Here is a 72089-nt window from a genome sequence, read left to right as displayed (position 1 = left end):
ATGATGCAGGAGGGAAGGTCTTGGATTCCTGGATAACTGGGGCTCTTTCTGGGGTAGGTGGGATGTCTGCAAACAGGCTTGTCTTCACCTGAACCAGAGAGGTACCAATATCCTGGGGGCAGAGATTTGCTAATGCCTTTTGGGTGGATTTAACCTAATTCAGCAGGGGGGATGGGAACCGAAATTGTAGTTTGAGGATATCGGAAGTTGAGAGTAGTGAAGTCAGAACTAAGATTTGAAGATTGCAAGAAGGCACCAGCAAGCAAGAAGTTGATTTAAAGTGTGTCTACTTCAATGCTGGGAGCATTCGGAATAAGGTAGTATGCAGTATGGGTTGGTACCTGGGATTTCAATGTTGTGACCATTTCAGAGACATGGGTAGGGCAGGGACAGGAATGGTTATTGCAGTTTCCGGGATTTAGATGTTTCAGTAAGAACAGAGAAAATGTTAAATGAGGGGGTGGTGTGGCACTGCTAATCAAGGACAGTATTACGCTGGCAGAAAGGACGTTTAAGGACTCCTGAGGTAGTATGGGCTGAGATTAGAAACAGGAAAGGAGAGGTTACCCTGTTGGGATATTCTTGAAAGGGAGAGGGATTAGATTAGATTAGATTCCCTACCGTGTGGAAACAGGCCCTTCAGCCCAAGTCCACACCGACCCTCTGAAGAGTAATAGTTCCAGAGGTGTAGAGGACAAGATAGCAGAGATATTCCTCGATAAAAGCAAGAGTAACAGGATAGTTGTTATGGGAGATTTTAACTTTCCAAATATTGACTGGAAATATGTGTGGAATCTATGTCAGGAGGATTTCCTGACACAGTATGTAGACAGGCCAACAAGGGGCGAGGGTACATTAGTTTTAGTACTGCGTGAAGAACCTGGCCAGGTGTTTGATTTGGAGGTAGATGAGCACTTTGGTGATAGTGATCACAATTCGGTAATATTTACTTTAGTAAAGGGATAGGTGCATACCACAGGGCAAAAGTTATAGCTGGGGTAAAAGCAATTACAATGCAATGAGACAAGATTTAGGGTGCACAGGATGGGGAAGGAAACTGCAGGGGACGGGCACAGTTGAAATGTGGAACTTATTCAAAGACCAGCTACAGCCGGTCCTTGATAAATATGTACCGGTCAGACAGGGAGAAAATTTTCGAGTGCAGGAGCCGTGGTTTACTATGTAAGTTGAATCTTTTGTCAAGAGGAAGAAGAAGGAAGAGATGTGAAGGCTCAGTTAGGGTGCTTCAGAGTTACAAGTTAGCCAAGAAAGACCGAAAGAGAGAGCTAAAAGCCAGGAGGGGACATGAAAAGACATTGGCAAATAGGATCAAGGAAAACTCTAAGGCCTTTTATTGATATATCAGGAATAAAAGAATGAGTAGTAGTAGAGTAAGATTAGGGCTTAAAAATGTGTTGCTGGAAAAGTGCAGCAGGTCAGGCAGCATCAAAGGAACAGGTGAATCGACATTTCGGGCATAAGCCCTTCTTCAGGAATGAGGAGGGTGTGCCAAGCAAGCTAAGATAAAAGGTAGGGAGGAGGAACTTGGGGGAGTGGCGCTGGGAATATAATAGGTGGAAGGAGGTTAAGGTGAGGGTGATAGGCTGGAGAGGGGGTGGGGACGGAGAGGTCAGGAAGAAGATTGCAGGTCAAGAAGGCGGTGCTGAGTCTGAGGGTTGGGACTGAGAAAAGGTGTGGGGAGCAGAAATGAGAAAGCTGGAGAAATCTGCATTCATCCCTTGTGGTTGGAGGGTTCCTAGGCGGAAGATGAGGCGCTCTTCCTCTAGGCGTCGTGTTGCCATGGTCTGGCGATGGAGGAAGCCAAGGACCTGCATGTCCTTGGCAGAATGGGAGGGGGGGATTAAAGTGTTGAGCCATGGGGCGGTTGGGTTGGTTGGTGCCGGTGTTCCAGAGGTGTTCTCTGAAACATTCCGCAAGTAGGTGGCCTGTCTTCCCAATGTATAGGAGGCCACATCGGGTGCAGCGGATGCAGTAAATAATGTGTGTGGAGGTGCAGGTGAATTTGTGACGGATATGGAAGGATCCCTTGGGGCCTTGGAGGGAAGTGAGGGGGGAGGTGTGGGCGCAAGTTTTGCATTTCTTGTGGTTGCAGGCGAAGGTGGCAGAATGGAGGTTGGGTTGGTGGGGGATGTGGATCTGACGAGGGAGTCTCGGAGGGAGTGGTCTTTCCAAAACACTGATGGGGTGGGGAGGGAAATATATCCTTGGTGGTGGGGTCTGTTTGGAGGTGACGGAAATGACGAAGGATGATACGATGTATCTGGAGGTTGGTGGGATGGTAGGTGAGGACCAGTGGGGTTCTGTCCTGGTGGTGATTGGAGGGGTGGGGTTCAAGGGCGGAGGAGCGGGAAGTGGAGGAGATGCGGTGGAGAGCATCGTCAACCACATCCTTCTTCAAAGGAGAGCTCCTTCTTCAAAGACCGCAATTTCCCCTCAGACATGGTTGACGATGCTCTCCACCGCATCTCCTCCACTTCCCGCTCCTCTGCCTTTGAACCCCGCCTCTTCCATCGCCAGACCATGGCAACATGACGCCTGGAGGAAGAGCGCCTCATCTTCCGCCTAGGAACCCTCCAACCACAAGGGATGAATGCAGATTTCTCCAGCTTTCTCATTTCCCTTCCCCACACCTTTTCTCAGTCCCAACTGTCAGACTCAGCACCGCCTTCTTGACCTGCAATCTTCTTCCTGACCTCTCTGTCCCCACCCCTTCTCTGGCTTATCACCCTCCTTCCACCTACCGTATTCCCAGCGCTCCTCCCCCAAGTTCCTCCTCCCTACCTTTTATCTTAGCCTGCGTGGCACACCCTCCTCATTCCTGAAGAAGGGCTTATGCCCAAAATGTCGATTTTTCTGTTCCTTTGATGCTGCCTGACCTGCTGCGCTTTTCCAGCAACACATTTTGAAGCTCTGATCTCCAGCATCTGCAGTCCACACTTTCTCCTAGAGTAAGATTAGGGTCAATCAAGCATAGCAGTGGGAAGTTGTGCATGGAGTCAGAGGAGATAGGGGATGTCCTAAATGCATACCTATCATTAGTATTCACACTAGAAAAAGACAGTGTGGTCAAGGACAATACAGGCTACTAGACTAGACAGGATTGAGGTTCATAAGAAGGAGGTGTTAGCAATTCGGGAAAGTGTAGAAATAAATAAGTTTCTTGGTCCAGATGGGATTTATCCTCTGATTCTCTGGGAAGCCAGGGAGGAGATTATCTAGCCTTTGGCTTTGATCTTTATGTTGTCATTGTCGACAGGAATACAGCCAGAAGACTGGAGGATAGCAAGTGTTGTTCTCTTGTTTAAGAAGGGGAGTAGAGATAATCCTGGTAATTATAGACCTGTAAGCCTCGCTTCAGTTGTGGGTAAAGTGTTGCAAAGGGTAATACGAGATGGGATTTATAATCATCTAGAAAAGAATTAGTTGACTAGCGACAGTTAACATGGTTTTGTGAAGGGTAGGTCATGCTTCACAAACCTTATTGAGTGCTTTGCAAATGTGACCAAACAGGTCGGTGAGGATAAAGCAGTTGATGTGGTATATTTGGATTTCAGTAAGACATTTGATCAGGTTCCCCACAGTAAGCTATTGCAAAAAACACAGACGCATGGGATTGAGGGTGATTTAGGGCTTGGATCAGAAATTGGCGAGCTGAAAGAAGACACAGGGGGTGGTTGATGGGAAATATTCATCCTGGAATTCAGTTATTAGTGGGGTACCACAAGTATCTGTTTGTAATTTTTGTAAATGAGCTGGATGAGGGCATTGAAGGATGAGTTGGTAAATTTGCAGTTGACACTAAGATCATTAGAGTTGTAGATAATGACGAAGGATGTTGTAGGTTTCAGAGGGATCATAAATAAGCTCAGAGCTGCGCTGAGACGTGAAAATGGAGTTTCAAGCAGAAAAATGTGAGGTGATTCACTTTGGAAGAAGTAAAATGAATGCAGAGTACTGGGAGAATGGTAAGATTCTTGGTAGTATTGATGAGCAGAGAGATTTTGGTGTCCATATACATAGATCCATGAAATTTGCCACCCAGGTTGATAGTGTTGTTAAGAAGGCATACGGTGTGTTAGCTCTTATTGGTAGAGGGACTGAGTTTCAGAACCATGAACTCATGCTGCAGCTGTATAAAACTCTGGTGCAGCCACATTTGCAGTATTGCATACAGTTCTGGTCACCGCATTATAGGAAGGATGTGGAAACTTTGGAAAGGATTCAGAGGAGATTTAGTAGGGCGTTGCCTGTATGGAGGGAAGATCATACGAGGAAAGGTTGAGGGACTTGAGGCTGTTTTCATTAGAGAAAAGAAGGTTAAAAGGCGACTTTATTGAGACATATAAGATAATCAGAGGGTTAGATAGGTTGGACAGTGAGAGCCATTTTCCTCAGATGGTGATGGCTAGCATGAGGGGACATAGCTTTCAATTGAAGGGTGATAGATATAGGACAGATATCAGAGGTAGTTCCTTTACTCAGAGTAATAGGGGATGTGGCATGTAGTGCCTGCAACGGTAGTAGATTCGACAAGTTTAAGGGCATTTAAATGGTCATTAGATAGGCATATGGGTGAGAATGGAATAGTGTAGGTTAGGTGGGATTCAGATTGGTTCCACAGGTTGGCGCAACATTGAGGGCCTGTACTGTGCTGTAATGTTCTATGTTCTGTGTTCTATCCCTGATAACTCTAAACATGTTTTCTGCATAACTTGTGGAATACTTTACATTAAATCAGCAATGTAAATACAAAGTATTGACACAAACCTAAACAATGACCTTTCAACAAAAGTTTTTGGCAAGACCTCCACTTTATCCAACGAAAGTGCAAATCAGCCATGTAGTGGCTATTTTGTAGTACTGTGTCCAATTATCAGCTGAAATCTTGTATAAGCCTCAAACTGATTATAATTTCGAAGCAATTACTGGCTGCTTCCCATGACATATCATGAATAAAGTTAGTCAATAGTGAAAGTCTGTTTCTGAAATTTTCTTGGACAGAAGTCAAGTTGTAACTTATTGTTACCTCTTTCTGAGTAGGACGTTTCCGCAATGTTATGAAGTTCAGGGTGCATACTGTACCTTTAAGAGACAGTGAATGCTGTCTTACACTGACAGTTTACAAGCACCTGTGTATCTGACTAGTTAGCAGTCTCAGAGTATGCTGGAAAACTGGAAATATGTAATAGTTAGCTGTGAAGTAGATACCTGAGTTGCTGTTTTGACAACAATTCTAGTTTAATAAATCGGTTTAAATTATGCCTTCGGATACTAAAACCCAATCGAATTTATTGTTTTGCCAACCTCGAACCCGTGAAATGATCCGATGTTTGGGGTATAAAAAAAGGCATTTTGAAAGTTAGACAGAGAGTAAAGCCATCAAGAGATATTGCCATTCAAAACACTCTCTATCAAAGGCACCTTCTCATATGAAACATCTTAGCAATAAAAGACAGAAGACAACCCAGGGAAATTTTCAGCCACAAGAAGGAGGACACTACAGCCAACAGTCACTGTGTGGTTTTGAAATTAAGTTGGTGTAATTTTAATACAGGTTTTTAATTGGAACGGCATATTGTTATAGAGTTGGAGGCAGTTAACAAGCAGTTAACAGAAAGGGGCTTAGAGTTGTGAATAGCTGTTGTTTAGTGTTCAATTAGAGTTTTAAAAAATTGATTTTTTTAATAGTGGTATTCAGAAGTTCTCTGTCACTCACATTTTAAAAGAGTACAAGGAAATGTGAGCTTTTCTGAGTGTTTGGTTTAATTAGCAGAAAGGTTCACTGTATTGTAACAGTTTGGAGGCTTAGGTCCATGATTTGGACAGGTTTAGACAGATCCATTCTGAGATTTGAATAGATTTGTACAGATTTGGAGTACAAAAGATCCCAGCAGATTTAAGTACTTGCCAATTAGTGTTCTAGATTTTTAAATAAAAGGTAGATGGGACAATTTGCTTAATTTCAGTTACTTGTGATTGCTTAAATTAAAAGTGAGAGAAACATAAGGAAGGAATCAGGTCAGACTTGTGTTGTGTTTGAAAGAATTAAGTTTGAAAAATGGGTGCAGCCTTAAAAATAGATAAGACCTACGAGCATCTAAGAGAGATTATATTCTGCTGGAGGAGTTTAAAAACTCACTTCCAGAGATGATAAGAATTCATGTGAATGAACAGAAAGTTCAAGAAGTGAGAACAGTAGCAGAGATGGTAGATTAATATGCATTGGCGCATAAGGCAGAGTTTAGTTTCTGGTAAGAATTTCATCCTGTGGGGGATAGAAATTGGGAGAAGGGGAGATCCTACACAATAAAATAAAGAGTAGAGCACACTGGTAATAGTTTATCACAGGTGGAAAAAGAAACCCAGGAGGGTGAAAAGGAGGTGAAAGGCCTCAGGTGTTTTCAGTGCTGGTAGTTTTAAAAAAGGCACCGAGAAAGCCATTTTCACTGTGGTAGAAGTGGGACATGTAAAGTCACAGTGTTGGTCATTAAAGAAGGCAGTGTGGGAAAAAATATGGTAAAAGATGATATACTTCGGAGCAGCGAGAGGCGGGAGCTGGGTGGAGGTGACGGTGCGAGGTGATTGTTGGGAAGGCTGGTGAGTATATTTAAACTTCTTACCTTCAGGCCAGTGAGGGAGGAGCGAGCAAAGGACTTCTGGGAAGGGCAAGTAAAACAGTTTATATTTGCATGGTTGCGTTACCCAAGACACTCTCCCACCCATCCTCCTCCTCTAACCTAAATAAAAGTTGTGGGAGCCAGATTGACAAGGGAAGGTAACTAGTTTATTTCCTAATCTTTTTTTTAGTAGTCACTTCGGGAGTATAGTGTGAGTAGAGTTTAGGGCAGTGGAACGTTGCTCATGCATAATGTGGGAAGTAAGGGTCACCACTAGTATCCCTGCTGACTACATCTGTGGGAAGTGCACCCAACACCAGCTCCTCAAAAACCGCATTAGGGAACTGGAGCTGGAGTTGGATGAACTTTGGATCATTTGGGAGGCAGAGAGGGTTATTGACAGGACTTAGAGAGGTAGTCACTCCCCAGATAAAAGAAAAAGACAGATGGGTGACAGGGGACAGAAAGGGTACCGGCAGGCAGTGCAGGGATCCCCTGTGGCCATTCCCCTCAACAATAAGTATACTGTTTTGGATACTGTTGGTGGGGGTGACTTACCAGGGGAAAGCAGTGGGGCACCTGCTGCTCAGAAGGGAAGTGGGAAGAGGAGCAGAGCAGTAGTCATTGGGGACTCGATAGTTAGGGGGACAGATAGGAGGTTCTGTGGGGATGAGAGAAACTCACGGTTGGTGTGTTGCCTCCCGGGTGCCAGGGTCTGTGATGGCTCTGACTGTGTTTTTGGGATCCTTCGGGGAGAGGGAGAGCAGCCCAAAGTCATGATCCACATTGGCACCAATGACATAGGTCAGAAGAGAGATGGGGACTTGAGGCAGAAATTCAGGGAGCTAGAATGGAAGCTTAGAGCTAGGATGAACAGAGTTGTTTTCTCTGGTTTGCTGCCCATGCCACGTGCTAGTGAGGTGAGGAATAGGGAGAGAAAGGAGTTGAACACGTGGCTACAGGGATGATGCAGGAGGGAGAGTTTCAGGTTTTTGGATAATTGGAACTCTTTCTGGGGTAGGTGGGATCTCTACAAGCAAGATGGTCTTCATCTAAACCAGAGGGGTATCAATATTCTGGGTGGGAAATTCACTAAAGCTATTAAGGTGGATTTAAACTAATACAGGAAGGGGATGGAAACCAAAATTGTAGGACAGGTACAGAAGAGGTTGAGAGTAGGGAGTTCCAAAATCAAGTATCTGACACTGGCAAGTGAGAACCTGGTTTGAAGTGTGTGTACTTCAATGCGAGGAGCATCTGAAATAAAGTGGGTGAACTGGCAGCGTTGGTTGGTACCTGGGACTTCGATGTTGTGGCCATTACGGAGACATGGATAGAGCAGGGACAGGAATGGCTGTTGCAGGTTCCTGGATTCAGATGTTTCGGTAAGAATAGAGAAGATGGTAAAAGAGGTGCGGCATTGTTGATCAGGGACAATACTACAGTTGTAGAAAGGATGTTTGGAGACTTGTTAACTGAGGTAGTATGGGCTGAGGTTAGAAACAGGAAAGGAGAAGTCACCATGCTGGAAGTTTTCTATAGGCCTCCGAATAGTCCCAGAGATGGAAAGGATAGCAAAGATGATTCTCGTTAGGAATGAGAGAGGCAGGGTAGTTGTCATGGGGGACTTCAACTATCCAAATATTGACTGGGATCACTACAGTATGAGTACTATAGATGGGTCAGTTTTTGTCCAGTGTGTGCAGGAGGGCTTCCTGACACAGTATGTAGACAGGCCTACAAGGGGCGAAGCCACTTTAGATTTAGTACTGGGTAACGAGCCTGGCCAGGTGTTAAATTTGGAAGTAGGTGAGCACTTTGGAGACAGCAATCACAATTCTGTCAGGTTTACTTTAGTGATGGAAAGGGATAGGTGTACTCCACCGGGCAAGAGCTACAGCTGAGGGAAGGGAAATTATGATACAATTAGCAAAGATTGGGGGAGGAATGGGGAAGGAAACTGCAAGGGGTGAGTACATTAAAAATGTGGAGCTTATTCAAGGAAAAGCTCCTGTGTGTCCTGTATAAGTATGTACCTGTCAGGCAGGGAGGAAGATACAGAACGCGTGAGCCGTGGTTTACTAAGGAAGTGGAATCCCTGGTCAAGAAGAAAAAGAAGGCTTATGTTAGGACAAAACGTTAAAACTCAGTCAGTGCGCTTGAGGGTTACAAGGAAGTCAGGAAAGACCTAAAAAGAGAGCTCAGAAGAGCCAGGAGAGGTGACATGAGAAGTTGTTGGCAGATAGGATCAGGGTTAACCCTAAGGCTTTCCATAGGTATGTCAGGAATAAAAGAATGACTAGAGTTAAATTAGGGCCAATCAAGGATAATAGTGGGAAGTTGTGTGTGGAGTCAGAGGAGATAGGGGAAGTACTAAATAAATATTTTTCTACAGTGTTCACTATAGAAAATGAAAATGTTAGCGAGGAAGATAAGAGGTACTTGCATCTAGACTAGAAGAGATTGAGGTTCACAAGGAAGAGGTATTAGAAATACTACAGAGTGTGAAAATAGACATGTCCCTGGGTCGGATGGGATTTATCCTAGGATCCTCTGGGAAGCAAGGGAAGAGATTGCCTTTGGCATTGATCTTCAAATCATCATTGTCTACAGGAATAGTGCCTGAGGACTGGAGGATAGCAAATGTGGTTCCCTTGTTCAAAAAGGGCAGTAGAGACAACCCTGGTAATTACAGACCAGTGAGTCTCATTTCAGTTGTTGATAAAGTGTTGGAAAAGGTTATAAGAGATAGGATTTATAACCATCTAGAAAAGAATAATCTGATCAGGGACAGTCAGCACGGTTTTGTGAAGGGTAGGTTGGTGCCTAATGAATCTTATTGAGTTTTTTGACAATGTGACCAAACAGGTAGATGAGAGTAAACCAGTTAATGTGGTGTATATGGATTTCAGCAAGGTGCTTGATAAGGTTCCCCACAGTAGGCTATTATACAAAATGCGGAGGAATGGGATTGTGAGAGACATAGCAGTTTGGATCAGTAATTGGCTTGCTGAAAAAAAACAGAGGGTTGTAGTTGATGGAACATGTTCATCTTGGTGTCCAGTTACTAGTGACGTACCGCAAAGGTCAGTGTTTGGTCCACTGCTGTTCATTTTTATATATGACCTGGATGAAGGCTTAGAAGGGTGGGTTAGTAAATTTGCGGACGACACTAAGGTCGGTGGAGTTGTGGATAGTGACGAAGGATGTAGTAGGTTGCAGAGAGACATAGATAGGATGCAGAGCTGGGCTGAGAGGTGACAAATGGAGTTTAATGTGGACAAGTGTGAGGTGATACACTTCGGACAAAGTAATCAGAAATGCAAAGTACTGGGCTAATGGTAAGATTCTTGGGCGTTCAGATGAGCAGAGAGATCTCGGTGTCCATGTACACAGATCCCTGAAAGTTGCCACCCAGATTGACAGGGTTATTAAGAAGGAATACGGTGTTTTGGCCTTTATTAATAGAGGGATTGAGTTCCGGAACCAGGAGGTTATGTTGCAGCTGTACAAAGCTCTGGTACGGCCACACTTGGAGTATTGTGTACAGTTCTGGTCACTGCATTATAAGAAGGATGTGGAAGCTTTGGAAAGGGTGCAGAGGAGATTTACTAGGATGTTGCCTGGTATGGAAGGAATGTCCTATGGGGAAAGGCTGAGGGCCTTGAAGTTGTTCTCATTAGAGAGAAGAAGGTTGAGAGGTGACTTAGAGACATACAAGATAATCAGAGGGTTAGATAGGGTGGACAGGGAGAGCCTTTTTCCAAGTATGGGGACGGCAAACACGAGGGGACACAACTTTAAAGTGAGGGGAGATAGGTATAAGACAGATGTCAGAGGTAGTTTCTTTACTCAGAGAGTAGTAAAGGTATGGAATGCTTTGCCTGCAACGGTAGTGGATTTGCCAAGTTTAAGTGCATTTAAGTCATCATTGGACAGGGATATGGATGTACATAGAATAGTGTAGGTGGGATGGGCTTCAGATTAGTATGACAGGGCGGCGCAACATCGAGGGCCTAAGGGCCTGTACTGCGCTGTAATGATCTATGCGCTATGTTAAAAGTTGAGAATCTGAGGACAGTGCACAGCCTAGGCAGAGACTGGATGTGGAGATAGTGCCTGATATCTATAAAGACTTCTCTTTTGTTTGTGATGTTTACTCAGAAAGAATGGGGGAGACGGGAAAAAGTTATAAATTTTGAAAGATCTAATCTGTTTCTAACAGTAAGAGATGAACAATTTTGCACTCTTTCTGACCCTGTTACCAGACAGAATGGTAATTTGTGGGATAGATAGACAGAAATTTAGCATTCCCTTATGTAAGATCAGGTTGGATTGCCAAATTAACAGTAATAGTGGCAGTGATTGACAGAGTCAAAGTGTAGTGCTGGTAAAGCACAATAGGCCAGGCAGCATCCAAGGAGCAGGAGAATCAATGTTTCGGGCATCAGCCCTTCATCAGGACAGAGTATCAGTTACAAGAATACAGTTTGTTCTTGGAACTATTTTGCAGGATCCAAGTTGGGAGTGACACCCCTTGTTGTGGAGAAGCCAAGGGAAGACCAAGGAACTGAGGAGTTAAAAGAAAAGGTATTTTCCCAGACTGTGTAGTAACAAGATCCATTATTGTAAGTCACAGCACGAAGCAAAAACTAAAGAGAAAGACAAAGGAGTTGAGGTTCAGTTAGCAGACACCCTATTTGATGAAATGGTGCAGGAAAAACCTGAACAGGCAGAGTGTCAGGCACAAGTGTTTAGCCCTGAAAAGCTAATGGATCACAACAGAAAGACGAGACAATAAAAAACATATATACTGATGCATACTGAGAAATGGGAGTCAGAATATATTCCTGAGGGCTATTATCTTAAAGATAGAATCCTAAAATGAAAATGGAGACCACAGCAGGTTAGTGCAGAGCAGAAATGGGCAGAAGTGCACCAGTAGCATACAGACAGGAAGTGTTACAGGTGCTAACCATAACTTACCATTAGGAAGTCATCTAGGAAGACTCAGGTTAAGATACAAAGCATTTCTATTGGCCTCGAATGCACAAGGATGTAGTTACATTTTGCCATCCATGACATACATGCCAAATGGAAGATAAGCCACAGGCAGTGATAAAACCAGCAGCTTTGTTGCCAATTCCCACATTCAAAGAACCTTTCACAGTGACTGTGTAGGGCCCTATCCCAAAAACTAGAAGTGGGAACCAGTACTTGCTAACCATAATGGATTAGATTAAATTAGATTACTTACAGTGCGGAAACAGGCCCTTCGGCCAAACAAGTCCACACCACCCCTCCGAAGAGAAACCCACCCAGACCCATTCCCCTACATTTACCCCTTCACCTAACATTTACCCCTTCACCTCACAGTATGGGCAATTTAGCATAGCCAATTCATCTAACCTGCACATTTTTGGACTGTGGGAGGAAACCGGAAGGAAACCCACGCAGACACAGGGAGAATGTGCAAACTCCTGAGGCGGGAATTGAACCCGGGTCTCTTGCACTGTAAGTGCAGCAGTGTTAACCACTGTGCCACCCAATGTGTCTACCAGATTTCAGGAGGCAATTCCATTACAAAATTTTGGATGTAGGTTTGCTCGCTGAGCTTGAAGGTTCATTTCCAAATGTTTTGTCACCCTGCTAGGTAACACCTTCAGTGGGCCTCAGGTGAAGCCCATTACAAAATATTAAGGCAAAAATGGTGGTAGAGGAGTTAGTAGCTTTCTTCATCTGATATGGGTTACCCAGAGAGATTCAGTCAGACAAAGGGTCTGATTTTATTGCTAGGCAGTTTAAGGAAGTCATGGATAGCTTAGGCATACAGCACTTTAAACCAAGTGCATATCTTGCAAATCTCAAGGAGCTTTGGAAAGGTGGCATCAGACCTCGAAGACCATATTAACAGTCTACTGTCAGGATTACCTGAATGATTGGGATATTGTTTGCTATTAAAGACGCCCCAAACAAATCTACTCAGTTTACTCCCTTTGAGTTATTATTCCGACATGAAGTGAGAAGAACTTTGAAATTAATTAAAGAAAAATTGAATGGGCTGAAGTCAGAGATCTCATACTTGGATTATGTATCTGAGGTGAGGAAGAGATTAAATCATGTAGGTGAGTTAGGTCAACAGCACCTGAAGAGGGCGTAGCATAAAATGAAGCATGTGGCAGATAAAAACTCTGAAATTCAGATGTTTTCCCATGGGGATAACCTTGTATTATTATCAATGGTAGGAGATCCCTTGAAAAACCAGGTTTAGTGGTCTCTATCAAATTGAGAAAAAGTTGAATCAGGTAAACTATGTGGTTTAGATGCCAGAGAGAAAAAATCTGTATCGGTTATGTCATGTGAATATGTTGAAACGTTATTATAATAGAGAAAGGGAACTGGAGAAACAGGTGTTAATTACTCACCTGCAGAGTGAGGAATCAAATCCAGATGTCATGGACTTTGACGTACCTCAAAACATGTTAAGCAATGAGGAAGTCCTTGAGGATAGGTTAGTGAACTATCTGTCTCAAGAGCAAAAGACCCAGTTGAAAAGTTTGTTGCAGCAGCATTAGGATATATGCAGGAATAAGGTGGGGAAGACTAATGCTATTGCGGATGGGATAGAAGTAGGGAATGCTGTTCCGATAAAATAATACCTCTACAGGCTTAAATCTTTCAAAGCCACACAGGTCCAGAAGGAACTGAATGTGATGCTCAGCGAAGATATCATTGACTCAAGTCAGAGTGAGTGGAGTTTGCTGAATATGTTAGTACCCAAACTTGACAAGTTTTGCATATATTATTGGAAGGTCAATGCCATACCAAAATCAGAGTCCGAGCTAACACCAAGTTTGGAGGACTGTATAGAGAAAGTTGGACAAGCCAGTTACATTACAAAGTTGGACTTACCTGTGTGGTTATTGACAGCTACCTTTATCAGGAAAAGCGAAATAAGTTTATGTGTTTGTAACCCAAAATGGATTCTTTCAATTCAAAGTGATACCTTTTGGGATGAAGAATACACTCACCACATTCCAAAGACACATTGGAATGTAGTGATCTTTAGTGCGTCATGGAAAGATCACATGGTTCAGTTGGCAGAGCTCTTTGAATGATTAAGCAAAACTGGTAATAAACTTAACGAAAACAGAATTCGCAAAGGCAGAGGCGACGTTCTTGGGACATAACATTGGTCAAGGAAGTTTGACCCCAAGGAACGCAAAGACAAAGGCCATTGAGGAATTACCACGACCAACCTCAAAGAAAGCAGTGCTTCGATTTTTATAATTAAGCGGATTCTACTGGAAGTTTGTTCCAAACTGGAGCAGCGTTGTGGCACCGCTAACAGTTTTACTGAAGAAGAACACAAAATTTCAGTGGACAAAACAATGCCATGAGGCATTTGACAATTTAAAAGCAGTATCAACCATTCCACCATTTTAGCTACACCAAAGTTTTTGAACTTTAACAAGTAGCCAATTGGCTGTTCAATTCCATCATCATCTTCCTGTAGCAGTACAGCTCCAACTCCTATAATCGCAAGCATCGATTGCAACTTTAAAGAAACTCAACAGCCACCAGAGAAAATATTCTACCATCGAAAAGGAATTATTGAGTTTGGTATTGGCCTTACAACATTTAATGTTTAGGTGATAAACAATGTGTCAGAGACAGTTGTGTCCATGTATCACAATGTTCTTACATTCTTGGAAAAATTTAAAAGACAAGAATTTGCAGCTAATGCTATTGCGGATGGGATAGAAGTAGGGAATACTGTTCCAATAAAAAAAAACACACCTACAGGCAGATGCTGGAGATCAGAATCGAGAGTGGGGTGCTGGAAAAGCACAACAGGTGAGGCAGCATCTGAGGAGTAGGAGAACCTATGTTTCAGGCACGAGCGCTTCATCACAAATGAAACCTCTCTTGCACCCTCTCAGAAGGGCTCTACATCCTTCCTGTAGTGCAGAACTGAATTCAGTGCTCCAAATATAGCCTAACCAAATGAAGGACTCCGGCCCAAAAAGTCGATTTTCTTGCTCCTCAGATCTGCCTGACCTGCAGTGCTTTTCCAGCAACACACTCTCAATTCCCTCCGAACTTCTATAAATCTGCATCTTCACTTCCTGACTCTTGTACTCAATGCTTCAATCAATAAAGGCAAGCATGTCGTATGCTTTCTTTATCACCCTATCTATTTGTGTGGGCATTTTCAGGAAGCTATGGACTAGGACGCCAAGATTCCTCTACCTCAACGCTATTAAGGATCCTGTCATTATACTTACCCTTAACATTTGATCTCTCCAAGTGCGAAACCTTACTCTTGCCTGCATTAAACTCCATCTGAAATTTCTCATCCCATATCAGCAACTGATCTGTCTCCAGCTGTATCCTTTGACAACTTTTACATCATCCACAACTTCCCTGATCTTTGTGTCATCTATAAACTTACGAACCCACACACCTATGTTTTCAGCCAAATCATTTATATAACTGTTGTTGTTCTGTTCGCCGAGCTGGGAATTTGTGTTGCAGACGTTTCGTCCCCTGTCTAGGTGACATCCTCAGTGCTTGGGAGCCTCCTATGAAGCGCTTCTGTGATGTTTCCTCCGGCATTTATAGTGGTTTGTCTCTGCCCCTTCCGGTTGTCAGTTCCAGCTGTCCGCTGCAGTGGCCGGAACTCCGGTTCCTGCATGAATGCTGAAAGAATTGAATCCTTCCACCACATGTCAGATACAGACCATCAGTCAACAATCCACAAGCCAGGGACACAGCCAAACAGAACGGATTCAGGATGATCCAGGTAATGATCACAGGCGCTCACAACAGACTTCACAAATACAGACGAGAAATTGCGCGCCAAAAATCGTTAATTTCAAAAACCACCAATCAGGAATGGACCCAGACCATAGAACAGGCCATCATCATAGGACAGAACAGGACCACACACCGCAAAAAAAACGGCACTAAAAGAAAAAACGTAACTAACACGTAACAAAGAGGACACCACAACACACACCTGGGTTAAAAACCTTTCCCACAAACAACTCACAGAACGGAAAGAACAATACTGGCCAAGGGACTCGAATACAACCACAAGGACGCCAAGACAGCAGACTTCCTAGCAGCGCTAAAATGCACACTCAGGAACAATGGACTGACAGAAGAGACACAACAAAGTGAGACAAAGTATCGTACCTCTGATAACAAGGAAAAGACAAACACATTACCTCAACACCAAGGAGAGGGAAAATCACTAAGAAACGATAAGAACATAATCATACTACCAGCAGACAAAGGCAGAATGACGATCATCCTGGACAAAGCAGAGTACATCCAAAAAGCACAACTTCTTGCAGATACCAACACCTACCAAAAGAGGGAGTCTGACCCCACCCCACAGCTCACCAATAGGATAAACAACACACTGAAGAATCTCCAAAAAGCAGACAGATAACCAGGTCTGACCTATAAAGAATGAAACCTGAAAGCAACAACACCCCCAGATTCTACGGACTACCTAAAGTGCACAAACCAGACATCCCACTCAGACCCATAGTATCACTACCAGGGACACCATCACACAAACTGGCTAAAGAACTACAGCAGAAACTGAAACACCTGATCAGCGGATCCAGACACTCTATACAATCAACACAGGAATTCTTGGACATCATCAGAAATATACACAAAGACAAGGAAGAAACCATGGTCTCATTCGATGTAACGGCACTGTTCACCTCTATCGACAAAACCCTAGCCAGAGAAACAATAGCCAACCTGTTGGACATACAGAACAGACAACAGGACATTGAATCTATCAACAAAGACGGCATACTTAAACTACTGGACCTGTGCCTCACAACACACTTCACATTCAACAACCAAATATATGAACAAATCAACGGCATACCCATGGGCTCACCCATCTCTGGACTCATAGCAGAAGCAGTAATACAAAGTAAAGCAGTAGGACAAACAGTCTTACCGCAAATTCAACCCAAACTCTGGGTCAGATACGTGGATGACACCTTTGTAATCATTAAAAACATAGAAATAGAGAACACACACCGGATCATCAACGCCACACTCTCACGATTCACGAGAGAGGAAAAAAAGGACAACCAACTCCCATTCCTAGACGTGATGGTACAAAGAACACCAAACGGAGAATTCAGCACAAAGGTATACAGGAAAGCCACACACATCGACCGAGTCCTGAACTATGAAAGCAACCACCCCAAAACACACAAAAGAAGTTGCATCAAGATACTATTCAAAAGGGTCACAACACACTGCAGCACACCAGAATTGCAAAAAGAGGAAGAAGAACACCTATACAACGTATTCGCCAAAAACGATACATGCGCAATTTCATCAACAGATGCCTAAGGGAAAGACAACGGAACGAGGACATGCCGCACCCCAAAGGACTAGCCACACTACCATACATCAGGAGCATTTCCAAACTGACAGCCAGATTAGTGCGACCACTAGGACTCATAACAGCGCACAAACCAACAGCCACTCTCAGACAACAACTCACCAGAACGAAGGACCCGATACCCAGCATGAGCAAAACCAATGTAGTGTACAAAATCCCATGCAAGGACTGCACAAAACACTAGATAGGACAAACAGGAAGACAGCTAACGATCCGCATCCATGAACACCAACTAGCCATGAAACGACACGACCAGCTATCCTTAGTAGCCACACATGCAGGGCGTCACGGTGGCACAGTGGTTAGCACTGCTGCCTCACAGCGCCTGAGACCCGGGTTCAATTCCCGACTCAGGCGACAGACTGTGTGGAGTTTGCGTGGGTTTCCTCCGGGTGCTCCGGTTTCCTCCCACAGTCCAAAGATGTGCGGGTCAGGTGAATTGGCCATGCTAAATTGCCCGTAGTGTTAGGTAAAGGGTAAATGTAGGGGTATGGGTGGGTTGCGCTTCGGCGGGTCGGTGTGGACTTGTTAGGCCGAAGGGCCTGTTTCCACACTGTAAGTAATCTAATCTAATGCAGATGACAAACAACATGAAGTCGACTATAGGGCAAGCCAAACAGAGAACAGCTAGGGAATTCCTAGAGGCATGGCATTCATCTACAGATTCTATCAACAAACACATCGACCTGGACCCAATATACCGGCCACTGCAGCGGACAGCTGGAACTGACAACCGGAAGCGGCAGAGACAAACCACTATAAATGCCGGAGGAAACATCACAGAAGAGATTCACAAAAGCACTGAGGATGTCACCTAGACAGGGGAATGAAACGTCTGCAACACAAATTCCTAGCTCGGCAAACAGCACCACAACAACGAACACCTGAGCTACAAATCTTCTCCCAAACATTTATATAACTACAAAGAGGTCCCAGTACGGATACCCGTAGATTGCCAGTAGTCACATTTCCATCACTACCCTGTTGTCTATGGGCAAGCCAATTCTGAATTTAAAAGCCCAAGTCACCATGGTTCCCATGCATCTTTATCTTGATATACCTAGCATGAGGAACCTTGCTGAAAGCTTTATTAAAATTTTGAGGGGCCTTAACCAGGTGTAAATGGAAAATATGTTATTTCTATTCTTGACTGCCTTTGGGACATGCTTTTTAATTTGCATTCTAACTCCCTATATCCTGCTTTTCGAATCTCATCACCTTGCTTACCTACCTCTCTGGCCACTGTATACAATTCAGCATAGGCAATCCATTTTGCCTGCACAACTTTGGACTGTGGAGGAAACTGGCACACATGGAGGAAACCCACGCAGACTCGGGGAGAATATACAAGCTGCACATAGAAATTCACCAGAAAACAAACCTGGCTCCCTGGCACTGTGAGGCAGCAATGAGGCACTACTGAGCCACTGTGCCACCCTTATTGCATTTATTGCAACAAATTATTGCATTTTAAACTTTTCCTAATTCTAATGAAAGATCATTGATTTGAAGTGTTAGTTCTGTATCTTTCTTTGCAGATGCTGTCTAACCCAAGTTTTTCTTGCAGGTTTTTACTTCAGATTTCCAATAACCCCAGTATTTTGCTTTTGACTTATCAAACTCACTTTATCAGCCTAATGTCTTGTACTGCTGTAGCACTCTGCCAAGAGAAAAGTCCCAGTAATAGTCACTGGGACCCCAAAACTTTGTTTATAATATCTCAACAATGGTCGATGAGCAACTCTGGCACTGTGAAAATTGAGCAAAAAGGCAGGTATAGCAGCATCTGTGGAGAGAATGTAAAGTTAATATTTTGAGTCCACTGACTCTTCTTCAGAACTGGGAGAAGTTCTTTCTACTAAATAATCCTCAGTTCACAAATTTCACCAATATTCATTGTAAGCCTCCATGTTACTGAATTACAAGTTTTACAAATGATAAATTGTTGTCACACAACCATGCAATTAATTGCTCATCCATGTCTAAAATATCACCTCATTTTTAAGAATCAAGTCATTCGATTGCAAAATTAGTCAAGATCAAATTTGTGGATTTACTCATTTTCATCTTTATTTGTTTAACTTCTGAGTAGCCAGTTTGATAAGAACAGATGACTTCAGCACAATGATTACCAAAACTTTCTGTGACAGGGGCTTTCCATACCCCATGTTAAGGTCTGTTGTAGGTTGATGTAATAGATCAATAATTTCATTATTGCTGCAGCATGTGATTTCCAGGATTGTAGAATGTATACTAGATTAACTATAATCTTACTTCTTTCAACATTTCCCATGTTCTCGTGTGAAGGGACGCATGTGAACAATCTTTGGGGAATCTGATGGCCTAGTGGTATTATCACTGAAGTGTTAATCCAGAGACCCAGGTAATGTCGTGGACACATGGGTTAAAATCCAGCCGCGGAAGATGTTGGAATTTAAATTCAACAAAAATCTGGAATTAGGAGTCTAATGATGACTATGGAACCTTTGTCAATTGTCAGAAAAACCCATCTAGCTCACCAATGCCTTGTAGAGAAGGAAACTGTCATCCATATCTGGTCTGGAGTACATGTGAATCCAGACCCACAACAATGAAGTTGACTCTTAACTGCCTTATGGGTTATTAGGGATGGATAATAATGTTGGCTTAGCCAGTCATGCCCATGTACTGTGAATGAATAAAAGAAAAGTAGGCTATTTTACCTCTTCAGCATGTTCCACAAATCAATGTGATCTCAGCTGATTTGAAACTTAATTCCATGCATCTGCTTTCTCTGTGTTTGTTGTCCAAAGGTATCAATGATCTCAGATTTAAATTTAGTCTTGATCTGCCACCAGTTTCCATTGAAGAAGAGAGTTTCAAATTTCTATAGTCCTTTGCATGTTGAATTAATATCATCCCTGATGGGTCTGACTCTATGCTCCCTAAAACTGAATGTTATATACCAGAAAGTGAAGGATCAGATTGGAGGAAATATTTACATGCTTTAAGAACCATTTATTTGTCATGATACATATTACAAATATGCACCTCCCAACTCAACAATTCAGTATGTTCTTCCTTATAGAAGCACAAATGCATCCTCAGTCAATTCCCACCATCAATTAGTATGCAATTAACATCTAACTCTCCCAACAGTGAAATTAGTTTTTCTGTATTCCTGTTAATTGTTCTTCTTAATAAATTGAAAATTGAATAATTCTTTTTTTATTCACCGAATGAAGGCATCGCTGGCCCATTATTTCTTGCCCATCCCTAATTGCCCAGAGGGCAGTTAAGAGTTAACTACAATGCTGTAGGTCTGAAGTCACATTGTGGAAAAACCAGGTAAGGGTGGCAGATTCCTTCCCTGAAGGACATTAGTGAACCAGATGAGTTTTTGTAACAATTGACAATGGATTCATGGTCGTCATTAGACTGTTAATTCCAGATTTTACTGAGTTCAAATTACACCATCTGCCATGGCAGGATTGAACCCAGGTCCCCAGATTATTACCTGGGTCTCTGGATTAACAGTCTATCGGAAAACCACTAGGCTAATCCCTCCCCAATTGTGTGTATTTATTTCAAAATCAAAGGAAATCATCAAAATCATTTTAATATATTTACAAAGCTGATGGTTGCAAGAATAACCAGATTCCTTAGTAGACTTTTCTTATTTCAATGATCTGTAAATATTCATTTCTCCAATCATACAATTCCATCATATCCTTGAATTCCACACTTTCTCCCTGCAATTTGACAACCGAATATCAATGATTCCTGAATACATTTGCCTGTAAGAAAATCATAACAAAGTGTCAGGCTAAATTTTCATTCTTCATAGTGCCTCACAAGTGCAGGATGTACAATTTAACTTACTTTAGTAGAATGTATGAGTACACTATCAATTGACAAGATTAAAAAAAAACACTGTGGGGTATACACTTCACAAAGCTATTAGTTATCTTGACTGAAAATGTGTTGCTGGGAAAGCGCAGCAGGTCAGGCAGCATCCAAGGAGCAGGAGAGTGGACGTTTCGGGCATGAGCCCTTCTTCAGGAATGAGGAAAGTGTGTCCAGCAGGCTAAGATAAAAGGTAGGGAGGAGGGACTAGGGGGAGGGGTGTTCGAAATGCGATAGGTGGAAGGAGGTCAAGGTGAGGGTGATAGGCCAGAGGGGGGGTGGGGGCAGAGAGGTCAGGAAGAAGATTGCAGGTTAGAAAGGCAGCAGGTCAGGCAGCATCCAAGGAGCAGGAGAGTCGACGGAGAGTCGACGTTTCGGGCATGAGCCCTTCTTCAGGAATGAGGAAAGTGTGCCCAGCAGGCTAAGATAAAAGGTAGGGAGGAGAGACTTGGGGAGGGGCGTTGGAAATGCGATAGGTGAAAGGAGGTCAAGGTGAGGGTAATAGGCCGGAGTGGGGGTGGGCGGGGAGAGGTCAGGAAAATGCTGCCTGACCTGCTGCGTTTTCCCAGCAACACATTTTCAGCTTTGATCTCCAGCATCTCCAGTCCTCACTTTCTCCTATTAGTTATCTTGACAAACATTAGAGCATTGCAATTGCCAAGGCACACAAACAGCAAGTTAAATGAAATACCTTTAGAGAAAGCTTTTCTTTTTAAGGTTGACTTAGCATCAACAAAATACAATTATAGCACACCCACCACAAAAAGACAAAGCTATCAAAGTCATCAAAGATAGACCTACCATTGTACAATGAAAATAATACAGCTGCAATGAATGTATCTCCTGCTCCAAGGGTATCGACAAGTTTTTCAGGAGGAAAGGCGTTTGAATGAAAGACACCATTAGGACCCATTGCATCAGCTCCCTGCTCAGCCCAGGCACAGATTAAGTAGGCACTAAAGGTCAAAAAGACAATTAGATCAACAGGATATCATAGTGTAATTTTGGCTTTTCAATGGTCATTTCATTTACATTTTAATGGAAGTTATTAATGGAAGAGTTTAATCAGAATAATGGGCCGTGTCTGTGTCAAAAGCAAAGAGTTTGTTGTCAGAAAGGCTTAAAAGTTCAGGCTAATAGAACCACAAAATTCAATACATGCTCTTTATTTCTGGAGAGATGGAATTTAAAAATAGAGAAGTCACTTTAAAACTGCATTCAATCTTGGTTAGATCACACCTGGAGCATTACATACCATACAGTTCTGCTTTATATATGACAGGAGATATAGAGATCCAAAGTGTCACCCAGGTGTCTTTGATGGTGGAACTGAGAAGAAAATAAGACTGGAGAGTTTTCGAATGGCAGGCTGATGAGTTTCCTTTTATTGCCACTTTTGCCACAGCTGACATGGAAGCACCAATGCCCAGGCAGTGATGGAAAGTCAATGTGAATATTTAACTGCTCACTGTTGGGTGCTTCCAAGCAGTGGATGGACACCCCATTGAGGGTTATGCCCAGAGCTTGGGTGTGAGGAATTCTTGCTGGTGGCTGACCTGGGGATCAGAAGCCCTCCATCACTTATATTCCCTGTCAGCATAAGTTCTGAGGTAGGCCTATGGGCCAGCCCCTCCACAGTTTTGGCCTGGCAACCATGTCTGCAAGTATTTTTTTAAAAATTGAATTCATCACCTGAAGACCTCTCCACCTTGAAGCACCCTCACGTTCCTTGACCATCTTACTCTTGTCTCAAAAAGAGGAAGTTGAGGGGAGAAGTTAACAAATACGGTGTTTTCACTTATGGGGAAGAGCAATATAAGATAATCATTAAAAGTTCAGAAGAAACCTTTTACCCGAACAATGATAAGAATGTGGTATACTCCAACACAGGGACAAATGGAATAGAATAATGTTGATGCATTTGAGGGCAAGCTCGATAAACAGAAGGGAAAAGGGAATGAGTTACACTTGTACAGCTGGATGCAGGATCAAGCTGAGCCTAAATATTGATTGGAATGGTTTGGCCTAATGGCGTGTTAATCTGTGTATATTCCACCTAATTCCGCATGTTTTACATCAAGCTCCACTAAGGCAAATTGCATGTTCACCCTGCTGCAGATGCTTGAATGTGGAAGCCAACTGCATTGGCCTTAAAGGCAGATGGCTGAATGGTACTAAAGCTCTAGTTACATTGAATGTTCATCTTTAAAATTCTATTTATGGTGATGGAATGAGACAAAAATGCCAGTGAATTCATAGAGAAAAAATTAAATTGCTGGAAATCAGAAACAAAAATAGAAATTGCTGGAAAGATTCAGCAGATGTGGCTTTGGACAGAAAGCACAATTGACATTTTGGATTCAGCGAATTTTCTGAAAAAAACCTCCACAGATTCTGCTAGACTTGCTGAGTTTTTCCAGCAATTGCAGTTTTTGTTGCCCTTTAGTTTAGATCTCTGCTTGTACTTACCCTGGCTTTACTCGATTGTAAAGTCCTTTTACAGCTTCTGATGCAGAATTAAACCCAAAATGTCTGGCAACATCTTTGCTGATGAAAACCTAAGGCATGTATATACACAAGGCAAGCATTGTTTAGTCTGATTTTATTCCTTCTTCAAATTTATACTGAATGTTTGTTTCAGGTATAGCAAGATTTGTGTTATCTGGCAGCTCACAACCCAGAACCAGAACCACTGATAACCTCCCAATGAAACAGTGAAAGATAGAAAATAGGAGCAGAGGAGGCCATTCAACCAATTGAGCCTGCTTAATGCAAGTTCAATACAAAACCACAGGAAGAAACCTAGTCAGCAAAATTTGCAGATTAATTGCTGGTTAATATCTTCTGAATGAATTTGATTCCTCCTATAATCGTTTTCCTTTGCAAAAATCTATAGGAAGTAATATCTTAGGTACTGACAGACCTTTTGCTGACTTCAAGTTTCTGTACAAATCAGGTGTTCCCAGTCATGAGTGCACTAAGAGGCAAGCACGTGAAACATGGCTGCTTAGTTGCCCACCAAACAATAATCACAAGAGTGAAAAAAAAAATTGTTCCATTGGCAATTTTGAGAGGTTGTACTGAAACATCATTAAACAAATACAAGTGTATTTAAATGCCAATAAACTGTTTAGTTTAACATATTCATTTCATATGACAGCCTATTCTTTAACATTTCTAAAATAAAACATACAAAGTCTCCATGCCCAAAGAGTTGGTAAAGTTCTTCTCTTGTTTTCTCAATCTCCACAGAGGTGGTAATTCGCAGCTCTGCTGACACAGTGGCATTGTACTGTTCAACTTGCTGTATCATAGCAACTTGCTCAGATGCATTTCGGCCCTAGACATCAATAACAATGATTTAAAAAATGCTATTATTGTCAACATTTTTGTAATTTTTTTTAAAAAGAGGATACAGCATGGAACATGCACTTCAACCCAAACTGGCCATGGTGCTCACTCAGCTTATTCCAATTGCTTGCATTTGGTCCATTTCCTTCTAAAACCTAACCAACTATGTATCTATTCAAAAGGATTTTAAATGTTGCTATTGTACCTGCCTCAACCACTTCCTCTGGCAGTCATTCCATATAAACACCACTCTCTGTATGAAGAAGATGCCCCTCAGATCCTACTTAAACCATTCCCCTTTCACCTTAACCTAAGCCCTCTAGTTTTCAATTCACCATCCCTGGGAAAAAGACTATATGCATTGATCCGGTCTATGCCTCTCATGATTTTATACACCTCGATAAAGTCAGCCCTCATTCTCCTACATTCCAAGGAATAAAATCCTATCTGGCCAGCCTTTCCCTACAACTCAGGCTGATTAATTCTGGTAATATCCTTGTAAATCTTCTTCGGACTCTTTCTAGTTCAGCTATGTCTTTCCTACAGCAGGGTGACCAAAACTGTACACAATACTTCCAAGTGCATAGAACATAGGACATAGAACAATACAGCACAGAACAGGCCCTTCGGCCCACGATGTTGTGCCGAACATCTATCCTAGATTAAGCACCCATCCATGTACCTATCCAATTGCTGCTTAAAGGTCGCCAATGATTCTGACTCTACCACTCCCACGGGCAGCGCATTCCATGCCCCCACCACTCTCTGGGTAAAGAACCCACCCCTGACATCTCCCCTATACCTTCCACCCTTCACCTTAAATTTATGTCCCCTTGTAACACTCTGTTGTACCCGGGGAAAAAGTTTCTGACTGTCTACTCTATCTATTCCTCTGATCATCTTATAAACCTCTATCAAGTCACCCCTCATCCTTTGCCGTTCCAACGAGAAAAGGCCGAGAACTCTCAACCTATCCTCGTACGACCTATTCTCCATTCCAGGCAACATCCTGGTAAATCTTCTCTGCACCCTCTCCAAAGCTTCCACATCTTTCCTAAAGTGAGGCGACCAGAACTGCACACAGTACTCCAAATGTGGCCTAACCAAAGTCCTGTACAGCTGCATCATCACTTCACGACTCTTGAATTCAATCCCTCTGCTAATGAACGCTAATACACCACAGGCCTTCTTACAAGCTCTATCCACCTGAGTGGCAACTTTCAAAGATCTATGTACATAGACCCCAATATCCCTCTGTTCCTCCACTTGACTAAGAACCCTACCGTTAACCCTGTATTCCGCTTTCTTATTTGTTCTTCCAAAATGGACAACCTAACACTTGGCAGGGTTGAACTCCATCTGCCACTCCTCAGCCCAGCTCTGCATCATATCTAAGTCCCTTTGCAAATGACAACAGCCCTCCTCACTGTCCACAACTCCACCAATCTTCGTATCAAGTGCAGTCTCACTACAACCCATACAACTGTAACGTAACCTCCAAACTCCTACACCCAATGCCTCAACCAAAGAAGGCCAGCATGCTAAATGCTTTCTTTACCAGCCGGTCTATTGTGATGCATCTTTCGTCAGGCCCTCTGTTCCACAACACTTACAATCAGAACCTTACCATTTACTGTCTAAGTTCTACCTTGGTTTGACTTTTCAAAGTACAACACCTCACATTTATCTGTATTGAATTGCATTTGCCAATCCTCAGTCCAACTGATCAAGATGTCACTGTAAGTTTTGCTAACCTTCCTCACCATCAATGATATCTCCTAATTTTGTATCATCCACAAACTTACTAATCATGCCTTGTACATTCACATCCAGATTATTTACATACAATTTAAATTGTACATCCAGAAATAACAATTAACAAAGATCCTAGCACCCACCCCTGTGGCATACCACTAGTCACAGTTCTCCAGTCTGAGAAACAACCTTCAACCATCACCCTCTGCTTCCTACCATTGAGCCAATTTTGAATCTAATTAGTTAGCTCGCTCTGGATCCCATGCGACCTAAACCATCAGGATTAGCCTGCCGTGCAGGACCTATCTATCTCTCTTTTTACTACTGGAGCTCTGTAGCCCCAGTAAAGATGGAAGATGGAGAAGCAGAAAGAACTGAGGCTGGGGAAAGGTGTTATATATTTTCATTGAAAGATTGCAACTTGCCAACAAACAAAACATAAATTCAGTAAAATTAGTTTGTTGGGGAACAGAACAGCCAGAATTTGTGAAATAAATTATGACGTGACGCAGTATATTTGAAGATGGCCGGCAACTTGTGGCAAGGTAGAGATACTCAAGATTGAATGTAACCAAATTTGGCTAAGCTGCATTTTAGATTAGATTTCGCACAGTGTGGAAACAGACCCTTCGGCCCAACCAGTCCACACCGGCTCTCCAAAGAGACCCCCGTGACTAATGCACCTAATACTATGGGCAATTTAACATGGCCAACTTACCTGACCAGCACATCTTGGGAGGAAAGCCCACTCAGACACGATGAGAATGTGCAAACTCCACACAGGCAGTCACCCAAGGCTGGAATTGAACCTGGGACCCTGGTGCTGTGAAAGGCACTCTGCCTGTATTCCTGATGAAGGGCTTTTGCCCGAAACGTCGATTTTACCTGAACTGCTGTTCTTTTCCAGCACCACCCTGTGAGGCAGCAATGCTAACCACTGTACCACCGAGCCACCCACAGACTTCTATCAAGTTTCATGGAGGGTTTCTATCCATATCAAACATTTTAGTGCTATTGCCCCAGACCTGGCTCATCAACTACCTATCATGTCCCAATGGCACCCTCTTGTCCATTCTGTGTGGGTTCTAGCAATTCTTATAGCCCGCACAATGACTACTGCTGGGATATCCTGGAATAGACCATCATACTTGGCACCTGCTCCATCTTTAAAAGGCTGTTGCACACCCAGACAGCAGAGATGTCCTGCATGATTTGTAATATTTGCTCAAGACATAGCAGAGAAGGGGAAATTGACACCCTATTTTGCAGACAGGGAGCTGGAAGTCCTTAAGGACAGAACGGTATAGATGGGTACACCACTACTATCAGAGGAGGCCATTATACCAGATATTGCCTGCTTGGTCTAAGGTTTCCAACCAGGTCTGTGTGGTCTCAGCTATATTTAGGTAAGCCCCGTGGATGAAGAAGGTCAATAAACATCCCCACTTTGCCAGGAAAAATTACCACTATCTTTTCTGTGCTACCTGACTCTATTTGAGTTAAAAAGCTTCTGGTTCTTAATTCCTGATGAAGAAACATCAACTCTCCTGCTCCTCGGATGCTGCCTGACAGGCTGTGCTTCTCCAGTACCACAATGTTCGACTCACTTTTTCCTCTATTAATTGTCTCTGTTCATGATCGATATTAGTTAAAGAAAATTTCACAAATGGACAATAGATTTGCAGAATCTGGAATGTACTAATCCAAAATCAAAGATGCAGAATCATAAATTATTTCCTGGTGATATTACGGAAAGCTGTATGATCAGCAGTGCTACTATTAAGTACATTATCTGCTTTTACTGGCAAAAATGACTTTATGAAATGTTAAGCTTTGGAACTATGAATTCTTATTATTGATGCACATAAAAATAACGTATCCTCAATGAAACAAATTCAATTTATTTTGTGCACAGATAAATAAAAGCTACATATAATAGAGTTTTTAAAATGATAGGAAAATTGAGGAAGCATTTTCCATTCATCCTGCTATTAATCATTTCCAAAGAAGAACGATCACCAGGAATCCTTTAATCGCAAAGCCTTTCCCATCATCTCATTAGGAGAAAAAATAGTCTCATTTTGGTTAAGCATTCATTTACTAGCTGAATTTTACCACTCAGTGTCAATTTCAGGGAGTTTAATGGAGGGTTTCTCCTATGCAATTCTCTGCTATTCACCTCATTATGGATGCACCATGTCTCCACTGGCTAAGCTCTTATGCTCACCAGCAATGTCAGTACTTCTCTTCCATAACAGCACAATAAATATACTCTTAATATGACCAAACTTCTACACATCTATTTTATAACTCATTTTCTCTCTTGTCAGCTGCAGGCACTAGTGGCATCTGTATGGTCTCTTTGAAGACAGCTGCCCCACAAGACATCTTCTTCTCCTCCATTTCTGAGGAAGAAGCTATAGATTCCCCCAAAGTAAATGCTAGTTAGGTTGTCTCCTGCATCATCCAACAGTTCAGATAGTGATATATTGGGAGGTACTTTACTGAGATTAGACTTAGGAGCAGCTTGTGGTGAGCAGATTACGAGTAGATGCCTATGGCTAGCTGAAGGGGAAATGCCAAAAATCACTAATATTCAGAGAGCTGCCAGAGCTCAGCGGGAGAAATAGTAACTTCATTCACATGCACAGGTAGGCACAGGAGCAGCAGGCAGGATTGTCCAGAGACACTTGGGAAATGGGATTGAAGGTTGGAGGAGCCATGTTCTACGCTAGCTCCGGCATGTGTGTGTCTCGTAGTCTTAGCAGAGAGGTTAGTGGCTCCATGGAGACCGTGGTCCAGCACACTCAGAATCTAATGGATATATGTATAGATACATGCTCCATCACTCAGTCACTGGTGCTCACCTTCTGAGGGCACATAAGTGATATGGGTGAAACATGATTGTAAATACACCATCATATTTTTAAATATATGTTCACTTTTCATCATCAGGTCCGTGAGCGAATGTCATTGTAGCTGTCTTTCCATAGTGCCCATATGAGCATGAACCTTAGGTGGGATTGGATGGGGACCATGACGGCTTATGTTATGCAGGCTTCAATCACTTTCTAACTTTAACTTTTATTAAACTAAAGGAAAACCTTAGAAAGATTGAAGTGTTAAGTTACATTTGCAGTTGAACTTAAACATGAAACCTCAGCAGTATCAAAGCATTTGCAGTTAGTGAAAGATAACCTCACGCAAATCATTTTTGAACAAAGTTCACAAATCAGTCCTACCTCACTTGCCTTGGCCTCAGATGCTGTACAAGGATGCTCAAGGTGCTGTTCCTTGTGAAGAACATCCTCATTGCCCTGCTGTGGATACAATGGATCCTCATTTTCCATCATAATCTCATTCTGTTAGCCAAATGTCCAAGCAAAGAATACAAGGACTAAGTGGTGTCCTCAATCTGTACTGTACTGCAACAAACCCCCAGATAAGACATAAGAACCTTATGTGAGGGGACATCTTATGGCCCATTGTTGACCTCATTGGAAGAAAGTGTTATATTACATATACAGCAGGTGATGGAGAATATTTTACAAGGTCTACCCAGGTTGCTATTTATCTGAATGACATGCTAATATTCAGGAAAATGAATAAGGAGCACTTAGAGAACTTGGGCATCATCCTTAGAAGTTTCTCAAGGCAAGCATATGTCTTAGAAGTGATCTACATGGGCTACAGGCCGACAAGACTGGTTTGTACCTGAAAAATAAAACAAGGGCAATCAAAGGTGCTACGGCTTTCATGTCTGAACCAGAGCTTAGGTCTTTCCTTGGACTGCTAAATTGTTAATTAAAGTTCATACGCAACCTGACCTACATCTTGGCACCCTTACAGCTGCTATTGAAAATGGTTCAACCTTGGAAATGGTCATGTAGTGAGGACTTTAGGGAAGTGAAAAAGCAGCTATGAATCCAAGTGAGATCTGGTACCAATATGCATACCTCCCCATAGAAAAGTCCTGTACAGTTGGCTCACAAATGGCCCAATGGAGCGGAGTGTCCAATAGCTTTTGCTTCCTGGACTTTGATTGATGCAGCGTGCAAGTATGTCAGATAGAGAAGGAAAGTTCAACAGTCATCTTTGTTGTGAGAAAGTTACAGCCATACCTTTACAGACATAAATTTGTAATAGTAACAAAACACAACCCCCTGATAGGCGCACTCAAAGAGGACAAGGTTGTGTCACCCATAGCTTCAGGTCAAAATCAATGGTGGGCTTTCTTTCTAAATGTGTACAATTACAAGGTGGCACACTGTCTAGGAGGCTATGTAGAGCCACCACCAACTGGCAGATACGTCAGTGGTGGTGCTGCTACTGCAAGTGTCCATTCTGGTATTAAACTCTAGACACTCTTTCTTAGTCTGCCAATACCAGACTGTTGACACAAAAAAGATCCAATTCTGGCCAAATCAAAGTAGCTGATTGTAATCTGGGAAACAAAAAAGCCACCAAAATCTGAATTGAAATCTTTCTGGACCTAAAGATACCAGAAAATCATGGAGGATGGCATTTTATTATGGGGAGCAAAGAAATTGGCTGAACTCCACCGGGCTCATCCAAGAATATTCAAAATGAAGATGTTGGTGAAAAGCTATGTCTAATGGTCAGGATTGGATGCAGCCTTGGTTCATTGGTAGACTGTGCCCAGAGAGCAAACAATGACAAAAATTACCGCTGGCAATAACCCCCACATTGGCTGGACAAACACTGGACTTGGTTACGTGACAGAATGCCGACTATGCTGACCCATTGATGGGCTCAACATTCTTAGACATTATGAATGTTCTTAGTCAAAGTAGTTGTACATGCATAGAGTTAATTTGTTAAATACTGGGATGACGATAGAAAAGCTGCGAGCATCTTTTGCTCTTGTAAGTGTTAGTCAGAGACAACTAGCCATCATTTACCAGCTGGAAAGTCAAGTATTTCCTAAAGTCGAATGGCAATCAGCATGTAAGGATAGCTCCATACCATCCATAGTCTAATGGTCTGGCAGAAAAAGCTTTGAAGGGGCATGCTTAAAGAAACAGCTTATAGCTGCACTCAATGCCAAAATGTCCCAGTTGCTATTTGATTATCAGACCACTCATCATGCAACAACAGAGTGTTTTTAATGGAGAGAAGACACAGCACCAGGTTAAGTCTGATCTTCCGGGACTTGAGGGAGACGTTAAAATGACATCAGAAATGCCAATGCCAGACACAAGAATCCCCTAAATGAGAGAGGCAAAGAGGACAAAATTTGATGCCAAAACCATGGAAATGGCCCAGCATCAGTAAGAGGTATAATTGACACCAGAGCCAGTCCCTTGACTCACAACATTCGGGTAGCTGAGGCAGTCCTGAACAATCACATGCACCACATGAATGCTGCAAACTTGCAAACTATCAGGGACAAAACATGTCCGCCTGTCAAAACAGTGGGAAAGGCTGTCAGAACCCAGGGGATGTACCCCTCTATCTAGCGTGGAAGAACCTCAGAGCCTGAGATGGACAGAGTAGATGTTGCTGACTCGACACCTTTACCAACTGAAGAGGATAAATTTCCCCTGGGTCACTCCAGATGCAAGAAGTGGGCTACGGTTCAGTACGTGCGACTTGGTCTGAGGCTGAGCTGGAGAAATTGGAACTCATGCAAAAATGCCCAAGGACAGGCTACAAGAAAAAGAGCAGACCATCGTCCTCTGACTTAGTGGAGGAAAGATGTAATGATTGTAACGAGGTTAGCCAGATGGACCTCATAGAATATGAATTCCCTAACTGGGACTGTTAGTGTGGTCAAATCAGGGAGCCCTAGTTGACAGGTGTGTCAAAGGTTCTGTTCACTCTGAGAGCTGAGGAAGCTGGACCCGTGTCAAGTACGAAGTGACTTGGTGATAACATACTGGCCTCTGTGGAATTACTTCAAACCCCAAACCCCAACTGAGAGCAAAACTAAAACCCCGGGTCTTTGTGAAACTGACTCCAATCACTCATACTTCTTTTCTCTGATAAAACAAAACACACAGGGAGCTCAAAGATGTTTACCCACTGCTTCAGAAGTAGACATTCAGCCACCATTATGGCAAGATCTCTCTGAAAGAGACTTAAAGGCACAGGACCATCACTCTGAAGACTGCTCCCCTTAGTATTTAGGAAATGACCTTTGCTTGAAATACATACAGTGTGTTTATTGCTGAAGGTGCTGACACATGCTATGTGTTAATTCGATGGAGCACTATGTTATACAATATGTCTACCTGCTTGACTGTGCATTTTTGGTGAACATGACAAGTAGAACTACTGTGAAGCTGTGAAGTTCTGAATAAGGCAGTAATGAAGGGCTTATGCTCGAAACGTCGAATTCTCTATTCCTGAGATGCTGCCTAACCTGCTGTGCTTTGACCAGCAACACATTTGCAGCTGTGATCTCCAGCATCTGCAGACCTCATTTTTTACTCGAAGTAATGTGCAAAAACAAGGCAGAAATGCTGTAAGTAGTCATGGTGTGAGTAATGAAACAGCAAATGAAGAGGTCTGAGATGCATCCTAGCTAGTTCCTGCTCACAAAGTAACCTATTAGCAGCGTTACAATGAAAGGTGTTGGTGCTCTCCAAAGGACAGCATTCAAGTGGAGAACTGTGAGTGTTGGATATATGCCACAATGATGCAATAAGGTTGGTGCTTGTTCAATGCTTAGCTCCATGGATATGGTGTATATGGTCCATACAGCCTGTCTTGAGATATGGTGAACCAAGGAGCTGGAGCCATTAGGGTGTCTGCTCTGATTTTCATGTCAGGAATATTTGAAGGCTGGTTTATCTGTGGTGTATGATAGAAGAGCAAATTTCATCTAACTGAGGGAAGGATATGTAATTATAAAGTGTATATACACTCAAATGGATATCTTGATGCTCAATAGCTAGATTATCATTTAGCTGTTAAAACCTTTAAAGAAAAATGAGACTTCATTTTCTTAATGTCAACAATCTCATCTCGCCATATTTCCTTAGCATATTTAACATTGCCCATATCTTTCAGGCTGAGGAAAGGTTGGGAAAGTTCCACCCACTCTGTTTAATTTTAAAGTAACGACCACCTTTGAATGTATGAGATGAACTGGATAATCTGGGATTATGAACTAGGACTGCAAAATAACACTTAATCATGGTATTATTCCAGTGCTGCTGTATCCTCTTGAGATCACAACTTTAATTGTTGGTTAGTTAGGGAATTGTAGATTAAGAAAGTGGTTGTAAATTTCAGTATCCATATCAATCACAGGCTTTGTTGTGTGGGTGGAGAAATCATTTCTGAAGACTATGAATGTGAACAGCTGGAAGTATAATTTAATAGTATTATGGCATGGCACCAAAGAAATGTTTTCAAGAGCTACGACCAGGATCACAGACAGGGAACTGGAGAGGCAATATTTTGAAGCAATTGAGTTGGGTTTGCATTTGGAACACACTTATATAGACAACATTTTGTAATCTGCATTCAAAGTTAGGTGCACATTGCTCGGAAAGGGGCAGAAATATTTGTGTAGAGAGGGTGACATTTAAAACTTTTCAGGTTAGGTACTTTTCACAGCAAAGAAGCTGAGAGAAAACAAAACTTTGAATTTTGAAAGACTAGCGATTCTTTTTGAAACAACTCCTCAATGTAGAGTGGGAACTCTCATGTTCCATCTGAATTTAAAAAAAAGAATAGAATTACACAGCTTTTTTTTGGAAAAATGTAGTGATTTGACTTAGAACGTGGATTATGAATAGAACTAGTTTTCATAATTATCGACTAGCAAAAACCTTGTCAAGAAATATAAACTTCTAAAGTGCTATACATTAGCAAATTCAGACAGCAAGATCGATATTTCAGGGATCCAAAAAAATCATCTTAAACATTTGCAGATTACTGAGTACAAAACTAAGTCCTGATTTGAATTGGCACTTTGGTCCAGGTTGGAGTGGGAGCAAATGAATATAAAATCTTTTTAAACAAAACAATGTGCATGTTCTGTCTACTCATGGATCATAAAAATTATATTCATTATGGCTCGTCGATCCACATTTTTACATTAGGCCTCAACTTTTCTTTCCTACTTTGGGGGCAGCATGGTGGCTCAGTGGTTAGCACTGCTGCCTCACAGTGCCAGGGACCCGGGTTCAATTCCTGCCTCAGGCAACTGTCTGTGTGGAGTTTGCACATTCTCCCCATTCTGCATGGGTTTCCTCCGGGTGTTCTGGTTTCCTCCTAAGTCCAAAGATGTGCAGGTTTGGTGATTTGGCCATGCTAAATTGCCCGTGGTATTAGGTGGATTAGTCAGGGGTAAGTATAGGGGGGTGGGTTTCTCTTCGGAGTGTCAGTGTGGACTTGTTGGGCCAAAGGGCCTGTTTCCACGCTGTAAGTAATCTAATCTAATCTACTTCACACATATCAAACAATACTCTCAGTCAAAGTGAAATATTTAGACATTGCAAGTTTACTCTTAAAAATATAGCACTACTATCTCTAGATAATCTTGCGGAAGTAGCTTCACATTTTTATGACATCAATGCCAGTGGCAGCAGCATTATATGCAGAATCCCATTGTAAAATATTGATACTGGAGCCACTGCTTATCTAAGATGGAAGGTTCATTTACAGATGTTTTGTTACCATGCTTGGTAAAAATCATCAGTGAATCTCTGGTGAAGCATTCTAATACACTTTCTATTTATGTGTTTAGGTTTCCTTGGGTCAGTGATGTAAGTTCCTGTGGTGATGTCATTGCCTGTGTTGATGTCACATCCTGCTCTTTTTCTCAGAGAGTGATAGATAGAATCCAAATCAATGTGTTTGTTGATAGATTTCTGGTTGGAATGTAAGGCTTCTAGGAATTCTTGTGCATGTCTCTGTCTGGCTTGTCCCAGTCAAAGTGCTGGGCTTCCTCATCTGTATGTAAGGATACCAGCAACAGTGTGCCACGTCTTTTTGTGGCTAGTTCATGTTCATGTCTCTTGGTGGCTCGTTTTCTTCCTGTTTGTCTAACGTAGTGTTTGTTATGGTTCTTGCAAGGTATTTTGTAAATGATGTCCATTTTGCTTGTTATCTGTATCTACCAGGATATATGAACAGTAACTAGCCACAAAACGACATGACCTAAAATGACTATATCCTTACATATAGATGAGGAAGGACACCACTTTGACTAGAACAACACATCTATCCTAGACCAAGCCAACCAGAGACACACACAAGAATTCTGAGAAGCCATGGCATTCCAATCAGAGCTCTATCAACAAAAACATTGATTTGGATGGCATCTCTCACCCTCTGAGGAAAAGAGCTGGAAACGACATCAACACAGGAAATGACATCACCACAGAAAATGGCATCACCAACCCAAGGAAACCTAAACACATAAATAGAAAATGGGCCATAACACCAGTGCTTTCGCTAGAGGCTCATGGATGGACAAAACATCTGAAAATGAACCTTGCAGCTCAGCGAGCAAACTTACATCCAGAACTTCAACCTGAGCTATACATCTTCTCCAAACTCGCTACCACTACTTACCTCCCAGTGAATCCATTGGTATAGAGAAAGATCAATTTTCCTGAAATCATCTGAGGTAACATCACATAAATTCCTAAACATAACCACATTTTAAGTCAAATTTGAACAGAGATATCATGCAATTGTCAATAGTATTAAGAATTAAAGGACAATTTTTTTAAGTACACCAAATATTTGGTTTATGCATTCCATTTTATGTAGTCTAATTAACATTGTATTAATAGTGGGAATGTATCTTATTACCGGTAATTAAAATAAGGATCATCAAATGTAAATTTACACAAGGAAGTATCTTGTCTCCTCCTATCTCTATGATTCTCTCTTGCAATTCCTTCTGGATTTTCTCCACCCCTTTCCTCTCATACAAGACTATTTGTAAGAGTCTTATCCAAATCACTGCGATATACCAAGTGTACAATACTTCAAGCTCCACATTGTATTGCTGTGGGAAATAGCATGAGACAGCTGGGCATTTCCCAAAGACAGATTTAAAAAAGAAAACAGAATTCTCCTCAGTGTTCTCAAGGAAGGTTAGGTTCTGTACTTGGATACTCGTGCTACACTATGAAACTGCTGGCAGCAAACCTCTGTCCAGAGATGTGTGTCTATTAAAATTGAATCTTCAGGATTTTTTAAATGTAAAGTTAGCATTTATTGTCCATCCTTAAATGCCCAGAAGAAAGCATAGAATCAACCACATGCTATGGTCAGCACAGTCATGATTTTGCCCTCTACAATCCAAATTTAGATTGTTGACTTTATCCAAAGCTCCTCTAGCACCACGCCATTATCATTGAACACAAAGGATTCGGACAAAAAATTCACCCTGGCATTCAGTCAGTTAAAGATCAGGTAATTAAAACATTCCACGAAACTTCAGAATCTTACATGAATTCATGCAGTTTCTGAGCAAAGTAAAATGTAATTCTGCAAGTAAAAATTCACCCCACAAACTTATATGTGTACATGTGCGTGTGAGTGTGTGCTTGGGGGGGGTGGTGGTTATGAGTCTCTGTGATTACACACACTCTCTCATAGGGATTCATAATCTCTCCTCCAACTCACACACACACCACATGCATACATACACATAAAAGTTTGTGGGGTAAATTTGTACTTGCAGAATTACATTTTACTTTGCTCAAAAACTGCATGAATCCATGTAAGATCCTGTAAATCTGTCTTTCAGATTAGAATCTGTCTGACCATTGAGGCACAGACAGCCTCATAGGGAAGCTCACACCTTGAATACATTATCTGGGCCAACATGACACCAATTGTTAAAGTTCACTTGTGAATGTAACCTTTTTTAAAAAAAGAAGCTTTGTGATTTACGTATGAAGGAACTGAAACCAACATGGTCATTCTAAAAGATGAGAGACTTACAAACAATCCAGGTCTTTTTTAATATATAATTTCAGTTACATTACACTGTAAACTTTTGCTATAAATTCTGTGTCTTACAATTCTATTCTCCACAATCACCTGATGAAGGAGCAGCGCTCCAAAAGATAGTGCTTCCAAATAAACCAGTTGGACTATAACCTGGTGTTGTGTGATTTTTAACTCCAATTAAGTTAGGCATCCAAAGAAACTTCATTAAAACTTAGAATGCGGAGATGATGAGTACAATGCTTTAATCAGGATTGCTTAAGGTAGAAATTGGACAGCAAAAGTAAGAATTGTTTGATCTGGAAACAAAGCAAATTTTATTTATTTCTTTCATTACATGTGCAAATTATCTAGTAATTATCCTAATTAAACAATTGTAATCTAAAACATTATTGAATTGATTAATGAGCATATATTTTTGTTCCAAGGTATGTTTTACATGTGCCAAAGTAGAAATAATCCTTTTGAGATATTAACTGAACATGTTAAATTTATTCTGTCATTCTGTTAAAAAGGTATAGCCAGAAACCTGGGAAAGTAACTATTTTAGCCATGTAATATTCTTCACTCCATTTTCTTTCACTAGTCATATTTAAGGGGAATGACACAGATGCACATTTTGGGAACATAAAGCAACACAAGGGTGAAAAAATTGAAGTGTATTTAAGTTTTGTTTTACTCATTTATTCATGGGATGTCACAATTCCTAACTGAGAAGCTACTGATGAGCGACAATATTGAACTTATGCAGTGCTATTAGCGATTGGGATCCAGGATTTGGATCCAGTGATGATGAAGGAATAGTGATATTTTCCAAGACAGGATTTATGCATTGCTTGGAGGAGAATGAGGATGTGGATGTATTCTCATTCATCAGCTTCCCCCACTCTTCTGGGAAGCAAAGGGCACAGGTTTGACAAGCACCGTAGAAGCAATTTCATATTCCTGCAGTACAAATTGTTGTCATTGTGCCCTGTTGCTGTGGAGACTAAATGTTCAAGGTGGTAATTGGGGTGCTGATCAAATGGGCTGTTTTATCCTGAAAGGACTTTGAGCTTCTTGGGTGATATTGGAGCTGCATCTATTGAGGCAGATGAAGACTTTATACCCTTGACTTGGGGCTACATGGTGGCTCTGTGGTTAGTACTGCACCAGGGACCTGGGTTTGATTCCACCCTCAGGCGACTGTCTGTGTCGAGTTTGCACATACTTCCCATGTCTATGTTTGCTCTGGGTGCTCCAGTTTCATCCCGCATTTTGAAGATGTGGAAGTTAGGTGGATTAGTTATGCTAAATTGCCCATAGTATCCAGGGATGTGTAGGTTAAGTAGATTAGCCATGGTGTCTGCAAGGCTAGAGGTAGAGGTTGGGTGCTCTTTGGACAGTTTGGTGTGGACTCAATGGTCCAAATGGCCTGCTTCCACACTATAGGGATTCAATTATTTTTGCCTTGTAAGTGTTGGCAAGACTTTGACTCACTCACCACAGAGTTCCCTACCTCTGACTGCTTTCCTGGCCACAGTATTTACGTTGCTAGACCATTTAAGTTTCAGGTTAATGGTATTTACATGCATTTGGAAAAACAAGGACTGTTTAGGGATAATCAACATGGCTTTGTGCATGAAAAATCATGTCTTATGAACTTGACTGAATTTTTTTGAAGAAATAACAAAGAGGAGGGCAGACTGGTGGCTGTGATCAATATGGACTTCAGTAAGACATTTGACAAGATTCCACATGATGGAATGGTTACATTAGATTTCCTACAGTGTGGAAACGGGCCTTTCTACCCAATAGGTTCACCCTCCAAGCAGTAACCCACCCAGATCCATTTCTGGTCTGACTAATGTACCTAACACTATGGGCAATTTAGAATGGCCAATTCACCTGACCAGCAGGTTTGGATTGTGGGAGGAAACCAGAGCACCTGGAGGAAGCCCATTCAGACATGGGAAGAACATGCAAATTCCATACAAACAATTGCCTGAGGCGGGAACTGAACCGTGGCTCTCTGGTACTGTGAGGCAGCAGTGCCAACCACTCTGCCACCGTACCACTCTAAGCAATGTTAGCAAGGTTAGATATCATGGAAGAAGGGAGAACTAGCCATTTGGAATCAGAGCTGGCTTAAAGGTAGAAGAGGGAGGGAGGTGGTAGAGGGTCGTTTTTCAGACTGGAGGCCTGTGACCAGTGGTGTGCCATAAAGATCGGTGCTGGGTCCACTGTTTCTCGTCATTTATATAAATGATTTGGATATGAACATAGGAGGTATAGTAAGTAAGTTTTCAGATGACACCAAAATGGGAGGAGTAGCGGACAGCAAAGAAGGTTACCTCAGATTACAACAGGATGTTGATTGAATGGACCAGTGGGCTGAGGAGTGGCAGATAGAGTTTAACATGAAGTGCTGCTTTTTGGAAATGCAAATCAGAGCAGGACATACACTTTTACTGGTAAGGTCCTGGAGAGTGTTGCTGAACAAAGAGACCTTGGAGTGCAGGTTCACAGTTCCTTGAAAGTAGAGTCACAGATAGTTAGGATAGTGAATTGGTGTCCTTTGGTATCCTTTCCTTTATTGGTCAGAGCATTGAGTATAAGAGTTGGCAGGTCACGTTGTGGCTGTGCAGATTAGGCTACTTTTGGAATATTGTGTGCACTTCTGGTCTCCTTCCTGTTGGAATAATGTTATGGAACATGAAAGGGTTCAGAAAAGATTTTCAAGGACGTTGCCAGGGTTAGAGGATCTGAGCTACAGGGAGAGGCTGAATAGATTGGGGCTGGTTTCCCTGGAGTGTCGGAGGATGAAGGTTGACCTCATATAGCTTTATAAAATCATGAGGAGTATGGATAGGTTAAATAGGCAAAGTCTTTACCGTGGGTTGGGGTGGAGTCCAGAACTAGAGGGAATAGGTTTAAGGTGAGAGGGGAAAAATTTAAAAGGCAGCTATGGAATAACTTTTTCATGGAAAGGGCGGTGCACATATAGAATGAGTTGCCAGAGGATGTGGTGGAGGCTGGTACTAAAAAGGTACCTTTTTAGTTTGACACTAAAAAGGTACCTAGATGAATACATGAATAGGAAGGGTTTCGAAGGAAATGGGCCAAGTGCTGGCAAGTGGGACAAGATTAGTTTAGGATATCTAGTCTGCATGGACGAGTTGAACCGAAGGGTTTGTTTCCGTGCTGTACATCGCAAAGACTCTATGACTAATTCCCCTCCCCCATACCCTATAATTTTGATGGTGGTAGAATTAATGGCGATAATGCCATTGAATGTCAAGAGAAGGTGATTGGCAGAATTGCTAGTTGGCACTGAGCATCCCAAGCAAGATGTTGTCCAGGTCTTGCTACTTGAATGCATAAACTGCTTCAGTACCTGGAAAGTTGGGAATGGAACTGAAAATTATGCAATCATTCAGTGAAAGAACTCACTTATAGGAGGCAATCTTTTTGTGAGCACAGAGGGCACTGGCAGGATGTTAAAGGGCTGGAAAGTCAGATTAATTGGGATAGGTCAGCACAGACTTGATAGGCTGAAGGGCCTCTTCTGTGCTGTATGACTGGATGATTAAGTTTAAAACATCTATTACAATTTTTACTCCATTAAAATAGCTCCCATTCATGAAGTCCATTCTTAAATCTCTTATGAAAAAAAATGCTCATTTCCACATATCCCAACAACTACTAATCTCTGTGAGGTGTTAATCAAGCTGTGAATTTAGAAATCCGTATTGGGATCATAGAATAATACAGCTCCTTCTGAGAGCTGTCTCTGAGGAATCTGGATCAGTGTCAAGGACTCTCTATGTGTAAATAATGGATAACTTGGTGATGGGACACCAGCCTCTGTGGAGTTATTTCAGGATGTTTTGAATTACCGGGGAAAGGATGGAATCAAAAGATTAAAATATGCATGGAGCCAGTGGATGTGTATGAGGTCCTGAATGGATTTTTCTCATCTGAATTCATAGAAGAGAAAGACACAGAAGCTAAAGATTAAATTTGGGTTGGTAAAGTTTTGGAAGATGTTAAAATTAATAAAGAGGTGTTATCAGATGTTTTAGTGAGCATATAGGTGCACAAATCCCCAGGGCCTAATGCAATGTATTCTAAGTTGCTTGGGAGGTAAGGGAGAAGATTGTTATGCCCTGGCAGACATATTTAATATTTTGTTGGTCACAGGTGAAGTGTCAGATGACTGGACAATAGCTAATAAGGTTCCTTTGTTCAAGAAGGGCACCAGTGATAGGCCAGTTAATTACAGAGCAGTTAGTTTGACATCAGTGAAATAATCAGATAAAAAACTCTGAAGGCTGGATAAATCAATAATTGTAAAGGTAGGAAGTGATCAGGGATAGTCAGCATGGATTTCTTAATCCTATATGACTAACTCAATTGAATTTTTTGAAAAGGTGGCTACATATATTGATGAAGGTAGTGTAGTTCATAAGGTTTGTGTGTATTTCAGTAAGGAGATAGACCACTAAGGTCCTATGTGATAGACCAGTGACATAGACCACTAAGGTCCTATGTTGAAGGCTGATTCAAAATGCTGTTGACAAAAATTGATCCAAAATTGGCTTACAAGTAGGACACAAAAGTGATGGTGTAATTGAAAGCTCTGACCAGTGATGTACCACAGGTTTCGGTGCTGGCACCCTTACTGTTTGCAACGTATATTAACAATTTGAATTAGAAAGTATAAATAGTAAGTTTTCAGATGACATGAACATTAGCAAGGCTGTTGATCATAAGAAAGGGTATCAGGGTACATCCTGATATTGACCAGCTGGTAAATTAGGCAGAGCAACTGCAGATGGAATTTAATCCTGGTGAGTGCGAGGTTAGGCCACAAATAGAACACTGTGTGCACTTCTGGTCGCCACACTATCAGAATATAAGTGCAGTGGAAAGGGTGCAGAGGAGATTCACCAGCTCGTTGCCTGGGATGGAAAGTCTCAGTTTGATTGACTGGATAGGATGGGTTTGTTTTCCTTGGAGCAGAGGAGGCTGAGGGGGGATCTCATTGAGGTATGTAAAATTATGAGAAGTAGACAGAATGAATCATGAGAATCTTATGCCCATGACAGATGTATCTAAGACCAAAGGGTATAAGGTTAGGATGAGAAGCAGGTGTTTAGAGGAGACCTGAGAAAGGCATTTGTCACCTAGACGGTGTTAGAAATATGTTCCACGCTGTCTGAGGGGGTATGGAGGCAGATAATCATGTGACATGTAAGGGGCACCTGTATAAGTAATTATAATGCCAGTGTATAGTATGCTATGGATCAAATAGAGCTAAATAGATTTAGTGTAATTTAGTGTTTGTGGTTGGCATAGACATTGAGTCTCCATCAATCTTCCAAACAGCATTCCATCCATACCCAGCCCTGGTAACCCTATATTTTCCTTGGCATATCCACCTAGCCTGCTATATCCGCGGACACTCTGGGCAGTTTAGCACGGCCAATCCATCTAGCCTGCACATCTTGACACTGTGGGAGGAAAACATAGCACCCGGAGGAAATCCATGCAGACACGGGAGAAGGTGCAAACTCCACACAAACAGAGGTGGAATCAAACCTGGGTCCCTGCGCTGTGAGGTATTAGTGCTAACCACTGAGGCACCAGGCTACAACTCTGACACTAAGACAAAGGAATCTGAAGATGCTCGCAAAAAAGATTTCATGTGACAGAGTAAGCAGCCAGTAACATTGAATTATTCCGACAGACAGTACACCAAAATGTAACATTTACTTCTTCAGGTACACTTTTCATTAGATTTTACAGGGTGGAACAAATCATTGGGACATAAACACTAATGACAGGTAGAAGTTAAAAAATCATGAATAAGATTTAGAAATATGTCACATCCATTATCATAATTGATCAAAATGACATTCCACAAACATAAAATTAATTTTCCAGGATGATGTAGGATTTTCAAAATAATTGTATTTTTAGTAAAGTGTGAAAAATGTAGTTACAACTCAGTCCACAAGTTGTTAAGTTTTAAAGATTTTTGTGAAGGACCAGACAGTCATGTCAAATCCACCAGTTGCAGCTTGCTCAGTAAATTTGCATGATTTCAATACGACTGGATCTTCTTTGTCCATATAGCTCAATGGTAATCAAGTGCAGTATTTATTTCTGAAATTATTATGCCACGTTACCTGCAACTTAAAATGCTAAAAGACCAGCAAAGGAATATTTCTGCAATGACACTTGTTAAATTATATGTAATAAAGATTGAAGTGCTCACAATCTTACATGTCAGATAGTATGACTGTCCGAGAGCCACTGGAAAGGTTCACAATACAGCAAGCACTAGGTATGATTCCCGCTTGTTGCCACACAATATTCGATATGTTGATACCTCTGCTTTGAAAATCATCTGTTATGAAACTTTGCCAAAAGAAATGACAAGGTCAGAAGACAGAAGGATTGAGAAAATCTGGAGTTATTTGGCGGTTTTTGAAATAAAAACAGAAGTGTAGGCTTATGCAGTTGGTTAAAAAAAAATGTCTTTACCATTGAGGAAATCAGTTCTCTTTGTCCAAATACTGCTGCTGATGATTAACGGCAAAATTAATGTTAGTGGTAGTTAATGCCTCACCTAGTTGCTGATACCCACATCAGTCTTAGTAATCTGTGCACATAACCTTCAGTCAAAATGTTTTTAGTTTTGCCCTAACTCTTCACTTCCTTCTGGAAATGAGAATCTATACTATATTGGGTTTGTTTCAACATCATCTTGCAAGTAAAACACAGTAAAATATTGTGTTTTCTGTAACTAAAAAAAAACAACCTGTTTTTGATGTTGTAGTATTTTAAAATATAATTAGATTTGGAATATTATACATATGTGATTGATTATGAGAACGGAAACTTTGTATCCATCTTCCAAATTCCCAACCATTTATAGTCAATAAGTGGAAGAGTAAATAAATACTTTCCAGTGAACAACTTCATGATGATGAAAAGACAACATGAATCTGAAGTGACTGTAACCAGATCATACAGGTGGATATCATGGAATATGAGTTCCCTGATTGGAACTGTTAAGCTGGTCCAGTCAGAGTGTTCCAGGCTGACAGATAAACAGGGGTGGTTAGGCCATAGTTCAGGGGAAAAAAACAGGAGTGTCAAGGATTCTGCTCTCGATCTAGGAGCAGGTTCTGAGGGAGCCATACTTGTGTCTTTGTATTATGTACGATACATATAAAAATAAAAGGTGACTTGGTGGTAAGATACCAGCCTCTGAGGAGTTATTTCAATAGCAATGACAGAAAATGGTCCTGAAGAATTTTGCTCACAACAGTTTCTCGCATCATGGTGTTATCTGGGAAGCTTAAATTTATTTGATCCTGCAATCAATGATTGGGCCAAGTATAGGTTATTTTCTCCAGGCAAACAACATTGGGGCAGATGAAATCCAACGAATGATTCTCCGAACAGCTTATGGATCCACAGCCTTTTTGCTTATTACAAGCCTAATGTTCCCTGAGGCACCGGATACAAAAACCTTTCCAGAGTTGACATATTTAGTTAAGGAATGTCATGACCTCAAGCGTCCTCTAATTCTGAGACGCCATTGGTTTTACTTGGCGCTTTGATAACCACAGGATTTGGACAATTAACACTTCGTCTGATTCTAGCAGCTGCTATAAGTCAAGGTACAACTGATAAGCACTTAGAAACGCATCCACGTTAACCAGCATACATTTACTCAACTCTGATTATGCTCAATTAACCTAAGGGTTTCTTTGAAGAAGGATGTAATTGGGTTAATGTAAAGAATGCAGGTGACGAAATATACATGAACTTTCAAACCATGGTTGTTGGGATCTACAAGAAGAGAACCGTCAGAAATATGAAGGTATGCAAGAGAAAACATGGGTAGAAAGGTAACAAATTGGCTGACAGATGGAAAGCAATAAAATTAGGCTAAATTGGAACAGTTTGGATTGGAGGTGGATTGGAAGCAATACATACTAATGATCACAATTAGACTCACTGTCTTCAATAACGACAACAATCTATCTTTGTACTCAGTATGACTCCGGCCAGCAGAGAGTTTTCCCTCCAATTCTCACTGACTCTAGTTTTGCAAGAATGCTTTGATGCTATACTTGATCAAATGTCAAATTTGAGTTTCGTTGTTTATGGCATTGCCTAAGAAATGAACCAGAGAATGGTTCTCATACATTGAATCACTTATTGAAACAGATGGAGTGCAATAACAATTGTGCTGAAAATAATCATCCCACAAAAACAGGCCTTTTACATCAATTGTCCCACGCACCATTGATATTGCGCTCAAAGAAATGAAAAAGACTCCAGAAGAGTCTGTATTAACACTTACAGCAATCAGTCGCTCTTCAAAACCCTGCAGCAACTGCCCTTAGAGAAGTCCATTTGTACAGATATACAAGTGTGAGAAAACTAGTATTTCAGAATAAACTCCAAATATTTTCCAACTACCTAATTCTCTTTGTTCTGCCTTTCTTATTAGTTTTTAGCCAGCAAAACTTCACAATGACAAAGACTTTGGCACCAAGTTCCTTTTCATGACTGTCCCATGGTCTTATAGCTATCTCATTCATAATATTGCAAGAACACTCTCTTGCACAACTCAAGAGTCTTTCTGTGATAAGTAACTGGTTTCTGATACTTCAGTCACTTCTTGACTCTAATGATTACTCGTTATTACTATCCAGACATTGACCTATTTTATTCCATTGCTGCAGACCTTCCTCACAAAATACAAGAGCATTTCTATACAAGATGCCCCACTGTATTTTTATCAGCTGCTTGAATTCTGAGATTTTGTCAATGATTCTGATTAATCATGAGGAACCTTTGATTGCTTGGTTTTATCATGAAGATTCTTTACCAAGATCTTTTCATGACCTGGAACTCTCTCTTTTACAATAAATCAGCTCTCCTGAATTAATTACTGTTTCAGATGGTATTAAACCTGAGAAGTCTCCAAACTTTCGCCAAGATCGCAACCTTGATGAAGTGCAATGTACATGCATACAGAGTATTTATTTGTTTGAAAAACAATGGAAAGAAGAAGGCTAAGAGGGGACTTGATAGAGACATACAAGATAATCAGAGGATTTGATAGGGTAGACAGTGAAAGTCTTTTTCCTTGGATGACAACGTCAGCTTGTATGAGGGGGCATAACTACAAATTGAGGGGTGATAGATTTAAGACAAATGTCAGAGGCAGGTTCTTTATGCAGAGAGTGGTAAGGGCGTGGAATGTCCTACCTGCTAATGTAGTCAATTCAGCCACATTAGGGGAGATTTAAACAATCCTTAGATAAGCACATGGATGATTTTAGGATAGCGTAGGGAGACGAGCTGAGAATAATTCACAGGTCGGCGCAACTTCGAGGGCCGAAGGGCCTGTTCTGCGCTTTATTGTACTATGTTTTATGATATTACAGGTAGCTATAGACCAGTGAGTTTGACGTCAGTGGTGGGAAAGTAGCTGGAGAAGGTACTGAGGGATAGAATCTATTTATATTTGGAGAATAGTGGGCTTATCAGTGATAGGCAACATGGTTTTGTGTAGGGGAGATCATGCCTTTCCAACTTAATAAAGTTATTTGAGGAAGTTGATACCTGAAGGAATGGCTGTAGATGTCACATACATGGATTTTGGTAAGACATTTAATAAAGTACTCCATGGTAAACTAATGGAGAAAATGAAGTCACATGGTGTGCAGGGTGTTCTAGCTAGGTGGATAAAGAACTGTTTGTGCAAAGGGAGACAGAGAGTAGGAGTTGAAGGGAGTTTCTCATAAAGGAGAAAGGTGACCAGTGATGTTCCACAGGGATCAGTGCTGGGGCCACTGTTATTTGTGATATACAGAAATGATCTGGAAGAGGGCATTGGTGATCTGATCAGCACGTTTGCAGATGGCACGATGATTGGTGAAGTAGCAGAAAGCAGAGGGGACTGTCAAAAAATACAGGAGAATGTAGATAGACCGGAGAGCTGGGTGCAGAAGTGGCAGATGGAGTTCAATCCGAACAAATGTGAGGTGATGCATTTTGGGAGGTTTAATTCTTGAGCAAACTATATTGTAAATGGAAGACCCTTGGGAAAAGTTGATGGGCAAAGAGATCTGGGAGTTCAGGTCCATTGTACCCTGAAGGTGGCAGCACATGTGGATAGAGTGGTCAAGAAGGCCTATGGTATGCTTGCCTTCATCGGACAGGGTATTGAATCTAAGAGCTGACAGGACATGTTAAAACTGTACAAGACATTGGTTCAGCCACATTTAGAATATTGTGTACATTTCTGGTTGCCACTTTACCAAAAGTATGTGTACACTTTGGAGAAGGTACAGAGAAAGTTTACGAGGACATTGCCTGATATGGAAAATGCTAGCTATGAAGAGGGGTTGAGTAGGTTAGGATTGTTTTCATTAGAAAAAAGGGAGATTGGGGGGGTCAACCTGATTGAGGTATACACAATCACGAAAGATATAGACAGAGTGGATCAAGATTAGCTTTTTCCCAGAGTAAGAGATTCAGTAACATGAGGTCACGCATTCAAGGTGACAGGAGAAAAGTTTATGGGGTATACACACAGAAAGTACTTTACCCAGAGAGTGGTAGGTGCCTGGAACTCATTGTCAGCAGAGGTAGTAGAGGCAGACATGATAGATTCATTTAAGATGCATCTGGACAGATGTGTGAGTAGGTGGCGAAACAGAGCAATATAGATCCTTAGGAATTGGGCGATACAGTTAGACAGTGGATTTGGATTGGCACAGGCTTGGAGGGCCGATAGGCCCGTTCCTGGGCCGTAAATTTTCTTAGTTCTTTGTTGTATTTCATACTCTCGGGCTGAATCATAACTTCATTGGCGAATGGAAAGTTTGAAGCTTATACTGGAATAGTGCAGGGATTTGACAAACCAATTTATAAACTCCCCTAATTGTATGAGAAAGAAATGCTAAGGACTGAATCTTATGCTAAATCTCTCCCAAAACAAAGCATTCCCACAAGTCACTGTTCTCCCAGGTGACAACAATGAATGAGACTCATGGCTCCTCATAAGGTTGCATTCAATGTGCATCAAAACATTTACTTACATCATGGCCTCTCCGCATTGTCTGCAACAACAATTCTGAGTGCAAAAGTGATATATTTAATTAAACAGTAGTGTTGTACATAGATTTTACACACACACTCCCAATTTGATTTCAAAATTCTTTCATCTTCCTTGTTCTAATGTTACAATGTCGTGCCACCATAGTGGCTGCAGCTGAGCTTCCGAAAACCTGTAAATATGACTGTCATCTTTCCTCAGATGATATTTATAAGCAGCCTCTATTAAGTCCAGAGCCTAGCGAGCCTAGTACTAAAGGTTCCTGCTCAGGTATGTACAGGTATGTACAGGTATGTTACTCCTTGAGCCTGAGCTGATGGAGATATGTGACTCATTGGCAAAGGGAAGATGGTGTCAGGGCACCTCCAGTGTGACCTGAGATGATAATCCTGTGTTTATTCGTCACTCATCCTTTCTTGAGTTTATGATGTACTTCACTCATTCCTTCTGGAGTTGCGGAACCTGAGGGAGGTCAACTCATTTAGCCCCCTCTTGCTTTGCCAAGAAAAGAGACAGATCCATGCTTTGCCATTCAAGCCAAAGAGGCAACCATGCACTCACAAGCCAGAGCACCAATATTAGATAAAAAACTGCACATTGTTCCAGGCTAGGTCTCCAGTTTTGTCAGATGTTCTGTACTTGTCAATGCAGCTCTGTCAACTAATGTATGGCTCAAGTTCAAAGGCTCATCAAGTACACTGGCCTCAACAGCAGTCTGTTCTCCAGAACACCACCAAGTATCAGAGATTTTATCTACTTCTTCCTGCTCTGCTTGTCGTCCTGTGTCAGTGCTGAGCTCACCAATGTGAAGCTACTTTAAATAAATTAACCACCAGCGTTAAACTGGTGCAAGATGGTGTGGAATGACTTGACAATGTATCCTCTGAGGGACCAGGCTATTCTTCCTCATCGGATTGCTCTCAAAACAAATAAGCCTGGGTGCTCAGATTCTCCAAAGGTCATCACTCTTCTTTATTTCTATATTGTGGATCCTGCATAAAGATCATATGTAATGCCAAGCTTAATCAAAGTTTAAATTAAAATTGCTCCTTGATTGGTAGCTCCTATCAGCTGCTTGGAGGATATCTCACATGACAACCCAAAATTTCCAATTTCTGATACAGTACAAACTAGCTCCCATGTTTTCCAGCTATCTCTGCAGCCTGTTCTGCAAAGTTCATGAGGACCACAAAAATTGGGGATTCCACTGGTTATGTGTGCATTTTTCTGTTGCAAAACGACAAATGAATTAAGTGGCATTAACTTTCCTTGCTAAAGATACAAATCCCCATTGCTGTGACTACCCATGTGCAGTAAGTGAAAGAAGAATGTGGTATTGGGGTAATTGTGAGTGTAAGACTTTTAATTACTTTTAATTTAAGAGTTTTAAAAGTTCAATGTGGTCAAAGATGTGCGGGTCAGGTGAATTGGCCATGCTAAATTGCCCGTAGTGTTAGGTAAGGGGTAAATGCAGGGGTATGGGTGGGTTGCGCTTCGGCGGGTCGGTGTGGACTTGTTGGGCCGAAGGGCCTGTTTCCACACTGTAAGTAATCTAAAAAAAAAGAAAAGAGGTACAGTTGATGGGGCTTCCTACAAAATCACATTATATATCAGTTTCTGCCTGATGTTTGTGTGAGGTGTTTGGGCCCATACCACATTTTGTGCTGTCTTTTCACTTTTGATGAGTTCTGGAGGAAGCTCTTTGATGTGTATATTCACTTGATTGTACTGAAAGGTGGGTGAGCTAGTGGTGATTGAGGTGCTGAGGCCAGCAATTCAGTTTCTGTTTGAAGTGTGACCTCTGGTAGATGGGAGGGGCAGCAATACCCCATTGCAAGGAGAGTGAAATCCTGTGAAGTGAGAAACAAATGAGAAAGATGAATGGCACTCAATATTTTATGTTATATCCTAGTACAGAGACAAATTAAGTACACGGAGTGAAATAGATTGAGGCATTAAGCATTTAGTGTACAGTGGCACTTATGTTTGAAATGTGCAAGAGATCATTCTTTGTTTGTAGTATTGCAGCCAATCTCATGCTTGGGCACCAGTACTACTGATGACTGTAACCACCTCAGTCCATGCAGCCCTGTCACTCCTGTGCGAAAGATTGGTCTGCAGTATCAAGCCTGATGATGTGACGCTAAAGCTTCCTGTCTTGTCTCAGGTACATTCAGGGTTCAGTCGGGGTCTACAGATTTTTCTTGGTTGATAAGAGTGAAATTTAGAGGAGGTGATGCCCTTGTGATAATGTCACTGGGCTGTTATTCCAAAGATCCAGGAAATGACCCAAGTATGAATCCTGACTCAAATGGCGGAATTTAAGTTCAAAAATAAGAAACAAAGCTGGAATTAATGATGACCAGGAATCAATTGTCAATTGTCAGAAAAACCTATCTGGTTCAATAAGTCACCTGCCATGAAGGTTTCGCCTTTAAACCACACATAAAGACTTGAACAAAATTGCACAAGAAAATCCACCCTGACCCCATGTGGATGTTCTCCTACTTTTTGAGTCCAGCTTCACACTTATGCTCAGAAATGAAAATGCCACCTGTGGAGTCTGACTCAGTAATGGGATTAATTGTCAGATCAACTGGCCAAACACACATATGCAAAAAACTTGCCATCAAACTAAAAGCAATAAGGTAGTATGCAGAATATTGGATTGAAGTTAGCAGCACAGGACATGCCTGTAATGATAAATGACTTGGAAGAGTAAAGTTACACCAGTACCAAGAGATGTGTTTGCGTAATTGGTTATTTATTTTGATGTGACAACAAACAATGCAGGTGAGATTAAATATCACTACTGATTTATAATTTCCATGCAAAATAACCCTGTTTGTATTTCATAATTAACATCAGTTTATTGGAATGCTCAGCAATTCCATATCTGAACGTAAGAAAAAAGCAAAAATTTGAGATTACAATATCCAGTACACACAACAAGGACTTCCATTGTTAGAACCTACATGTCTTGCAATTGCATGATAATGTATTGGATGGAAACAGTAAATTACTGATTGTAAGTGATGTTGAGACAATTACAGGAGATTGACAATGCTGAACCGAAGGGAATTTCTAAAGCAGATCATCAGGACAAAAGCATCATTTTCACAGAAGAGAGAAAAAGATGATTGTAGTTTTCCCAAATGTGAAGGTACAAAGCTCATTTTACATTTTTAAAGAAAGATTTCATCCTTGGACATGTTGGCATTTCACCTTTTAGAATGTATTGCAATTCAATCTAATTGAAATCAAAACCATTCATTTTGTTTACATAACCCTTAACTTATAAAATTAACTAGCTCTCATTAGCTTTACAATATATTTTGATTGCATTTAAATTTGACAACATCCCTTAATAGCACATGGGAATTGTTTGAATTACCAAAGTATAGGTAAAATTATCATTGAACTTTTACCAGCCTATTATTTGTTGCATTTTTGTTCTCTTTACATTGATTTGCCAATCTTACAAACAGGATTAGTAAACTAGAAATAGTTTTACTTATTTGAAGATTTGAACTAATATATATTTATATGTTACAGAACAGCTCAGAAAGTCAGGGTACTCTTAGGGATCACCACGCAAATGCAACGTATCCATAACAACTAATCAAATGCTGTTGTGGTTCTGCTCGCCGAGCTGGAAGTTTTTGCTGCAAACGTTTCGTTCCCTAGCTAGGGAACATCATCAGTGCTGTTGGAGCCTCGTGTGAAGCGCTACTTTGATGTTTCTTCCGGTATTTATAGTGGTTTGTTCTTGCCGCTTCCGGGTGTCAGTTTCAACTGCAGTGATTTGTATGTGGGGTCCAGGTCGATGTGTCTGTTGATGGATGTTCTTGCCGTTTCCGGGTGTCAGTTTCAGCTGTAGTGGTTTGTATATGGTGTCCAGGTCAATGAGTCTGTTGATGGAGTTTGGGGATGAATGCCATGCTTCTAGGAATTCTCTGGCTGTTCTCTGTCTGGCTTGTCCTATGATAGTGGTGTTTTCCCAGTCAAATTCATGTTGCTGGTTGTCTGAGTGTATGGCTACTAGAGATAGCTGGTCGTGTCGTTTTGTGGCTAGCTGAACATCCATCAACAGACATATCGACCTGGACCCCACATACAAATCACTGCAGTTGAAACTGACACCCGGAAGCGGCAAGAACAAACCACTATAAATACCGGAAGAAACGTCAAAGCAGCGCTTCACACGAGGCTCCAACAACACTGATGATGTTCCCTAGCCAGGGAACGAAACGTTTGCAGCAAAAACTTCCAGCTCGGCGAGCAGAACCACAACAACGGATACCCGAACTACAAATCTTCAATCAGATTTTAATCAAATGCTGCTTTAGATCCTGGTAGTATGACAACACTTGTGTTCAGAAGCATTAAATCATAGAGAACAGGTGCAGGAGTAGGCCATTTGGCCTTTTGAGCCTGTATCATCATTCAATATGATCATGGGTGACCATGCAATTTCAGTACCCGACTCCCGCTTTCTCTCCAAACCCCTTGAACCCTTTAGCTACAAGGGCCAAGACCAGCTCTCCTCTTGAATATATCGAACAAACTGGCCCCAACAGCTTACTGTGGTAGAGAATTCTACAGGTTCACAATTCTGAGTGAAGAAATTCTTCTTCATTTCAGTCCTGAATGGCTTACTCCTTTTTTCTTCCCCAATGTCAGGAACATTCTTTCTGCATCTAGCCTGTCCAGTCCAATCAAATAAGGATTTTATATGTTTTTGTGAGAATCCCTTATTCTCCTAAATTTCAGTAAATACAAGCCCAATCGATACAATCTTTCTTTCTGTTAGTCCTGTTATTTAAGGAATCAGTCTGGTGAACCTTTGCTGAATCTCTTCAAATAACAAGAATGTCCTTCCTCAGACTAGGAGACTAAAACTGCCCACAATACTCAGGGTGTGGCCTCGTCAAGGCCTGGAATAAGTGCAACAAGACGCTCCTATACTCAAATCCTCTTGCTATGAAGGTCAGCATGCCATTAACTTTCCTCACTGCCTGCTGCACCTGCCTGCCAATATTTAGTGACCATTAACTACCATGACAACCATGACTCATTGTGCCTCATCTTTTCCTAAACTGTCATAATTCAGATAATAATCTGCCTTCCTATTTTTAACCAGCGAAGTAGATAACCTCACATTTATCCGCACTTGTCAAGTATTCACCCATTCAAACAGCCTGTCCAAGTCACCCTGCCATCGCTTACCCAGTTTAGTGTCGTTTTCAAAATTTGGAGATACTGCAGTCAATTCTTTTGTTCAAATTATAATGTATGCTGTAAACAGCTGGGGTCCCAGCACTGATTCCTACAGGACTCCACTTGCCAAAGCCAAGCACTCTAAAAAGGACCTGACTAACGGCTTCGTGTCTGCCAACCAGTTCTTTATCCATGTCAATACATTAACTCCAATACCATGAACTAAATGGTATAAGATTCATAATATTAATTTCTATTATAAAGTTAGTTATGTGCAAAGTTTTAAATTTATCTCTACTGTTAGTACCCTTTACCTAACGACTTGCAAGCATTAGGTTGTTCTTACAGGATATGCCAGGCAAGATTAACTGTCACATCTATCTTTGAATCTTTTCCCCTAAAGCGTTTTAGTCATCAATGTATCATGTTGTGTGTTTGCATCTATAATTACATCGGAATCTATGATTATGTGAAGAATCTTTAACTAGAACCTATTTCTTAATATTGCAAATAAAAAACTAATTACTGCAAAATAATTTTAGCTGCTGCTTTCACAACTGTATGGTGAGTTAGGCTGACTATCTTCTGGTAAAAAATGAGGTCAGCAGATGCTGGAGATCACAGTTGAAAATGTGTTGCTGGTTAAAGCACAGCAGGTCAGGCACAATCCAAGGAATAGGAAATTCGACGTTTCGGGCATAAGCCCTTCATCAGGAATGAGGAGAGAGTGCCAGGCAGGCTAAGATAAAAGGTAGGGAGGAGGGACTTGGGGGAGGGGCAATGGAGATGTGATAGGTGGAAGGAGGTCAAGGTAAGGGTGATAGGCCGGAGTGGGGTGGGGGCGGAGAGTTTAGGAAGAAGATTGCAGGTTGGGAGGGCGGTGCTGAGTTGAGGGAACCGACTGAGACAAGGTGGGGGGAGGGGAAATGAAGAAACTGGAGAAATCCGAGTTCATCCTTTGTGGTTGGAGGGTTCCCAGGCGGAAGATGAGGCGTTCTTCCTCCAACCGTCGTGTTGTTATGTTTTGCCGGTGGAGGAGTCCAAGGACCTGCATGTCCTCGGTGGAGTGGGAGGGAGAGTTAAAGTGTTGAGCCACGGGGTGGTTGAGTTGGTTGGTCCGGGCGTCCCTGAGGTGTTCTCTGAAGCGTTCCGCAAGTAAGCGGCCCGTCTCCCCAACGTAGAGGAGGCCACATCGGGTGCAGCGGATGCAATAGATGATGTGTGTGGAGGTACAGGTGAACTTGTGGCGGATATGGAAGGATCCCTTGGGGCCTTGGAGGGAAGTGAGGGAGGAGGTGTGGGCGCAAGTTTTACATTTCCTGCGGTTGCAGGGGAAGGTGCCGGGAGTGGAGGTTGGGTTGGTGGGGGGTGTGGACCTGATGAGGGAGTCACGAAGGGAGTGGTCTTTGCGGAACGCTGATAGGGGAGGGGAGGGAAATATATCCCTGTCGGTGGGGTCCGTTTGGAGGTGGCAGAAATGACGGCGGATGATACGCTGTATACGGTGGTTGGTGGGGTGGTAGGTGAGAACCAGTGGGGTTCTGTCTTAGTGGCGGTTGGAGGGGCGGGGCTCAAGGGCGGAGGAGCGGGAAGTGGAGGAGATGCGGTGGAGGGCATCGTCGATCACGTTTGGGGGGAATCTGCGGTCCTTGAAGAAGGAGGCCATCTGGGCTGTGCGGTGTTGGAACTGGTCCTCCTGGGAGCAGATGCGGCGGAGACGAAGGAATTGGGAATATGGGATGGAGTTTTTACAGGGGGCAGGGTGGGAGGAGGTGTAGTCCAGGTAGCTGTGGGAGTCAGTCGGTTTATAGTAGATGTCTGTGTTGAGTCGGTCGCCTGAGATAAAAATGGAAAGGTCTAGGAAGGGGAGGGAGGAGTCTGAGACAGTCCAGGTGAATTTGAGGTCGGGATGGAAGGTGCTAGTAAAGTTGATGAACTGTTCAACCTCCTCGTGGGAGCACGAGGCAGCGCCGATACAGTCATCGATGTAGCGGAGAAAAAGGTGGGGGGTGGTGCCAGTGTAGTTGCGGAAGATGGACTGTTCCACATATCCTACGAAGAGACAGGCATAGCTGGGGCCCATGCGGGTGCCCATGGCAACTCCTTTAGTTTGGAGGAAGTGGGAGGATTGGAAAGAGAAGTTGTACAGGGTGAGGACCAGTTCAGTCAGTCGAAGGAGGGTGTCAGTGGAAGGGTACTGGTTGGTGCGGCGGGAAAGGAAGAAGCGGAGGGCTTTGAGTCTTTCGTGATGGGGGATGGAGGTGTACAGGGACTGGATGTCCATCATGAAAATAAGGCATCGGGGACCGGGGAAGCGAAAATCCTGGAGGAAGTGGAGGGCGTGGGTGGTGTCCCGAACGTAGGTGGGGAGTTCTTGGACTAAAGGGGACAGAACCGTGTCAAGGTATGTGGAGATGAGTTCGGTGGGGCAGGAGCAGGCTGAGACAATGGGTCGGCCGGGGCATTCAGGTTTGTGGATTTTGGGCAGGAGGTAGAAACGGGCGGTGCGGGGTTGTGGGGCTATGAGGTTGGAGGCGGTGGATGGGAGATTCCCTGAGGTGATGAAGTTATGGATGGTCTGGGAGATGATGGTTTGGTGGTGGGAGGTGGGGTCGTGGTCGAGGGCGCGATAAGAGGTGTCCGTGAGTTGGCATTTGGCCTTAGCGGTATAGAGGTCGGTGCGCCAAACTACTACCGCGCCTCCCTTGTCTGCGGGTTTGATGGTGAGGTTGGGATTGGAGCGGAGGGAGTGGAGAGCTGCACATTCTGAGGGTGAGAGGTTGGAGTGGGTAAGAGGGGTGGACAGGTTGAGTCGGTTAATGTCGCGGCGGCAGTTGGCTATAAATAGATCGAGGGCGGGTAAGAGGCCAGCACGGGGTGTCCAGGTGGATGGGGTGCGTTGGAGGCGGGAGAAGCGGTCGTCAGAGGGTGGGCGGGAGTCTTGGTTGTGAAAGTAGGCACGGAGGCGAAGGCGGCGGAAGAATTGTTCAATATCTCGGCGCGTGTTGAACTCATTGATTCGAGGGCGTAGGGGAATGAAGGTGAGGCCTCTGCTGAGGACTGATCTTTCATCCTCAGAGAGGGGGAGGTCTGGAGGGATGGTGAAAACACGGCAGGGCTGGGAGCTAGGACCTGGTGTGGGACTGGAGCTGGGAGTGGGGGCGGGGTTAGGGGCGGGGACAGAGATCGATGTAGGGGCGGAGTTAGACTATCTTCTGGACTGACGTTTATTATTCTTATTGTTGCTGATTCATTTCAGCTATTAGTACAACATCCTTTCATTAATGAGGTTGGAATTGATCAATTGTCATAGTTTAATGAACTTGTTTGATCTCTCAGATTTTTATGAGCCGCAACCCCACTAGTTCATCTGTGCTTGTTATGGCAGAAGTTACCTGCTCCTCCTATGTTTGCTGCAAATCTTCAGACTGTTTTTCCTTGGCTACTTCTTATCATGACTGTCGGTACCAACACCCCTTCCAACCATATGTACACATAATGATCCCTTTTGGTTCAGAATAACTCCTTCATAAAGGCATCATTGTTTTAGTTAAATGCTGGAGCACGCTTTTAATTCTGTTTTAAATGCTTTGTCAGCCATTTTGTATCTCTCAAATATGGATAGCTCCATAACATAGTAGAATTCTTGCACCACAAGGTCGTCAATTAATCCTCTCTTATTACATAGTACCCAGTCTGGGATGACCTGCTCTCTAGTTGGTTCCTTGACATAATAGCAAGGAAACGATCCCTCATACATTCCAAGAAATCCACCTCCATCACATTGCTCCCAGTTTGATTAGTCCAATCAATATGCAGATTGATGTCACTCATAATAACTGCTGTACCCTTACTGTGTTCATCTCTAATATCCTGTTGATGCCATCCCCAATCTTACAATGACTATTTGGTGTTCTGAACAAACTCCCACTTTTTTTTCCGCATTGGTGTTCTGCAATTCCATCCATACAGATTCCACATTGTCCATACTAATATCCTTCCTTGCAATTGTGTTAATCTACTTCTTAACCAGCAATGCTACCTCACCTCCCCTTCCTTTCTCTCATTCCTGAATATTGAATACTCCTGGATGTTGAGTTCGCATCCTTGGTCACTCTGGAGCCAGACCTCCATGATCCAAATTGCATCATATCTATTAATAACTGGCTGCACAGTTAATTCATTTGATGAAGGGCTTTTGTCGATTTTCCTGCTCCTCGGATGCTGCCTGACCTGCTGTGCTTTTCCAGCACCACTCTAGTCCAATTAATTCATCTCCCTAATCACAAATTTTCTTTGCATTGAGACACAGAGCCCTTCGGCTGTTTTTTGACATTTTTTTGCCTTTTTACAATTATGATTTAATGTGACTTTCTTGATTTTTTTGTCTTTTGTTTCTCTGCTTTCCACTTTTTCCCTTGCTATTCTTCTGGCCCCAATTTAATTCCCTGCGACTCCTTGCAATGGTTCCCATCCTCCTGCAATACTAATTTAAACTTCATTGTAATTCAATGTAGTATGATGGTCACAGGCTTCCAGTCACAAAAGCACCCTATGTCCAGTGACAAATCACAAGGTTCAGTGCTGGATCCCTTGCTGACTGTAATGTATATTAGTGATTTAGACATGAATGTAGGGAGCAGTGAGAATCATGCAGGATAGGTAAGCTCACACATGGTATGAAAATTGAAGATGTGGTGAATAGGAAGGTGAATAGGAAGATGTTGTGAATAGGACAACCTTAGACTTCAGGTCAATATAAAAGCGCTGGTCAGATGGGTTGAATGGTGGCAAATGGAATTTTTGAATTCCTACAGTGTGGAAACAGACCCCTCACCCTAGCAAGTCCACACTAATTCTCCTAACCTCCACATCCCTGAACACAATGGACAATTTAGCATAGCCAATTCACCTAACCTGCCCACCTTTGGATTGTGGGAGGAACCTGGAGCACCCAGAGGAAACCCACGCAGACACATGGAGAATGTGTCACCCGAGGCTGGAATCGAACGTGGGTCCCTGGCGCTGTGAGGCAGCAATACTAACCATTGAGCCACTATGCTGTTGGCCAGGTGAACATAGTGAGGGGATACATGTCAAATGGTAGGAACCTAGGACGTGTATAAAATCAGAGGATGGATGAATGAATGAATAATTTTATTATCACGTACTTCACAGTGAGGAAAAACAGTAAAATACAAGAAAACCCTGTTCCACTGTCATTTGATCCAGCACCACTTTGAATAGTTTAAGGATAAGAAAATGAACAGAAAGATATAGCTTGAAGAAACTCCATCATGCCTGAGCCAGCTCATCTTCAGAGATGCCTGCGCCACAATTCCACCTCCACTGCCTCGGTGCCATCTACACCAGACTCAACTAATGTTGAAGTCATTACTCTTCAGGTGTCATCTTCCGCCACTAGGCTGATTCTCCTCCACTACCTCCACATCACCACCAAAACCAGAAATGTCAGAGCCAGACCTCTCATCACTGGGCTCATCTTATTGAAGTTGGCCTTCCACCATTGCTTCACCGCCTCCAGAGCTGGACCAACCAATGACGAAGTTGCCGATTATCAGGTGCCAGCTCTTGCCACTGAGTCTACCGAGCCAACATCACCTCTGCCAATGTAGCAACCGCTAATTACAATGTCATGTTCATGCTCACCCCAAAATGTACTAGAGTATGCCCTGGGCTCAGTTGCTGCCAACATGTGTTCTGCCTGGGCCCCCTTGGATCAGCACTGGACTCACTCACTGCTGCCATGATTCTGCATTGGGATCCCTTGTCACTGCGGATGCCATTCAAGTAAGTAAAGAGAAGGAAAAAATAAAATCAGAAAAATGAAAAGAAGAGAAAAAATAGCAGAGTGCTCAAACGCCATCCTCAGAGCCTTGATGGTGAGTTCTGCCTCTGGAGGTTGACCAGATAGATTCCTTGGATGGCAGAGCTGATATGTGAGGAAAAACTAAGGGGCAAACTGATAGAAACCTATAAAATTCTCATAGGACCAGGTGAATTCAAGAAGGATGTTTCCAAAAGCTAGGGAGTCCAGAACCAGACGTTACAGTTAAAGGATATAGTGCAGGTCATTCAGGACTGGAATAAAGAGTGGATTTTCATTTGGAGTGGAATGAACTTGTGGAATTCTCTGCCACAGAAATCTGTTCAAGTCAAAACAATCAGTATTTTCAAGAAGGAACTTTTCAGGGCTAAAGAAATCAAAGGGTATGAGGTGAAAGCCGGAAAGGATACTAAGTAAAATGATCACGCACGATCACACCAAAAGACGAAGCACGATTGAAGGGCCAAATGACCTACTCTGTTGCTAGTGCTATTTCTTTGGAACTTATTGCCCAAGAGATTGACAGAGCTGAGAATCTTCAAGACATTTAAGTACTATTTAAATGAGAACTGGAAACGCACTTCAGGCCAAGTGCTGGAAAATGAGTCACAATTTGGGCACTCTTGTGACTTGGGCAATTACTGAGCTCAGTATGCGAAGAACAGTATATGGATATGCCTCAAGAAATGATAATTAGTATGTATGCTGGATTGCAATTCTGTTGAAATTAACATTTAGTTTCCTCCATAGCCATTCTTTCCTAACATGTGAAAATTGCACTCCTATTTTCTTTCCTCATACCATTAAAACCCAAATGTATACTAAAGGTTGTGTAAAAAAGCTTAAAAAGTTTGATTATTATCTTCTGATTTACTTTATATTCCCTTTAAATCTGCAAATTAAGTGGTATCCTGCATGACAAATCTTAGTTTTTCACATCAGCATTGCAATTTAGTAACTAAATCTAGGAAGTAGCTTGATAAAAAACAAAATGATTAAAACTAAACAATTCCATTCAGGCTTGGACTTCAGTTTAACTCAATTTATTTCTATTCAGCATCAATCCGACATTATGTATTGTTTTTAAAACATCTTTCCTGTAAAATAAAACAATATTGTAACTTTCTGATTATCTCATTTTGCTTTGAAACCTGTACGAAAAGATTAAGATGGATAGATTAAGATCATGTTGATACATTTTATCATGGCAGTTATCTATCCATTAACTTTAAACAAAGTAAATATCAAGTAACTGACAAAATAAAGTACCTTAAAACGTATAGAAACAATTTCAGAAATATATAACCAAGTATGACACAAAAAGAAAAAAAAAATTTAACTTACTCTGAAACATGCCCAGGTGCCAGGGAGCCCAGGAATCCACATGGAGCACCAAGTAATGCCAGAACTGTGCATGAATTGGAAGCATTCCCACCCCGTTGCCATATCTGAGACAGACATCTAAAAATTAAATCCACGTGAGATAGCTTTGGCTGAGAAGACTAGTGTGAATCCAAAGAAATTCTTTCAGTATATTAAAGGAAAATGAACATATTGAGTATATTACGTGTATTAAGTGTAATATATTAAAGTATATTAAAGGAAAAAAGAATAACTAGAGAGAGAGTAGGACCCCTCAAGGACCAAAGTGGACGTGTATGTGGGGAACTGCAGGCGATGGGTGACGTCCTTGATGAATATTTCTCCTGTGTTTACCGTGAAGAAAGACATGAAGATGTGGAAACTTGAGAATCTTGATCAGCTGGCAAACTGGGCCAAGAAATAGCAAGTGGAGATTAATACAGATAAGTGTGAGGTCTTGCATTTTGGAAAGTTAAATCAATTTCATGGTGAGTGGTAGAGACCTAATGAGTATAGCGGAAGAGTTTAGATGCTCAGTTCTCCGAAAGTAGAGTCATAAGTAGACAGGGCAGTGAAGAAGGCTCCTTGGCACACTAGCCTTCATCAGTCAGGCACTGAAAAGTAATGTTGCAGTTATACAGGAAGGTATACAGGCCAATTTTGATGGTATGAGGCAAGAACATTCAAAAGCTGATGAGGCGGGGGTGGGGAGGAGATGTTCACAGGTAAAGGGACGGCTGGAAAATGGGAAGTCTTCAGAAATGGGTTTACGAGAATCCAAAGAAAGTATATTCCTGTTAGGGTGAAAGGAATGGCTGGTAGGTATAGGGAATGCTGGATGACTAAAGAAATGGAGGGTTTGGTTAAGAAAGAGAAGGAAACATATGTCAGGTATAGCAGGATAGATCGAGTGAATCTTTAGAAGAGTATAAAGGTAGGAGGAGTATACTTAAGAGGGAAATCAGGAGGGCAAAAAGGGGATATGAGATAGCTTTGGCAAATAGAATTAAGGAGAATCAAAAGGGTTTTTACAAATACATTACAGACAAAAGGGTAACTAGGGAGAGAATAGGGCCCCTCAAAGATCAGCAAGGTGGCCGTTGTGTGGAGCCACAGAAAATGGGGGAGATACTAAACAAGTATTTTGCATCAGTATTTGCTGTGGAAAAGGATATGGAAGATATAGAATGTAGGGAAATAGATGGTAACACCTTGAAAAATGTTCATACTACAGAGGAGGCAGTGCTGGATGTCTTGAAACGCATAAAGGTGGATAAATACCCAGGACCTGATCAGGTGTACTCTGAAACACTGTAGGAAGCTAGAGAAGTGATTGCTGGGCCTCTTGCTGAGATATTTGTATCATCAACAGGTGAGGTGCTGGAAGACTGGAGGTTGGCTAATGTGGTGCCACTGCTTAAGAAGAGTGGTAAGGACAAGCCAGGGACTATAGACCAGTGAGCCTGATGTCAGTGGTGGGCAAGTTGTTGGAGAAAATCCTGAGGGACAGGATGTACATGTATTTGGAAAGGCAAGGACTGATTAGGGATAGTCAACATGGCTTTGTGTGTGGGAAATCATGTCTCACAAATTTGATTGAGTTTTTTGAAGAAGTAACAAAGAGGATTGATGAGGACAGAGCGGTAGATGTGATCTATCTGGACTTCAGTAAGGCGTTCGACAAGGTTCCCCAGGGGAGACTTATTAGCAAGGTTAGATCTCATGGAATACAGGGAGAATTAGCCATTTGGATACAGAACTGGCTCAAAGGTAGAAGACAGTAGTGGTGAAGGGTTGCTTTTCAGACTGGAAGCCTGTGACCAGTGAAGTGCCACAAGGATTGGTACTGGGTCCTCTACATTTTGTCATCTATATAAATGATTTGGATGTGAGCGTAAGAGGTATGGTTAGTAAGTTTGCAGATGACACCAAAATTGGAGGTGTGGTGGACAGCAAAGAAGGCTACCTCAGATTACAATTGGATCTTGATCAGATAAGCCAATGGGCTGAGAAGTGGCAGATGGAGTTTAATTCAGATAAATGCGAGGTAAATTTTGGGAAAGCAAGTCTTAGCAGGACTTATATACTTAATGATAAGGTCCTTGGGAGTGTTGCTGAACAAAGAGACCTTGGAGTGCAGATTCATAGCTCCTTGAAAGTGGAGTCGCAGGTAGGCAGGATAGTGAAGAAGGCGTTTGGTATGCTTTCCTTTATTGGTCAGAATATTGAGTACAGGAGTTGGGAGGTCATGTTGCAGCTGTACAGGTCATTGGTTTGGCCACTGTTGGAATATTGCATGCAATTCTGGACTCCTTCCTATAGGAAAGATGTTATGAAACTTGAAAGGGTTCAGAAAAGATTTACAAGGATGTTGCCAGGGTTGGAGGATTTGAGCTATACAGAGAAGCTGAACAGGCTGGGGCTGTTCACCCTGGAGCGTCAGAGGCTGAGGGGTGACCTTATAGAGGTATACAAAATTATGAGGGGCATGGATAGGTTAAATAGGCAAAGTCTTTTCCCTGGGGTCAGGGAGTCCAGAACTAGAGGGCATAGGTTTAGGGTGAGAGGGGAAAGATATAAAAGAGACCAAAGGAGCAACTTTTTCACACAGAGGGTGGTACATGTATGGAATGAGCTGCCAGAAGAAATGGTTGAGGCTGGTACAATTGTAATATTTAAAAGGCATTTAAAAGGTATATGAATAGGGGTTAAAAGGGCTGGATGCTTGCAGGTGGGACGACATTGGGGATATCTGCTTGACGTGGACAGGTTGGACTGAAGGATCTGTTTCCATGCTGTACATCTCTATGACTCTATGGTGTTGGAGAGACTGCACTTTAGGATTGTCAGGACTCAAGGGGCTGAGCTATAGGAAGAGGTTGGACAAACTAGGACTTTTCCTTTGCAGGAGTCTGAGTGGAATCTTTTAGAAGTGGATAAGACCATGAAAGGCATGAATACAGTAAATGCACTCAGTCTTTTTTCCCAGGATTGGCGTATTGAGAATGAGAAGGCATCAGTTTAAAGTAAGAGGGGAAAGAGTAAAAGGGAACCTGAGAGGTAACATTTTTTACACAGAGGGGGTAGCTCATTCCATTTGTATTCATAAAGAATGAACTGCCAGAGGAAGTGGTTGAGATGGGTACATTAACAACATTTAAAAGGCATTTGCACAAACACATGAATAGGAAATGTTAAGAATAATATGGAGAAAGTGAGGACTGCAGATGCTGGAGATCAGAGTTGACAATGTGGTGCTGGAAAAGCACAGCAGTCCAGGCAGCACCCGAGGAGCAGGAGAATCAACATGTTGGTAATAAGCCCTTCATTGGGAATGAGGTTTGTGAGCCAAGGGGGTGGGGTTTGGGGGAAGATAGGCAAAAGTGAGGACTGCAGATGCTGGACACCAGAATCTAGATTAGAGTGGTGCTGGAAAAGCACAGAAGGTCAGGCAGCATCTGAGGAGCAGGGAAATCGACATTTCGAGCAAAAGCCCTTCATAGGAAAGGTAGTTGGGAGTGCTAAAGGTGGGGGTAAAGTTGATAGGTCGGAGAGGAGAGTATAGCAGATAGTGGGAAGCAAGATGGACATGTAGGCCAGGGCATAAGGGCGGTGCTGAGTTGGAAGGTTGGAACTGGGATAAGGAGGAGGGAGGGGAAATGAGGAAACTGGTGAAGTCCATTTTGATGCCATGTGGATGGAAGGTCCCAAGGGGGAAAATGAGGCATTCTTCCTCCAGGCGTCAGGTGGTAAGGGTTTGGCGATGGAAGTTGCCCAGGACCTGCAGGTCCGTGGCAGAGTGGGAGAGGGAGTTGATGGTTCGGCCATGGAGCAGTGGGGTTGGTTGGTGCAGTGGAGCACTTCAGAGATTATCTCTGGGAGACCCGCACCAACCAACCTTTCATGACCCCTTTTTGCCCTTCTAATTCTTGTTTAAGTCTTTCCTACTTTCGTTATATATTTCAAAGGCTTCAACAGTTCATTTTCTTTCTGACCAAAGTCTTAACCACCTTGGTCATCCAAGGTTCACCTAACTTGCTATACCTTTCCTTCATTCTTGCAGGAATGTAGAAAGTGAAAGGTTATGGGGTGTCAGGAGGTAAGTTACTCACTGTAGGATTCCTAGTCTCTGACTTGTCCTGCTCGTAACTGTATTTATTAGAGATCAATTTCTGATCAATGGTAACTTCCAGAATGCTACAATTGAGGGATTCAAGATGGCAATATAAGGGTACCATAACAAGGGATGACAGTTTGATCCTCTCTTGTTGAAAATGTTAATTTCTTGGCATGTAGGAGAAAGCAGTTGCTGGAGTTCAAAGTCAATTTGTGCTGCTGGAAAAGCACAGCCAGTCAGGCAGCATTAGAGTCAACGTTTCGGACTAGCCCAGGCCCATTAGTAATCAGATTCTCTATCATTAAGGAAATTCTGTATTGTTAAAGGTGCCTCTCAGGTGAAAAATTAATACAAAAGGTATTATGATACTTTTTTTTAAAAAACAGAAGACCATATTAAGTTCTTGCAGTGTCCTGCCCAAAACCGATACCCAGCCAACATCAGTGAAATAAATTTGGACAGGCCCTTTGGTGCTCGAGGTTGTACCAACATGTGAACTGATCTAAGCCCATCACCCTATACTATCCCATCATCATCCATATGCTTATCTAAGGACTGTTTAAATGCCCCTAATGTGGATGAGTTAACTACATTGGCAGGCAGGGCATTTCATGCCCTTACCACTCTGAGTAAAGAACCTGCCTCTGACATCTGTCTTAAATGTATCACCCCTCAAATTGCAGCTATGCCCCTCCTTCAAGCAGATGTCATCATCCTAGGAAAAAAAGACTCTCATTGTCCACCATATCTAATCTTTTAATCATCTTCAATGTCTCTATTAAATCCCCTCTTCGCCTTTTTTTTTCCAATGAGAACAGACCCAAGTCCTTCACCCTTTCCTCATAAGAGCTTCTCTCCAGACCAGGCAACGTCCTGGTAAACCTCCTCTGCACCTTTTCCAATGCTTCCACATCCTTCCTGTAATGGGGCGATCAGAACTGCACACAATACTCCAAGTGAGGTCGCACTAGTGTTTTGTATAGTTGCAGCATAACATCATGGCTGCAGACCTCAATCCCTCTACCAATAAAATCGAACACATCATACGCTTTCTTAACAGCAACCTGGGTGATAATTTTCAGGGATCTAGACACATGGACACAAAATCCCTCTGCAAGTCCACACTACTAAGAATCTTTTCATTGACCCAGTATTCTGCCTTCTTGTTATTCTTCCCAAAGTGAATCACCTCACATTTATCTGCATTGAATTCCATTTGCCACCTCTCAGCCCAATTCTGCAGTTTATCCAAGACCCCCTGTAAGCTGCAACATTCTTCCACACTGTCCACCACTCCACTGACTTTCGTATCATCTGCAAACTTACTAACTCATCCACCTATGCCTGCATTCAAGTTGTTTATAAAAATGCCAAACAGCAATAGTCCCAAAACAGATCCTAGTGACACACCACTAGTAATTGGATTCCAGGCTGAATATTTTCCATCAACCACCCCTCGTTGCCTTCTTACAGAAAGCCAGTTTCTAATCCAAACTGCTAAATCACCTTCAATCCCATGCCTCCGCATTTTCACCAGTAGCCTACCATGTGGAACCTTATCAAAGGCTTTACTGAAGTCCATGTCTACTACATTAATTGCCCTAGTCTCATTTACATGCTTGGTCACCTTCTCAAAAATCTCAATGAGGTTTGAGAGATACAACCTACCCTTGATAAATCTATGTTGACTATTTCCAATAAAACTGTTGCTTGCTAAATGATTATAAATCCTCTCTTATAATCCTTTCTGAAACATTTCCTACAACAGACTCACTGGTCAATAATTACCTGGGTCATCTCTTTTGCCCTTGTTGAACAAGGACACAACATCTGCAATACTCCAGTCTTCTGGTACTAAACCTTTAGACAATGACAACTCAAAGATCAAGGCCAAAATCTCCACCAGCTCCTCCCTAATTTGCCAGAGAATTCTCAGAAAAAACACATCTGACCCAGGGGACTTATCTACTTTCACACCTTCTAGAATTGATAACACCTGTCCCTTAATAACCTCAATCCTTTCAAGGCTCATAGCTGTATCTCAGTTTTCTCCTCCACAATTATCTGGTCTTTTTTTCACTTATGCCAATATATTGGATACAAAACAAGAAATAATATATTTGACTGAAAGGAATGACCAAACAAAACAAAACATTGCTGGATTTCTAAAAGTTTATGGGAAAGCAGTTCCCTAACTGTTCACATGTGAAGTAATAAAATTAGAATTCATTTGAAAAGTTAGCTAAAACAATTACAATAAAATTACAAATGTTGCAAAAATGCTTTGAACAGTTTGCACACAAATCATTGATAACATTATTTACCGTGTGTCTGTATCTTCCACTGGAAATTTATCAACCACATTAATTATGTCCAAACAAACTAACCCAACACAAAGGATCTGCTTCTTTTTCGTTGCCATTCTGTAATGACAATATTGTTCCATATGTTATTAATTGACACATTATACAAGCAAAGTTTTGCAGAGCAATCACTGGTAACCCAAAATCAAAACACAGCATTTATCATGATATAAAATATAGTGGGCGGCACGGTGGCACAGTGGGTAGCACTGCTGCCTCACAGCGCCAGAAACGACCCGGGTTCAATTCCCGACTCAGGTGACTGACTGTGTGGAGTTTGCACATTCACCCCGTGTCTGTGTGGGTTTCCTCCGGGTGCTCCGGTTTCCTCCCACAGTCCAAAAAAATGTGCAGGTTAGGTGAATTGGCCATGCTAAATTGCCCGTAGAGTTAGGTGAAGGGGTAAAGGTATGGGTGGGTTGCGCTTCGACAGGTCGATGTGGTCTTGTTGGGCCGAAGGGCCTGTTTCCACACTAAGTAATCTAATCTAATAAAAGGAGTCAATATTTCAGTAGGTACTCTTGCATTTTCACCCATGCAACAGAGGAGAGTGTTGATGGCTATTTATTGTCCATTTTTAATTGACCAGCTGGCAGTTAAGAGACACCCACAAATCTATGGGTCTGGTGTCACATGTAGGCCAGACCAAGTAAGAATGGCAGTTTCCTCCAATAAAGGACATTAATGAACCAGTTAGATACATTAGATTCCCTACAGTGTGGAGACAGGCCCTTTGTCCCAACAAGTCCACACCGACCCTCCGAAGAGTAACTCATTCAGACCCATCTCCCTCTGACTAATGAACCTAAAACTGTGGGCAATTTAGCCCAGCCAATTCACAATTCATCTTTGTGACTGTGGAAGGAAACTGGAGCACCCAGAGGAAACCCATGTAGACAAGTGGAGAATGTGCAAACTCCACACAGTCAATCACCCAAGGCTGGGATCGAACCTGGGACCCTGGTTCTGTGAGGCAGCAGTGCTAACCACTGAGCCACCGTGACATCCTAGTTAGGGTCTTAATCTTTTTATAAGATTCAAACTTCATATTAGACTCATCATTCATCATTAGATTCTTAACTGCAGGCTTTTTAAAATTGAATTCAAATTACACCATAGGCTGTTGTGCTACTCAAACCAATTTCTCCAGAAGGTTATCTGGATTTCTGGATAGCAGCCCAGCAATAATGCTACAAGACAAGACATCACCTCCCACAGTTAGTTTACCAAGCAGTAATTATAACATCTGTGTTTGAGTAAGAGACCTCTCCTCAAGAATATGCTTCTTGTCTTCCAGCAATTCATTCACATAAACGCTAAGCAACTCATAGCATCAGATTGTCTTTTTTCATAGGACGTCAGCATCACTGACAAGGCTAGCATTTGTTGCTCAACCCCAAATTGCCCTTAAGAATTTAGTGGCAAATTGTCTTCTTGGACAACTGAAGTCATCTTGTTATGGTATACCCACAGTCCCATTAGGTTTTTCAACTCCGTGAGGGATCAACAATGACATTTCTAGTCACAATGGTGTGGGCTGAAGGGAATTTAGAGACTTGATGTGATTTGATTATTGTTACATATTCTGAGATACAGTGAAAAGTAGTGCTTTGTGTGGTATCTAGGCAAATCATACATTCATAAGTACAGCAGGGCAATGGAACAAAACAAAATGTCGTGCTACAAATACAAAGAAGGTGCAGAGAAAGATCAACTTTTATATATATTCAAAAATCTGATAACAGCAGGGAAAAGATTGTATTTTAAATCTGCTGTTATATTGTCAAACTTTTGTGTCTTCTGCCCAATGAAAGAGAGTGGAAGAGAGTGTAACCAAGATGGAAGGGGTCTGTTAGATTATGTTGGCTATTTTCCTGAGGCAGGGGAAAGTATCGATGGACTTTTACATGATGGACTTGGTTGTGTTCTCAATTCTACATAATTTCTCGTGGTCTTGGACAGAGCATTTGCCATACCAAGCTGTGAAAGAATGCGGAATACAGGGTTAACGGTAGGGTTCTTAGTCAGGTGGAGGAACAGAGGGATCTTGGGGTCTATGTATATAGATCTCTGAAAGTTGCCACTCAGGTGGATAGAGCTTGTAAGAAGGCCTATGGTGTATTAGCGTTCATTAGCAGAGGGATTGAATTCAAGAGTCGTGGAATGATGTTGCAGCTGTACAGGACTTTGGTTAGGCCACATTTGGAGTACTGTGTGCAGTTCTGGTCGCCTCACTTTAGGAAAGATGTGGAAGCTTTGGAGAGGGTGCAGAGAAGATTTACCAGGATGTTGCCTGGAATGGAGAATAGGTCGTACGAGGATAGGTTGAGAGTTCTCGGCCTTTTCTCGTTGGAACGGCGAAGGATGAGGGGTGACTTGATAGAGGTTTATAAGATGATCAGAGGAATATATAGAGTAGACAGTCAGAAACTTTTTCCCCGGGTACAACAGAGTGTTACAATGGGACATAAATTTAAGGTGAAGGGTGGAAGGTATAGGGGAGATGTCAGGGGTGGGTTCTTTACCCAGAGAGTGGTGGGGGCATGGAATGCGCTGCCCGTGGGAGTGGTAGAGTCAGAATCATTGGCGACCTTTAAGCGGCAATTGGATAGGTACATGGATGGGTGCTTAATCTAGGATAGATATTCGGCACAACATCGTGGGCCGAAGGGCCTGTTCTGTGCTGTATTTTTCTATGTTCTATGTTCTATGATACATCAGGATAGGATGCTTTCAATGGTGCACCTATAAAAATTGGTAAGAGTCAAGGTGGACATACCATATTTCCTGAGCTTTTAAGAGGTACAGGCATTGGGGGTACTTTCTTAACTGTAGGATCAGTGTGGATAGATCAGAATGTTGGTGATATTTAATCCTAGAAACTTGACACTCTCAACCATCTCCACCTCAACACCATTAATAGAGTCAGGGTTGTATCCTCCATTCCACTTCCTGAAGTCAATCACCAGCTCTTTCATTTTCCTGACATTGAGAGAGATGTTGGCTTTACACCATGCCATTAAGCTGACTTTTTTTTCCATACTCTGTCTCATCATTGTTTAAGATCTGACCCTCTACATCAGTGTTGTCAGCAAACTTGTAAATGGTGGTAGCAGACTTTGGCCACAATTGAGAACGTATAAGGAGTATGAGATGGCACTGTGGATCAGTACCTCAAACTGCTGCCTCACAGCTCCAGCCTCAATCTATGTGATGTTTGCACAATCTCCCTGTGACTGCGTGGGTTTCCCCCAGGTGCTCCAGTTTCCTCCCATGGTTCAGAGACGTGCAGGTTATGTGGATTGGCCATGCTAAATTGCCCATTGTATCCAGGATGTCCAGGCTAGGTGCATTAGTCATGGGAGATGCAGGGTTACAGAGATAGAGTAGAAGGATAGTTCTGAATGGGATGCCCATTGTTGTGTCAATATAGACTTGATTTGGCTGAATGTCTTACTTCCATGCTACAGGAATTCTATAATATAATAAGGGCATAAGTACAGCCTTGTGGGTCACTGGTATTGAGGATCATTGTAGAGGAGGTTTTGTCACCTATCATTACTGACATGGTTCGTGAGTCATGAATTCAAGGATCCAGTTGCAGAAGGGGTGCAGAGTCCTCGGTCTCAGTTTGGAGTTGAGATGAAGGTACTTCTACATGCTTGCTCTCCATGTTCCATTTGGTAGAATTGGCAGGTTTGGAAAGTGCCGAAAAAGAAACCTTGTTAAATTTCTGCAGTGTAGATACCCACTGCTACCACTGTACATTAGTGAAGGGAGTGAATGTTTAAGGTAATGGAGCAATTCCTGATGAAGAGCTTATACTCAAAATGTCAACTCTCCTGCTCCTCAGATGCTGCCTATGCTGTGCTTTTGCAGCACCAAACTTTTCAAGAGTAACATAGCAAATTCCAAGCATGCAGCTTACTTTATCCTGTATGAGGATCGTAAAAGCCACAAGCAGAGAATTGGCGTGTATTCAACACTCCTACCTTGTGTCTAGTAGATGGTCAACAGGTTGTAGGGAGTCAGAAAATGTGTTATTTGCCTCTGAATTCCCCGTCCCTGACCTAAGAATGTGTGAATTAGAAATGGGAGTAGGCCATTTGCTCTGCCATTTAATAAGATCATGGCTGATCTTATTATTTCACATTCCCAACTTCCTGCAAAGACTTTTCATTCATTTGGTTATTTAAAATCTATCAATGCCTGCCTTAAAAAGATGAAAAGGACCTGGTTCTAACACCTTTGAGGAAGTGTTCCAAAGACTCAAATCTCTGGAGAAAAAAAATCTCATTTCCATTAAACAGGTGGCAACTCCTGCCTTTTAAATAGTGACCCCTACTTCTAGAAACTTCCATGAGAGGAAACATGTTTTTCCATTAATATCCCACAGAAGTTTACATTTCAAATGATTCACTTCTTATTTTTCTAAATCCCAGTGGATAGCTGAAGCTATCCAACTTCTCATCATAACCCAGCTAGCCCATTCGTGGTATTTGTCTCATAAACCTTCTCTGAACTGCTTCTACTACATACATCACTGTTAAATAAGGAGACAAATAGTATACGCAGTCCTTCTGACATGGTCTCACCACTGACCTATATAGCTGAAGCACAACTTCCCTACCTCTGCATTCAATTTCATTTGCAATTGTTGATAACATTCTATTAACTCTCCTAATGATGTTTTTTGAAAAAACCTGCATACAAACTTTCTATGATACCTAGATCCAGCACTGAAATGCAGAAGCATCTTGTAAGTGGAGCGAAGAGGCATTATAAAGGTTCTTAGAAGCTGGCACATGTTAGATGTTAATGTCCATGGGGTTACGTGTGGCCAGTGCCCGTGAAATATGCTCTGAGAGGTTAGTGCCTTGTTTCCAACATGTATTTGTTTGGAGAAAGTGAGGATCTGAAACTTCCAGGTGTTCACTCTGGTTTCCTTGTCAGGTTTTCACAACATTGGAGAACTCGTTTAACTTCAGTGAGATGAGAACTGACTATTGATGAGGCACGTTATAC

The 72089-nt window shown here is 42.1% G+C and overlaps 1 protein-coding gene across 1 annotated transcript; it reads right to left on the bottom strand.

Moving 5' to 3' along the window:
* Nucleotides 1–20775: 20775 nt before the first annotated feature.
* On the bottom strand, nucleotides 20776–67123 carry khk (ketohexokinase). The gene is made up of 8 exons (XM_060826947.1): nucleotides 67026–67123; nucleotides 60567–60683; nucleotides 43291–43425; nucleotides 35629–35701; nucleotides 24164–24310; nucleotides 23440–23528; nucleotides 21772–21926; nucleotides 20776–20861 (listed from the first exon to the last, which is right to left on the bottom strand). Exons 1-8 carry the CDS (start codon nucleotides 67121–67123, stop codon nucleotides 20776–20778), a joined length of 900 nt encoding a protein of 299 aa, XP_060682930.1.
* Between the last annotated feature and the right edge of the window lie 4966 nt (nucleotides 67124–72089).

The sequence above is a fragment of the Hemiscyllium ocellatum genome, chromosome 6, assembly GCF_020745735.1.
Source record: "Hemiscyllium ocellatum isolate sHemOce1 chromosome 6, sHemOce1.pat.X.cur, whole genome shotgun sequence".
NCBI lineage: Eukaryota > Metazoa > Chordata > Chondrichthyes > Orectolobiformes > Hemiscylliidae > Hemiscyllium > Hemiscyllium ocellatum.
The sequence above is the reverse complement of the archived record's forward strand: the minus strand, read 5'-3'. Positions and strand labels throughout refer to the sequence as shown.

Bases quoted from the DNA above. Each gene is read 5' to 3' on its own strand.
- khk (XM_060826947.1), bottom strand. From the start codon at position 67,123: ATGGCAACGAAAAAGAAGCAGATCCTTTGTGTTGGGTTAGTTTGTTTG. The intron at 60,684-67,025 runs GTAAATAATGTT...TTTAATTTTTAG, and splicing joins GTGGAAGATACAGACACACG to ATGTCTGTCTCAGATATGGC. The intron at 23,529-24,163 runs GTATGTTTTATT...TACATGCCTTAG, and splicing joins TCTTTGGGCATGGAGACTTT to GTTTTCATCAGCAAAGATGT.